The sequence below is a fragment of the Tachyglossus aculeatus genome, chromosome 6 (genome assembly GCF_015852505.1).
Source record: "Tachyglossus aculeatus isolate mTacAcu1 chromosome 6, mTacAcu1.pri, whole genome shotgun sequence".
NCBI classification, from domain to species: Eukaryota; Metazoa; Chordata; class Mammalia; order Monotremata; family Tachyglossidae; genus Tachyglossus; species Tachyglossus aculeatus.
Window position 1 is genome coordinate 46,682,632 of NC_052071.1, and position 63,372 is coordinate 46,746,003.

At 43.6% G+C, this 63,372-nt stretch overlaps 2 protein-coding genes across 3 annotated transcripts in view; one reads left to right on the top strand and one right to left on the bottom strand.

The window, feature by feature from the left end:
- Positions 1 to 7,677, top strand: part of LOC119929970 — a 21,800-nt gene extending 14,123 nt beyond the window's left edge. Inside the window, exons 4-5 of the mRNA XM_038748361.1 lie at positions 284 to 330; positions 6,522 to 7,677. Of these exons, the coding sequence (XP_038604289.1) occupies positions 284 to 330; positions 6,522 to 6,671 (197 nt within the window). The 3' untranslated portion in view covers positions 6,672 to 7,677. The remainder of the gene's footprint in view (positions 1 to 283; positions 331 to 6,521) is intronic.
- Positions 7,678 to 20,340: 12,663 nt separating this feature from the next.
- LOC119929989 (hemicentin-2-like) lies at positions 20,341 to 50,587 on the bottom strand. Of its 2 annotated transcripts, none has more exons than XM_038748391.1 (8): positions 50,555 to 50,587; positions 36,679 to 36,777; positions 34,251 to 34,595; positions 31,337 to 31,606; positions 28,880 to 28,996; positions 24,986 to 25,081; positions 23,777 to 23,869; positions 20,341 to 20,573 (listed from the first exon to the last, which is right to left on the bottom strand). In XM_038748391.1, the coding sequence occupies exons 1-8, from the start codon at positions 50,574 to 50,576 to the stop codon at positions 20,410 to 20,412; spliced, it is 1,206 nt and encodes a 401-aa protein (XP_038604319.1). In that variant the 5' UTR covers positions 50,577 to 50,587; the 3' UTR covers positions 20,341 to 20,409. The 2 variants fall into 2 exon arrangements, with proteins under 2 accessions (XP_038604319.1, XP_038604320.1); XM_038748392.1 differs by lacking the exon at positions 50,555 to 50,587 and adding an exon at positions 40,178 to 40,236.
- Between the last annotated feature and the right edge of the window lie 12,785 nt (positions 50,588 to 63,372).

Genomic DNA, 63,372 nt, shown 5'->3' on the forward strand with positions numbered 1-63,372 from the left:
GCTAGCTTGGCAGATGTTGGGAGGGAGGGCATTCCAGGCCAGGGGATGACGTGGGCCGGGGGTCGACGGCGGGACAGGCGAGAATGAGGCACGGGGAGGAGATTAACGGCAGAGGAGCAGAGGGTGCGGGGTGGGCTGTAGAAGGAGAGAAGGGAGGTGAGGTAGGATTGGGCGAGGTGATGGAGAGCCTTGAAGCCAAGGGTGAGGAGTTTCTGCCTGATGTATATGCCACTGTAGAGTGTATGCCACTCTATCACTCATCTTTTGTTTAATCTTTCTACAGTTTGTGCAAAGCTAGCAATGGAGACTAAGACAATAAAGCAAAGAAAGGTAAGACCTGCTGGTATTCTGGATTAGCACTGTGTGGTGGTGAATAAATAGAGGTCTTTTGGGGGACCAACAAAGATGCTCCTGGCAGTGAGAATGCATTGTATGTGTGAGTGTGATTGATAATTGAAAATCAATCCTTTTCAATTGTAGTTATGGAAAGTTCACATTCTACAGCACGGTAATCAATCAATGTCATTTATTGAGCACTTAAACACTGTACTAAGCACTTGGGAGGGTACAATACAACAGAGTTGGTAGCATTTGTTGCCCACAATGCCAAGCACCATTTTCACCGTTCCACCTCCATCATCCTCAATGGTATTTATTAATTAATTCATTCAATCAATCGTATTTATTGATTCCTTAGTGTGTGCAGAGCACTGTACTAGACATCTGGGAGAGTACAATGCAAAATAGTTGGTAGACACATTCCCTACCCACAATGAGCTTACAGTCTAGAGGGGGGAGACAGACATTAATATAAATAAATAATTTATAATATATGATTTATAAGTATAAATCATTAGAGAAACAACATGGCATAGTGGATAGAGCACAGGCCTGGGGGTCAGAGAGTCATGAGTTCTAATCCTGGCTCAGCCACTTGTCTGTTGTGTGACCTTGGGCAAATCACTTCACTTCTCTGGGCCTCCGTTACCTCATCTGTAAAAAGGGGATTAAGACTGTGAGCCCAGCATGGCCCAGGGACTATGTCCAATCTGATTTGCTTGTATCCACCCCAGCTCTTAGTACAGTGCCTAGAACATAGTAAGCACTTATCAAATACAATAATTATTATATTACAGTATATTACCCTCACAATAGATTTCTCATGTTTAGTGGTAGATAGGATACTGATGATTGTCTCAACATACCCGTTCATTTTCCAAAATAAGATGAGACTACTCTTCCAAGCATTTAGTACAATCCTCTACACATATACACTGAGTAAATTCCATTCACTGAGCCTTTGTACCTTCCCAAGAGCTTAATACAGTGCATGCATACTGTTGGTTGATTGATTGATTGATTAGAAGGCCAAATTAGATTCTATTCTAAGCCAGCAAAATGGCCAACTAATTCCTCATAGCAGAAAACCTCACTTTAATATCCTGAGGGATGAGATTTGGGCTCTGAGATAGGTTCAATCAGTCGATGATATTTATTGAGCTCTTACTGTGGGTAGAGCACTGTGTTAAGCATTTGGGAGCAGTACAATTTTGCACTCAGGACAGGGGCATTATGGTGTGTTCTCACACCAGGATACCTGCCGAAGGTATTTACTGTGGACCTTTAATGTGCATCTACTAAGCACTTGGGAGAGTACAATAGAGTTAAGAGATAAGATCGTCCTCTTCTCACAGCAAAATATCCTCCATTCACTAGGGGCACCCATGTGGGACAACCTGATTACTCTGTATCTACCCCAACACTTAGAACAGTGTTTTACACATAGTAAGCACTTAACGAAGGCCATTATTATTATTATTATCCATCAGAGAACATGTCTTGTACTTTCCCAAATGCTTAGTGAATTTTATACCTTGTGGCCCCTCAAATATCATTGCTACAACTACTTTCCATCCAGAGGAGGATGGAAAGGAGAGGAAAGAAGGAGGGGGAATTTTTGTTTATTATTATTATTAAGTAATAATATTTAAATAATATTGGGATTTGTTAAGCACTTATGTGACAGGCACTGAACTAAGTGGTGGGGTAGATTCAAGCAAATCAGGTTGGACACTGTCCCTGTCCCACATGGGGCTCACAGTCTCGATCTCCATTTTACAGATGAGGTAACTGAGGCCCAGAGAATTGAAGTGACTTGCCCAAGGTCACACAGCAGACAAGTGGAGGAGCTGGGATTAGAACCCATAACCTTCTGACTCCAAGGCCCGTGCTCTATCCACTACATCATGTTGTTTCATCCGTTGCGCCATGCAGGTTTACAGGACATGCTCATTCTATAGCCCACACCCTGAGCCCCGCCTCAGCCAGTGCCCACCTTGGACCTGTCCTGGGATATCTGAGGTGTGCCATAGTATCAGGGACTAGGGAAGCCTGAGGTGACAGTATGGGGTTAATGTCAAGCTGAGGATTCACCTAAGGGACTTTCCCCAAACGCAGGCGGGAAGGCCGGAAGCCACCTCTTCCCCTTTTTTGCTTCTGGAGCACCATGAGGAGGCGGCTGGGGCAGAGAATGAAGGAAGCTGGAGGTGGAAGCATGGCACAGGAAGGAGCAAAATAAGGAATCTTTTGGTTCCTGAATATGAGGGTGTTTTCAACCAGACACCCAAGAGAAAATGGCTCAATCCCTCAAACAATATGTCTTGGCTTGGAGAGAGTCACATGAAGAGAACAGTGACAGGGGGGTGGAGAGAGGGCTTTCAAAACTGATCATCACCACCAACGGGCTGTGAGGGATTACCAAAGTACTGTTAATGTCAGGGTCAGTTCTGTGTTCTTGTTCACTGAGGCCAGTCCTGAAGTTGCCGTTTAACTGAAAAGAGGGACCGCAACCTGCTAGTACCAAAATAGAAATCCCACTTCTGCCCAGGAAGATGAGTTTTGGTCTCTGGGGCCTGTTCTTTTACTGCCCTTGAGAAATAGCAGCTGATGTAACAAGGCCTGTGGCCTCTGTTCACATAGCAAACCCACAGCTTGTGGTCAAAGCATTATACACATTTTAAAGCGAACACCCCAGGTTTCAGTTGTTTACCCAAAGAGAAGAAATACCATATTAATTGGAAGAAGTGGGGTTAGGAGTTGTGTGAGATGTTAGTGGTTAAAAGGGGTCTGGGTTGAAGATTTGCTCGGGTAGTAACATGCATTCTCTTGTTTCCCATCTCCCCCTCTGAGCTCTGCAACTTGGAGTGGCATTCCCAGCACTTAGAACAGTGCTTGGCACATAATACGCACTTAACACGTACCATCATAATTATTATTATTATTATTATTATTATTATTATTATTATTACTATTATTATTACAGACATGCCTCTCAGCTACCACCTCTCCCTCTCTGAGTTCCTCGGAGAAGTAGAATGATAGCTCTCCTCAATCCCACATTTTTGTATTTAAACATGGGCTTGGACTTCTCTATCAGTCCATGGCAAACTTGGCAAACATTCATTTGATTGTGTTTGCAACTGTGGACTCTGAGCTGCAAGGTGACTGAAATTCCGCTCCTCTAGCCACAAACCCTATAGATCTTGGTTGTCTTTCTGCTGCCTTAGTGTTTTATTTCATTTTTTCTTATGGGTCTTTACCCAGTTCCCTCTCCCCATTTTTAATTTTCTGAATATGAGCTCCTGAGGGCCGGGGACTGTGTCTAATTTCCACCTGGGTGATCTTTCCCAGTGCTTATTACAGTGTTCTGCACACAGTAGGCACTTTAATAAATACTACTACTACTACTACTACTACTACTACTACTACTACTACTACTACTACTACTGCTATTACTAGTGTTTATTGAACACCTTTTGAAATGAGCAGAACAGTATTCTAGGTTCTTGGGAGAGCAAAATTCAAGTAAAAAGACATAGTCCCTACCCTTGAAAATCTTACATTCTAATACTAAAGGGACCAAAGGGTAGTTATTCATTCATTCATTCATTCAATCGTATTTATTGAGCACTTACTGTGTGCAGAGCATTGTACTAAATGCTTGGGAAGTACAGGATCAGAACAAGAAAGATTGGTTGAAATGTGTTGAGCAGTGTACTGAACAAGAGAAGTAACACAGGCTAGTGTAAAGAGCAAGGACTTGTGAGTCGGGAGATGTAGGTTCTAATGCTGACTCCTCCAGTTGCCTGCTGGGTGACCTTGGGCAAGTCATCTCACTGCTCCATGACTCAGTTTCTTCATCTGTAGAATGTGAATTGCATACCAGTTATCCCTTCTCCTTAGGGAGGAGGAACTGTGAGACAGGAACTGTGGCCCATCTGCTTATATTGTATCTAACCCAGTGCTTGACACATAGTGAACACTTAGCAAATACCACAATTATTATTGTGATTATTAACATTTCTAGCCACGGATGTGGATCTGAATCTGTTTAAAAAGTCACCAAATGAAGGTAACCAGGGAATAGAATCAGGTTTCAAAATGGCCTTGGAGAAATAATCAGAAAACAAATACAGTTCAGCAGGAGCAGAACAGAACTAGTCGTTGGGGAAAATTAAAGGCACAATTATATCATGGGGGGAACTGATCAAGGGAGGACCAGCATGACTTAGTGGAAAGAATATAGGTCTGGGAGTCAGAGCACCTGGGTTCTCATCCTGGCTCTGCTACTTGCCTATTGTGCTACTGTGGGGAAGTCATTTAATTTTTCTGTGTCTCTATTTCCTCATCGGTACAATGGAGATTCAATACTTGTTCTTCCTAGTTAGACTGGGGTTCACAGGGACAGGGATGGTGTTCCACCTGATTATCTTGCATCTACCCCAGTGCTTGAAACAGTGCTCGGCACATACTAAGGGCTTAACAAATGCTACAATTATTCTTCTTCTTAGTTGGAAAAGATCTAGGGATCATAGTGGGCCATGAACAACATTGTAAGAACTGACTTTAAAACATAAAATGGGCTCCTGAACACTAACTTTAAACATTGTGAAGTAGTTCTCTTACTACATTTAGCTCAGTCAGACCCTTGATTGTTTTAAGCTCCATATATAAACCTGGATGTGGAAGTTCAAGAACCAAAAAGGTGGAGAAAGATGAATAAGAAGGTGAAGATGAATGAGAACCAGAAATATGAATATCTGTTGCTGAATTGCATTTCCCAAGCGCTTAGTACAGTGTTCTTCACACAGTTAGCACTCAATAAATATGATTGAATGAAGGATTGAAAAATGAAATCTATAAGGAAATCTCTGAGGATAGGTTAAAAGGTACTAAAATGACTGGACCCAAACAGTAGGCTGAGGAAAAACTTAATAATGGTCTTCCAGCATGTGACAGGCCCCAACACTCTTCCATTTTTCTCCATGTTCCCCAAGTACAGAAACACTGAATGATAAAGGATTTTAATTCAGATGAAAGAGAAAAATTCCTGCTTGTGAGGGCTATGAACTGGGAGAGGTTATGGAGCGGGTTTGGAGAATCCCCTTCCTCTCCTCCAGGATGGTTCATATAGTCCTATTTGGAAGGACTATATGAACTTGCATTTGTCAGCTGTGTGACCTTGGGAAAGTCACTTAACTTCTCTGTGCCTCAGTTACCTCATCTGTAAAATGTGGATGAAGACTGTAAGCCCCATGTGGGACATCCTAATTGCCTTGTATCTACCCCAGTGCTTAGAACAGTGCTTGGCACATAGTAAGCACTTAATAAATACTAATATTATTATTATTATCAAGTAGGTAGATACACTAAATAACTACTATTGGTCCTGGAAGGGTCATCCTTTACTGTATCTACCTATCTCCAGATCTAAGAGTTTCTGTCACTTTCTTCTTGTGCTTGTCTGACTTTGCCATGACAAATCTTTCCTAGTTCTTGGTCCTCCTGAACAATCCAACTTCACTTCCATTTCCTGGCATTCCCCTGTGTGTCTCAGTGCCTCTGGGAGCGAATCTGGGAAGATTCCTAAGACTCTAATGCAGACCTCACATGTTTCAATGCTCAACATGACCCCATGGCCCAGTGTGGGTTGTAGGCTCAGGAGAGGATGTGAGTCTTTCACATTTCAGACCTTTCCAGACTGAGCCCCTTCCTTCCTCTCCCCCTCGTCCCCCTCTCCATCTCCCCCATCTTTCCTCCTTCCCTTCCGCACAGCACCTGTATATATGTATATATGTTTGTACATATTTATTACTCTATTTATTTATTTATTTATCTTGTACATATCTATTCTATTTATCTTATTTTGTTAGTATGTTTGGTTTTGTTCTCTGTCTCCCCCTTCTAGACTGTGAGCCTGCTGTTGGGTAGGGACTGTTTCTATGTGTTGCTGACTTGTACTTCCCAAGCACTTAGTACAGTGCTCTGCACACAGTAAGTGCTCAATAAATACGAATGACTGATTGATTGATTGATTGATTGAGTCAAACCCAAACTGCTCATGCAATTGCCCTGTCCTTCTCAGTTCTGGGGTGAGAGAGGTTGGGGAGGGCCCTCACTTTCTCTAAAAAAATAAATTCAAAGGAACTGGGTGCCCACTTCCACTTTGTGTTTTAATCTAGGAACCAGGTCCCAAAGAACTCCGCCTAGAAAACCTTCCACCTGGACCTGATGCAATTTATGAAACAATTAGAGAAGACCAGATGAAATACCATCCCGCTCCAGATCAACTGACTTTGTATTCAACCATCCAGCTGCCAGTTGAGTACTAACAGCCGTAGTCAATGCAGTTGGCCTCAAGATTGAGAAGGGCCTAGAGGTTCTTTGGCTAAATCTATATGCCTCCAGTCTGTGAAAACACCTGTTTCTTGCCCCAATCTGCACAGGGCAAAGATAAATGCCTGGCAACAAACTGGGAAGATGGCTGCAGAAGTGATGGATGGGTTAGTCATAGTTTAACCCTCATCAGACCTTAATCCATTAACCCACTCCACTAGACTTAAATTAATATTAATCCAAAACAGACTCTCCTCTAACTTCTCATATGAAGTGTGTGTGTGTGTGTGTGTGTGTGTGTGTGTGTGTGTGTGTGCGATGACTGTGTGTACAGAAACTAGGGCTATTGCTATTTTCTTTCTAAACTTTCAAAGACCATAGCGTTGATACCCAGTGGGCCGTGAATGAAGGGAAACTGTACTTGGGGGGAATCGGGTGGTGGGGGAGGGGAGAAACTGTTCCTCCCACAGAGAACAGAGGAGAAAAGTGGTCTCTTCCAAGCCAGAGAACACGTGTAGATTGCAAACCCTTACAAACAACAAATTTGAGCAAAGAAGGGTGGTATCCGCTAGCTATCATTCATTGTTTCATTCAATTGTATTTATTGAGTGCTTCCTGTGTGCAGAGCACTGTACTAAGTGCTTGGGAAAGTAAAATATAATAGACACATTCTCTGCCCACAATGAGTTTTACAGTCTAGAGAGCTTACAGTCTGTCAATCAGGCCACTCCCAATCCAAGTGAGAGCCAGGCCAAGGATGCCATCACAAGGCCAAAAATTCCGGAACGCATGTGAACTCCTAGGGCGAGGCTGGTAAGGTGGAGCCTTACAAAATCATTCTCAGAAGTTTGTAAATGGAAAAACCCAAGCAGCTGGGGGAGAGACAAATTGGGATAGCCTTGGCAGAGGACAATGGACAGCAACCCCCTCCTTCTGGCACCACCAGTTCACATTTTTTATTCCTAACCCACTCTTGAACATGAACTATCAGGTGTTTAGGGACTGGGCTAATAATAACTATGATAATTGTTAAGTGCCTAGTATATTCCAAGTACTGTTCCAAGTACCCCAAGTAGTGGGGTAAGTACAAGTTAATCAGGTTCCTGTTCCACATGGGGCTCACACTCTTACATGGCTTCCCATTTTACAGATGAAGCAACCGTAGCGCAGAAAAATTAAATAACTTGCCCAAGGTCGCACAGCAGACAATTGGTGGAGCCTGAATTAGAAACCAGGTCTTTCTGAATCCCAGGTCCTTGCTGTATCCACTAAGCCACGAGTTTGGGAGTTGTGTGTTGGGGGCTGAAAAAGTGGAGAGGGTCCCTTGAAAAAAGTCAAGAGAAGCAGTGTTGTCTAAGGGAAAGAGCCCAGGACATGGAGTCTGGAGACCTAAATGCTATTCTTGTTTCTACCACGGGCCTGTCTTGTGACTTTGGGCATGTCACTTCACTTGCCATGCCTCAGTTTTCTATTTGTAAAATCAGGATAAAATCATTTTTCTCCCTGAGCCCTGTGTGGGAGACCTGTGTCCAGTGTGATTATTTTGTATTTTACAGAGTGTTTGCACACAATGCTTAATAAATGTTGTCATTTTACTACTTGAGAGGGTAGGAAGAGTGAAATCAGGGAGGGTAAAGTCTATGCTTTCTATAGCTGTGGAGGCCACACTTTGACTTTAAGAGAGACTAAAATGAATCTAGTCATATTTTACTTTTTCTCTCCGCCTCCCCCATGCTCCTTCTTTGTCCCTACACTATGGAGGGCAAGGACTGGGATTATTTGCTTGGTTGTATAGGGCCCAAAGCAATGCCATGTGAGTTGGAAACTGAACAACTGTGCCTAAAGTAGGATACCCCAGAAATGAAAGCCTTTGTCAACCAGCGTAATTATGCAAGCACTTAGTACAGTGCTCTGACACAGTAAGCATTCAGTAAATAGTGACTGATTCATACTTTATAAACATGGTTTGACCTGAAGTCTGGGTATCCAATCCAAGGTACTAATTCTTAAAAGCATTTCAACCATATTGGTTATTTCCAATTATCATGTTTCCATGTCATTTAAATAATGCCTCTATTTCTCCAGGGATGTGGTGAGATTTAAAGATAAATGTGTGACATTAAGATCAGTGATTATTGGAAATAGGTGTTTAGTTTCATATTTCCTTGTTTAAAATAGAGATAATCACATGCTATATATTTAAAGGAAGTATTCATTTCTTGGGTAGGGTGAATCAAGGAAACTTGCCAGTGACTTTATATACTGGGAAAAAGAGTTGGTAATTTATCTTGGCAATCAGAAGTGTTAATAATTGTGTTTTATTATCTTTTATTTATTTCCGTTTTTGGTGCTTTGCTTTTGGGTGATATAATCAGCAGAAAGTTTCAATGTATTCGTTGTTACTGGGATGAGAACTAATAAAACTGATAGCAAATTTTCAAGTGATTACCTTGTGCTTTCCTTCATATGTCATAATTGTAGTAAATCTCCTCCAGGAAGCCTTCTCCAATTAATCTCTTATCTCCCCACCCACTGCATTATCTAAGCAGATGTTAGTCTTCCTCCTAAGCACTGAGGTATCACCCCACCCACACAGAACTTATGTATATATCCTTATACTGGGTTGCTTCTCCTACTTAAACTTTATTTTAATATCTGTCTCCCCCATTAGACTGTAAACTGGGAGCAGATGAGTCACCAAGGGAGTGAGTGTAAATCGAGAACAGAAGGGGTCCAAGAACTGAACTTTGAGGAACCCCTACAGTAACGGGTTGGGAGGGGGAGGAGGAGCCTGCAAAAGAGACTGAAAATGAAAGGCTGGAGAGATAAGAGGAGAACCAGGAGAGGACAGAGTCTGTGAAACCAAGGTTGGTTAGAATGTTGAGGAGAAGGGGGTGGTCCCCAGTGTTGAAGGCAGCTGAGAGGTCGAGGAGGATTAGGATAGAGTAGGAGCCATTGGATTTGGCAAGCAGGAGGTCATTGGTGACCTTTGAGAGGGCAGTTTCCGTGGAATGTAGAGGATGGAAGTCAGATTGGAGGGGGTCGAGGAGAGAGTTGGGATTGAGGAATTCGAGGCAGCGCGTGTAGATGACTTGTTCTTCTAACAAAGATATCCATCAAGGGGCCCCAGTGCCACACATCCAGAGAGGGGGCCCACCGCCCAGGGGTAGTTAAAAACCATTCATTCATTCATTCATTCATTCATTCATCCAATCGTATTTATTGAGCACTTACTGTGTGCAGAGCACTCTACTAAGCGCTTGGAAAGTACAATTCCTACCCAACAACGGACTCACAGTCTAGAAGACCAGAAATTCCAACCTAAATTCTCTCACCCTTCTCACTTCCAGACTGACATTATTCCTCATGGCATAGTGGATAGAGCACAAGCCTGGGAGTCAGGTGGTCATGGGTTCTAATTCCAGCTCTGCTACATGTCTGCTGTGTGTCTTTGGGTAAGTCATTTCACTTCTCTGTGCCTCAATTACCTCATCTGTAAAATGGGGATTGAGACTGCGAGCACCTTTGGGATAGGGACTGTGTCCAACTCTACTTGCTTGTATTCATTCATTCATTCAATCATATTTATTAAGTGCTTACTGTGTGCAGAGCACTGTACTAAGCACTGTACAGTGCCTGGCACATGGTAAGCACTTAACCAATGCCACAATTATTATTATTATTATTCAGGGGTGGGGCTCACAAGAGACTCCATCACAGACATGGACTCCCACGCCTCCTGCCTACCTTCCATCACCTCCTCCCCTTGGCATCTCCTTGCCTGAGGAGGGGGCTTCCCCACATGGGAGCAAGCATGTGCATTTGCAACTGCAGACCCTGGACACCTGTTCTCCCCAGCTACTTCATTGTTCAGAGGCTGCTATTTAGCATCTCAATTGTGATGAGGAGAAAGGGGATTTCTCCACTTAACCCTACTTTAGGGTCAGCCCTACTGCTGCTGTTGCATCCTCCTTGCAGTGTCCTTTGCTCCTGTCCAGGAATAGCTCAGTGGTTCGTGTTTTCCTAGTACAGTGTCTGTGAGAATGAGCAGAGAGGAGTGACTGAGGCAGGAACAAGAGGACAAGAACTCCCATTCTTGAGTTTCAAAAGTGCTTCGGCCCCACTGAAGACAGGATGGGCTGGAAAGAGAAAGAGGAGTCGGTCAGTCAGGGAGGGAAGGATTAATTCCACTTTCCCTATCCCACTTTTCTAGCATCCTCCAGCCACCTTCAATCAATCAATCAGTGGTATTTAATGAGTGCTTACTGTGTTGACAGCACTGTACTAAGCACTAGGGAAGCAATGTGGCTTAGTGGAAAGAACATGTATTTGGGAGTCAGACATCACGGGTTCTAATCGTGCTCTGCCACTTATCACCTGTAAGACTTTGGGCAAGTCATTTAACCTCTCTGAGCCTCAGTTATCTCATCTGTAAAATGGGGATTAAGACTGTGAGCCCTCCGTGGTAACAACCTGACTACCCAGCGCTTAGGAGAGTGCTTGACACATAGTAAGTGATGAATAAATACCATCATGATTATTATCATTATTACTACGGAGAGTACAATACTATTGATTGACTGATAGATTACAGTAGAGTAAGCAGCCATGATCACTGTTCATAAGGCGCTCCTTCTCTGTCTCCCCTTCCAATTTCCCCTTTCTACTGTTCTTATTCACTGCAGCAGTGGAAAGTCCAACACCTAAACGGGACATCAATAGTCATGCCTAACCTCCTCCAGATGTAATTGTTGTCCAGGCCTGGGGGGGACTGCAAGTCTGGAGCAGGGGAAGATTTAAGAGATCCACTTTAATCTATGGTTTTCAGTCCAAACCTGGGTTATCCCTAGCCCAGAGCCACAGGGAGAGGAGATCTTTTCCACATCCTATTTGGGATTGATGCAGACCCAACCCAGTCTTCCCAGGATGAAGCTTAAAATGGTTCAGAAATACAGATACTGGCCTTGCCTACCTAGGTTTGGTACCAGTTGCAGCCACACACAGACAGTTCCTTGCAAAGTTGCCCTATGGAAATGAAGTTTACAACCAATTCTGCAATGATGCCCTAACTTCTCCCCCTTACTTGAAACATGGGATTGCTAGGGTCACCCAAGCCCAGTTTTATGCTGACCAGCCCCAACTAGGATGGCTGGTCAGCTGGTTTATGCTGAAGAGTCTGGTTTTGGTATAAAATCAGCCACTTTTTCTTCCATTGATCCATTTTCAGTGCTGAGCCTCCCTTCCTGCTGCCCTTGACACCAAGTTCTGTGCCCCAGACTCTTCATCCTGACCTGGGAGGGGAATGCGAATGCTCTGGAGCAAATATTGGGGTGAGGTGGATCAAAGGGTATCCCGAAGAAATGCTTCAGTTTCCTGAAATTTATCTGGGGCAAATGGCAGCCTGATGTCATCTCTTTATGCCAATGTCCAACATAATGCTTATGTAGTTCCTTGCCTGGAATATGTCATGGCCATTGTGAACACCCTAGCCCCTATCCTAAGTTTCCAGAGGAGGCCTCAAGGTCCTTCAGTGAGGGAAGTCTCAGAACTGGGCCAGATTTGGTAGAGGGGAAAGAGGAACTGGAACCAAGGAGATACTGGTCTGGGAAATGGAGTAGGCAGGGGTGCCCATGAGATGGTCTATGAAGAGAGGGAAGGGTGTGGGAAGAGCAGAGCAAAGCAGGTGGGAAGAAAATTCCTGCAAAGGGAACTGAGATAGTGAGCTAGTAACTTCCCTGTTGAGATCGGATGGATTAGAATAGTGAAACTAATCCATTCTGAATCTATGGGGATGTGTCCAGGCTGTTCAAATGGATACTGGCTCTCAGCTATGTCACTGTGAGTAGGAAATGGGTCTACCAACTCTGTTGTATTGTACTTTCCCAGGAACACAATAAGTGCTCATTAAATGCCATTGCTTGTTTGCATATTGGAGTTTCAAAGATAAAGGAGCCCAGTTGACCCAAGAGCCCTCAGCTGGGCTATAAGCTCCCCTGCTTGGATGACCCTGTTAAACTCCTTCCCTTCGAATGATGTTTACAAGACCCTCTTGGAGAGTCAATTTGTATAAACAGAGAAAATAGATTGCTACTCTGCACTCTGGGAAAAACTTTAGGAGTGTCCGGATTCCAGACTGTATTCACAACTGCTAAACTGAAACCAGATTGATACTGAGAGTCTGTCTTCTCTCCCTTTCCCACCACTTGGGAGATCTAACATCTGGCTGACTGTAATAAAGGCCTTCCACCTGCCTTTAAGATAAATTCAATTCTCCCCAGAAGTACAGAATAGAGATCAGTGTCAAGAAGGCCCAGGAAACCCTAACAGAAAAGCAGCTCTTACATTTAAACAATTAGTTCTTGAGGCAAAATTGGTAACACGGAGGTCTATTTTTACATAACCCCAAGAAGTTCAAGGGTGGCTACTGGCCAGATCATTCCGGAACTGCTCTTCATCCTTTTAATTTACATTGTCCAAATCTGTCTGGCTCAACCACTGGAGAATGGATTTTCCCCTTCTAACTCTTGTTTGGGTGGAAAAGGGATTGACCTTGAAGATTTTTGGCTTCCCTGGACTCACCAGCTCAGGTCCAAATCCCAGCACTTCCATTTCAACCTCCCCTATCACTCCTCACCCACAGTGTGCCTCCTCTTCAAAATGAGGTGTGGGGAATGTCTCTAAATATTTCCAGTATCAAGGAGAACATGGATAAGCATTTTGCCACTGACTTCAGACTTCTAGTGCCCAAACCAATGATAAAATGGCTTGCCAGAGAACAGGTGCTTAGTACCTCTCACTTTTTTATAATGGGAAATAGAAGCAATCACTTGGTGGGCAGGAAATACATCTACCAACTCTTTTGTATTATACTCTCCCAAGTGCTCAATATAGTGCTCTTCACACAACGTGTGCTCAATAAATTCCATTGATTGCTCCCTGGAATTGGTCTGAGTCCCCAAAATCTGGGAAAGAAGACAGGCTTGGCGTGGCATAGTGAATAGATCAAGGGGCTGGGAGTCAGAAGATCATGGATTCTAATTCCAGCTCCACCACATGCCTGCTGTGTGACCTTGGGCAAGTTACTTCACTTCTCTGTGCCTCAAGTACCTCATTTCTTAAATGGGGATTGAGACTGTGAACCCCCCTGGGGATTGAGACTGTGAGTCCCATATGGGACACGGGACTGTGTCCAACTCGATTTATTTGTATCCATCCCAGCGCTTAGTACAGTGCCTGGCACAGAGTAAGTGCTTAACGAATACCATAATTATTAATTGTTTATTATTATCTGGGACAGTCAGAAGCAGGTGCCCTTCAGAAGGAGATACCTCCCATGGAACTCACAATCTAAAGTTCTTATCTTGGGGTATTTTTTAAGCCTGCTGGATACATAGAGGAGTTTTTTTCTTATCTCAAACAGATTAGTTACTCATTTCCTGGCTCCAGACACACATACCAAAGTAAATATTCTACTCAGGAGGTGAGAATTTTTCTCTTGTGGCTATTCACTCATAAAATTAATTACAATTGTGTGGTTTCTTAACTGTAAACTGAAGATACAGATAATAAGCGCAACATTACTAGCATGTGTCCAATTTTTACAGGCTTTTTTTTTTTAGCCACATAAATACAGGCTCGAGAACAAGTGCCATCCTGTGGGGAGAGAAAGAAGAGGCACTTCAGTTTAGAATCAGAGCAGTTTTTTAACTGCCCGGATCACACACACAGTACTTGCCCTCCCACTTGCTTCAGCAAGGTCAAATCAATCAGTAGTATTAAGCACGTATTGTGTGCAGAGCAGTGCACTAAGTGCTTTTCACAATTTAATGGGGCGAGTCAAGGAGCAGGGATTATTTGTGATGTGTAGCTTCAAATCCCTGCTAGCATGTAAATTCCTTCAGGGAAAGGATCATCATATTCTTTCTTCCAAAGGCTCCACGCAGAGAAACCACTCAAAAAGTGATTGATTCCCGGGAGGATACAGTAGTGGTAGAAGACAAAATTCCGGTTCTCAAGCAGTTTACACTGATAAGAAACAAACATAAAATAATTTTACAGATACAAAGGTGATCTAGGTAACTAGTAGGATATGCTACTAGTTAGGTGCTTAAATAATAAAGTAGGCAAATTGATACGTTCAGCAGTGCTGTGAGCATATGGGTCTTGACATCGTAGTTGGGAGGGATTGAAGGCGCATTTCTACTTCTAGAAGCCGCTTGGCGTAGTGGATGGACCAAGGGCCTGGGAGTCGGAAGGTCATGGGTTCTAATCCTGCCTCTGCCTCGTGTCTGCTGAGTGACTTTGGGCAAGTCACTTAATTTCTCTGGGCCTCATAAAATGGGGATTAAGACTGTGAGCCCCAAGTGGTGCATGGACTGTGTCCAACCTGATTAGCTTGTATCTACCCCAGTGCTTAATTATAATAATAATAATAATTCCATTTATTAAGTGTTTACTATGTGCAAAGCACTGTTCTAAGCGCTGGGGAGGATACAAGGTGATCAGGTTGTCCCACGGGAGGCTCGCAGTCTTAACCCCCATTTTACAGATGAGGGAACTGAGGCACAAAGAAGTTAAATGACTTTTCCAAAGTCACACAGCTGACAACTGGCAGAGGCGGAATTTGAACCTGTGACTTCAGACTCCAAAGCCCGTGCTCTTTCCACTGAGCCACGTTGCTTCTCTAATACAGTGCCTGGTACATTGTAAGCACTTAACAAATACCAATAATACAAAAAAAGATTGTTCAGGCTTTGATCCTAGTTGGTGATTTGACTTTTGAGGCTCCTGGCCAGCTATACTGAAGTCCTTAGGCCCTGAGAACCTCAAAGAGAGAGGAATTAATATCTACACAGCCACCTCTGCTCCACCTCAGTTTCCCTGGGTTATTTATTCCCTTGGAATAAACCATTCCTTTCGACACTCCTCCCAAGAAATTGTACCCCTCTCCCAATGATTGACCCTCACAAACTTTATTTCTTCTATAGCCAGGAGGAAAATTAATCTCCCTTTTCTCCAGTTTAGTGGAAAGACTATCCGTTGATCTTACCTGCCTCTGAGAGGACTTCCCTCCCGAACTAACTGCCAGAAGTGATTCACCTATCTGTGAACAGGTTTGGTTTAATTAAGGAATGAAAATTTCATAATACATTTTTCAGTTCAATTAGGAATTGAGATGAAAAGGCAAGAGAAGCAGACTTTAATGGGGACGAGAAGCAGCATGGCATAGTGGATAGAGTATGGACCTCGGAGTCAGAAGGTCATGGGTTCTAAGCCTACTCTGCCACTTGTCTGCTGTGTGACCTTGGGCAAATCACTTTGCTTCTCTGTGCCTCAATTACCTCATCTGTAAAATCGGGGTTAAGACTGTGAGCCCTATATGGGACAAGGACTGTGTTCAACTCTATTTGCTTGTACTCACCCCAGTGCTTAATATTGTGCCTGGCATAAAGTAAGCGCTTAACAAATACCACAGTTATTGGTACAAGAGCCTGGGCTTGGGTTTCAGAGGTCGTGGGTTCTAATCCCTGCTCTGTCACTTGTCAGCTACGTGACTTTGGGCAAGTCACTTCACTTCTCTGGGCCTCAATTACCTCATCTGTAAAATGGGGATTAAGACTGTGAACTTCACGTGGGACAACCTGATTACGTCGCATTCCCCCCAGCAATTAGAACAGTTCTTGGCACATAGTAAGTGCTTAACAAATACCATTGTTATTATTATTATCATCATCACATCATGATCACGTGAGCGGCACGACTCCATCACTCCGCAGTCCGGTGAGCGGCAGGGAATCCATCAAGCAGCGGTCATGTGGTTGACAGGCCACAATCAAGTGGTCTGTACTGCGCTATGCTTTGGTGGACACGTATTTCACATTGCATTGGGTAGAGCAACAATTCCCAGTTCTTTCTATGCAGGTTTTGCCCTCTCCTTCCATGGGCAATCAGCAGTTTTGGAGGAGAGAAAAAGAAATCGATTTCAGGTGCGAACAAGGCCACTGAAATTTAACGGAAGGGCAAAACAAATTAATAATAACGATGGTATTTGTTAAGCGCTTACTACGTGCCAAGCATTGTTCTAAGCGCTGGGGTCGATACAAGGTTATCAGGTTGTCCCACGTGGGACTCACAATCTTAGTCCCCATTTTACAGATTAGGGAACTGAGGCACGGAGAAGTGAAGTGACTTGCCCAAAGTCACACATCTGAAAAGTGGCAGAGCTGGAATTCTAACCCACGAGCTGTGACTCCCAAGCCCATACTATTTCCACTAGGCCATGCTGCACAGTAAGCGCATAATAAATGCCATTATTATTAATATTATTATTCTCATATTATGTCTTTACCTGGCCATGTGTGCCCACTCACCGGGGGTGATGATAATAATAATGGTATTTGTTAAGCACTTACTATGTGCCAAGCACTGTTCTAAGTACTAAGCACTTGGTATAGTACCCAGCACACAGTAAGTGCTCAATAAATACGATTGAATGAATGAATGGGGGACACAATGTAATCATGATAATCAACCCCCATTTTACAGATGAGGTAACTGAGGCACAGGGAAGTTAAGTGACTTGTCCAAAGTCACACAGCAGACAAGTGGTGGAGCCGGGATTAGAACCCACGACCTCTGACTCCCAAACCCGGGCTCTTCTGTAAAATGGGGATTGATTATCCTGATTACCTTGCATCCCCCCATTCATTCATTCAATCGTATTTATTGAGCGCTTACTGTGTGCAGAGCAGTGTACTAAATACAAAAATACAAAATTAGTTTTAGCTTTGCCAAAACGCCCCAAATCTCTTTCTCCCTGGGCTTTGTCCCTTCCCTCAGCTCACAGTCCCTGAGCAAAACGGGGCCCTTGGAAAAGAGGGAAATGCTGCGCCCTCCGGCCATCACTGGGCGACCAACAGGTTTTTCAAAAGCCCAGAACCGTTGATTCCAAGTGTGAATGAGGCAATTGAAGAGAATGTTGATTTCAAGTGTGAATGAGGCAACTGAAGAAGAGAGTGTTGATTGCAAATGTGAATGAGGCAATTGATCCTTAACAGATAAACCTGCATTTGCAAGGGCAGGGACGGGATTTTGTTACAGAGATAGAAGGCAAGAAGGCGATGGAGAGACAGACTCGGTAAAAAGGTACAGTTCCTATGTGCGATTGTACTTCCCATCTGAAACACCAGATTTTGAAGGTACATTGTGACTTCAAACCACTAATGCCTCACTCACTTTTGAAGGACAATGTTGGTTATTTCATATGATATTTAAAACAATTCAATATTGTGTGTGGAAGTAATTTTGAAACGAACAGAGAAGCGGCGTGTCTCAGTGGAAAGAATAGGAGCCTGGATTCTAAACCTGGTTCCATCACTTTGCTGCGTAACCCGCAGCAGGTCACTTAATTTTTCTGTGCCTCAGTTACCTCATCTGTAAAATGGGGACTAAATCCTCTTCCCTTCGACTTGGACTCTGAGCCCTTTGTGGGACCGATATTGTGTCCAACCAAATTATTTCCTACCTATCCCAGTGCTTAGAACAGCACTGACACATAATAACAAATACAACAAAAAATGAAAATTTGAAAATGAAGGTGTCCACAACCACTCTTAACACCTGTACAAATAATATTTAAATGTTCAATACATTTAGTTATCAGTACTACAATAAAATGTTTAAAATTTAAGAAGTTCCCGAGTTTCACAACACAAATTAAATTCATTTGAATCGGTAAGATATTTTTAATTTATAAATTTTAACCCGCATGAGGTACTTCTCTTTATAAGATTATACGAATGTGATCCTATTTATGTATAAATATATACCCTAAAGTTTGCTTGAAATCTTGGAAGACCAAAAAAAAAAAAAAAAAAGGAGTTTAGCCTTCCCAGTTTCCGGTGTATTTAAAAGGCTTTTCTGACACTAGCTTCCAGTAGTCTTGACCCATTCTCAAGCATGGTGGCCCAGAATATGTTGAACAAGATTGGAGCTACCATATAGTCCTGTTTGACCACAGTGGAGATGTGGAAAACATCAGAAAGAGCACATCTAGTGAGATTAGGTAGATGACTGATAGAAAACTCATTTGAGGGCCAGGAATGTGTCGCAACTCTATTGTATTGTAGTCTCTCAAGCGCTTAGTACAGTGCTCTGCACACAGTAAGCACTCAGTACATACCATTGGTTGATTGGTTGAAATAACAAAAAGGTACCCGAGGGATCAGAAAGAGCTGTTGCAGTTTCCAACAATGCCTTACCTTCCAAAGGGAGAATAGATTAAATGGTGAAAAATATCTGCCTCATTGTTCAAGATTTTATTACTTTCTTCATGAAATATAGTATGAACTACTTAACATTTGGCAGTTTCCTCATTACATCCTTTGTTTTGTGGAAGCACAAGGGTTAAGGTCCTGCATTTGCCGCCCCCCACAACCTCCCCCACCCCCACTCCCCACCTTCTCCTGGAGCCATTTCAGCTCTAGGCCTACTTAATCGCCTCCTTAATAATAATAATGTTGGTATTTGTTAAGCACTTACTATGTGCCAAGCACTATTCAAAGTGCTAGGCGGGATGCAAGGTAATCAAGGTTGTCCCACGTGGGGCTCACAGTCTTAATCCCCATTTTACGGATGAGGGAATTGAGGCACAGAGAAGTTAAGTGACTTGCCCAAAGTCAAACAGCTAAGTGGCAGAGTTGGGATTTGAACCCATGACCTCTGATTCCTAAGCCCGGGCTTTTTCCACTGAGCCACGCTTGCAGCATGGCCTAGTGGATAGAGTACTGAGCTGGGAGTCAGAAGGACCTAGGTTCTAATCCCGACTGTGCTACTTGTTTGCTGTGTAACTTTGGGAAGTCACTTCACTTCTCTGGGCCCCATCTACAAAATGGGGATTAAGGAAGGGAGCCCTATGTGGGACGGGGTCTGTGTCCAACCTGATTACCTGTATCTACCCAATCCTTATAACAGTTCCCATCCTTCCTAGCAGTATCTTCAGAGGAGATCTCCTTCCTCCTTTCAAGTCCCAACCCCTCCACCTGTGCTTCTGACCCCATTCCCTCTCACCTTATAAAAACTCTCACCCCTTCCCTCCTCCTCTCTTTAATTTCCATCTTCAACCACTCATTCTCCAACGGCTTCTTCTCTTTTGCCTTCTAACATGCCCACATCGCCTCCATCCTAAATAAGAAACCTCCCTTGACCCCACTGCCCCCTTCAGTTATTGCCCCATCTCCCTCTTACCCTTCCTTTCCAAACTCCTAGAGTGAGTCATCTATGCTCGCTGCCTCGAATTCCTCTCCTCCAACTCTCTCCTGGACCCCCTCCAGTCTGGCTTCCGTCCCCTACACTCTACCAAAACTGCCCTCTCAAAAGTCACTAATAACCTCCTTCTTGCCAAATCCAATGGCACCTACTCTATCCTAATCCTGCTCCTCCTCTCAGCTGCCTTTGACACTGTCAACCATCCCCTTCTCCTCAACACATTATCCAACCTTGGCTTCACAGGCTCCGTCCTCTCCTGGTTCTCCTCTTAATAATGATGGTAAGTTATTTTTAATTTAAAAATTCTAGCCCACAGGTTCCACTTATTCAATGCCTTCTCTTTTAAGAGCAACTCTTCTGGTTGAGCAGTTTTGAAAGAGTTCATGATATACCGAAGGGTTGATGTGAAAAAAACTTTATTTGAGAAACAGGTCACATTGAAAAATTTCAACAAGGATACTCATTACTTCAAAAGTCTGACTGATGTGGTGCTCTTAGAACAGTATTACTTTTGCAACTTTTCAACTCAGTTTCATTGACTAGGGTACTGGAGTCATTCAGAATTTCATCACGATCATGGTGGCTCCTTGTCTTCTGCTTTTCCGAAATGGATCTTTTCTTCTTCCTGAAATCTATTAATAAAGGCTGTTAACTGGATGATGTTCTCCAACTCAGAAAAGGAAACACAAGGTTAGGGTTAACCTGAGCTTTAGAGCTAGTTGTGGTCAGGGAATGTCACTATTTATTGTTGTCTTGTACTTTCCCGAGCCCTTAGTGCAGTGCTTTGCATACAGTAAGCACTCAGTAAATATGATGGAATCATTGAATGAATGAAAAGGGCATTGAAGTCTCCCTGTGGTGGGGAGTCTCCAGACACAGACAGACCCTGCAGGGAAAAAACCCAGTTGGTGTCCTGTTTGCTGGAGCTGTAGTTCACCATCTTGAAAAAGTCATGCACCCACCCTACATTCTAGACTTCAGGTAAGCTGTAGTTCAGATCGAAACCCTTATTTAAGGGATACAATAATAATGAAGATGGCATTTATTAAGCACTTACTATGTGCAAAGCACTGTTCTAAGCACTGGGGAGGTTACAAGGTGATCAGGCTGACCCATGGGGGGCTCACAGTCGTAAACCCCATTTACAGATGAGGTAACTGAGGCAAAGAGAAGTTAAGTGACTTGCCCAAAGTCACACAGCTGACAATTGGCAGAGCTGGGATTTGAGCCCATGACATATGACTCCAAAGCCCGTGCTCTTTCCACTGAGCCACACTGCTTTCTAAATCCTGCTTAAGGCGGGAAGGAAATGAATTTTGGTGCTGCTCCAAAAGCTTCCTTGAGGATTAGCTAGAATCCTGCTTTTAATTGGGAGCCTAAAAGGAACAGCAGGAAATGGAGGTTTTAAAGAAGGAGCTACATGCCTTCTCTTCCTAAGTGGCTTTCTCAGAAGTGTCCAATTCCCAGTGGTTTCTGGTGTAATCACCATGATGTAACCGCACCATTCCAGAAACCTCTGGGACCACTTGGAATGACTGTAGTTAAATTATCAGATGCCTCAGCCACTGCCAGCAGGGCCATGATGGTGAGATCCTTGGTGCTGTACTCTGACCCGTAGAGATGGAGCTTGCTCTGGTCCTGTCAGGGAAGGCAGCAGGTGACCGGGGGTGGTGGTGGTGGTAAATCTTTCTTTCCGGTCGCCCTTCCTCTATCCCACTCTCTGCCTCTCTCTCTTTGTCCTTCTTTCTAGGTCAGACCACATTTCATTTGGGGGGATCTTGTAGGGGATTTTGATAAATTTGGAGGAGGGGAAGTAGTCATGGTATTTATGGAGAGCCTACAGAATGCACAAGGCACTAGGAAGATGTAAGAGAAACACAAGACACATTTCCTGCCCATGTCTACCTACTTCTCTCATTCTCCCCTTTCCCCTCCTCCAGGGCATCTCCTCAATGGACAAGTCCCCTGGACCTACACTGTCATGATAGTTTTGAAGAACCTTCTGGGTCTGGAGGTCTAGTGCCACCCTGTGATGGTCTAATTTTGGATGGGGGTGTTGTACCTCTTTGGGCTTCTTTATCATAGGAATCATGTAACAAGAACAGTCAAGTGGTGCTAACAAGAAGTTCATTCATTCATTAATTTAATTGTATTTATTGAGCGCATACTGTGTGCAGAGCTTCCAAGCTCCTAAGTTCTTGGGACGGCCAAGTTGGCAACATATAGAGACAGTCCCTACCCAACAACGGGCTCACAGTCTAGAAGGGGAAGATGTACTTTGAAATAAAGATGAAATGAAGATTAGAGAATCAGCATGGCCTACTGGAAAAAGCAGAGGCCTTGGAGTCAGAGGATGTGGGTTCTAATCCCAGCTCTGCCACATATCTGCTGTGTACCCTTGGGCAAGGCAATGAACGTTTCTGTGCCTCTGTTGCCTCATCTATAAAATGGAGATTAAAATTGTGAGCCCTGTGTGGGGAAGGAACTGTGTCCAACCTGATGATCTTGTATCTGCCCCAGGGTTTAGCACAGTTCCTAACACATAGTAAGTGTTTAACAGATACCATTTAAAAAAAAAGAAGAAAAAAGATATACTCAAACTCTGGATGTGTGTCTCAAAGGGGAGCCCTATTATACCCCTTCTCCCAACTTTGAAAGTCTCTCTCTTTGTCTCTCTCTCCCAAATTTCGACATATTTTTGACTCCACCCTTGGTGACAGAACCTAAATTCCACCTTTATGACTTGCCTTATTCCAAAACATGGTTATAATCACTTGCACGTTTACACAGTTTCTGTTCTTATTTTATGGAATTTGTTGAGTGCTTACTATGTGCCAGACACTATACTAAATACTTGGGTAGTTACAAGCCCTGTTAATAATTATGGTATTTGTTAAGCATTTACTATGTGTCAAGCAGTGTTCTTAGCGCTGGGGTAGACACAAGGTAATCAGGTTGTCCCACTTGGGGCTCACAGTCTTAATCCCTATTTTGCAGATGAAGTAACTGAGACACAAAGAAGTTAAGGAGCTTGCCCAAGGCCACACAGTAGACAAGTGGCGGAGGCAGGATTAGAACCAACTTCCTCTGACTCCCAAGACAAGGCTCTTTCCATTAAACCACACTGCTTCTGGGCTCATAGTCTTAATCTCCATTTTACAGATGAGGTAACTGAGGCTCAGAGAAGTGAAGTGACTTTCCCAGGGTCATTCAGTGACAAGTGGCAGAGCTGGGATTAGAACCCAGTTCCTTATGACTCCAAGACCTGTGCTCTATTCACAGGCCATGATGCTGATTCGAATTTTACATGCCTTTTTTCCCCTCTAACCTGCCTCCTCTTTTTTGGCTATATATTTTGCTATATTGTAATAAGAATAACTGAAGTATTTATTAAAGGTTTACTATTTACTATGTGCCAAGTACTGTTTTAAACACTGGGGTAGAAACAACCTTATCAGACTAGACACAGTCCCTGACGCATATGGGGCTCCCAATCAAAGGAGGAGGGAGAACAGTTATTGAATCTATTTCACAGAAAAGGAAATGGAGGCACTGAGAAGTTAAGTGACTTGCCCAAGGTCTCCCAGCAGGCAAGTAGCAGGGCTGGGATTAGAGCCATGCTGCTTCCCCTCACTGGACATAGATTCTGTCTTAGAACTCTATGCTTGTAGGTGTCTTTTTTCCCCCTTTGACCTCAAAGACGATTATGCCAACTAGTCTGCTTTTTGCAACACATTATAACCATTATGGCTTTTGCATCCTTGTCTTGGTGTTCAGTGAGAGACACGGGCTCATTATAATCAATTGGGTTGGAACACTTCAAAATAATACTTACATATGACAAAGAGGACTAGGAAGGGAATGAAGGTTACCAGAGCTGGAATGGCCAGGCTGAATGTCAGGTGAGAGAGGTCAGAGCAGCCTTGTCCTGTGTCAGAGAAAAGAGAGAATGAGACTGTAGCCTGTGAGATCGGCCTGAGATATGTTCACAGTCAACTAACCAGAGCGAGCTAAACAGATTCCATTTTGAAAAGGCCTGCCATCTGCTTTGTTATCCAGGAATTGTTACATGCTCTTACTTGCTTATGTATGGGTAATGAAAGACTTGTAATTAGAGGCCACAACTTGCAAACATGGCCCAAGGTTGCACTTTACAGGGACTAAACATCTCACCCAAATTATCCGAAACCTTCTCCGCCTGCCTTTTCCATAGAATGTTGATATGTAGGTTAGGGTCCAAGCAGAAGAAGCTTGAGGTTATTCATTACAGGTAGATAATCTTTTCCAAAACATGACAGTGATACGGTTTACTCGCCCTGTTGGTCAGGGGCATAAAAATGTGCGGCTTCCACTTCTACATTCCCCCAATAAAAGGCTTATGCACCTGGGCATGAGGCTGCTCCTTGCAACCTGGAGGGGAGGTTAGGACAGCCCGGAGTGTTCTCGATTTACCCAGGGACTCCTGGTGCAAGGCTCTGTAAGAGACCCGCTGAGTACTTGAGAGGAAAAGGGGTCTATCTGGCATAGAGGTGGGTGCATGCTTGCGAACTGCCCCGTGGTGGGGCGAGACATTGAGACCCTAGGGGATGTAATTGATGCCTTTTGTTCGAAGTTTGGGTATGTAATAACATTGCCTGTGGGACCCTGGGGGGATGTAATATCCTTTGTTCGAGATTTGGGTATGTTTTGTGTAATGGATCCATAGCTTTGTTGTAGGTTTATATATTTGAAAGTCAAAGTGTTTTTTGTAGGTTTACACATTAAAGCCATAGTTTTTGTAGCAAGACTCAACGTGTCCATTTGTTTCTTTCTTCTGAGCCTGGATCTAAGTGCCCACGGACGAAACCCCTCCTTCGTGGTGCATCATAGGCTCACCACCTGCAGGGAACGTATTCACCAGCTCTGTTATATTCTACTCTCCCAAGTGCATAGTACACTGCTCTGCATGCAGTAAGCGCTCAATAAATGTGATTGATTGATTTATCTTTTTGACTGAAGGGAAACAGGGTTAAGAGATTCTGGTCATTAACAAGTCTGCACTTACCTTGGAAGTCGTAGATGGTTCTGACACTAAAAGAGACTGATATCACCAACAGGATTATACCAATAAATGCTGTGGCACACAAGGTCATTGGAAGAGCTGGAAGGAGAAGGAAAAATGCTAAGTGTACTGATATAAGCTATTAACACATACCAGCAGGACATGAAAATTTTGGCCACAGAGTAGTGACAGTTACATCAGTGGATGCAAAAAGCTTACACAGATATGAGCCAGTAATTTAGGAAATGTTGAAATAACGGACCTGGTCATGAAGTGGATTTATGGTGAAACTGAGCCTAATGAAGATGTTTTGAATTTACATTTTTTTCTATAGGTGTAAGTAGACTGTATTCAGGGGAGCTCAAAGTGGACTGAGGGGAGAATGGAAAAGACAGATAGAAAGAGGAAACATAGTAGAGAGAATAATAATAATAATGATGGCATTTGATTAAGTGCTTACTATATGGAAAGCACTGTTATAAGCACTGGGGAGGTTACAAGGTGATCAGATTGTCCTACATGAGGGACAGAGAGAAGAGAAGAAGAGAAGAGAGACAGGGAAAGAGTAGGAGAGGTAGAGAGACAGAGAATGGGGGTGGGGGTGGTAAGAGGGCTGTGGTGGAACAAAGAAGAGGAAATAGAAACAGAATGCCTTATCTTTACACCTAAACCCTGTCTTCCACTTTCCCATCACTGTAGACAGCACCACCATCTTTCCTATCTCCAAGTCTTCAACCTTGGCATTACCCTTGACTCATCTTTCTCATTCAACTCACATGTTCAGTCTGTCACTAAATCCTGTCAGTTCAACCTTCACAACATCACTAAAATCTGCCCCTTTCTCACCATTCAAACTGCTACCACGTTAATCTAAGCACTTATCCTATCCTTCCTCTACTCCCCACTCCAGTCTATACTTCACTCTGCTGCCCGGATCAGAGAAGCAGCGTGGCTCAGTGGAAAGAACACGGGTTTGGGAATCAGAGGTCATGGGTTCCAATCCTGGCTCTGCCACTTGTCAGCTCTGTGACTTTTTGGGCAAGTCACTGAACTTCTCTGTGCCTCAGTTCCCTCATCTGTAAAATGGGGATTAAGACTGTGAGCCCAATGTGGAACAACCTGATCACCCTGTATTCCCCAGTGCTTAGAACAGTGCTTTGCACATAGTAAGTGCTTAACAAATACCATCCATCATCATTATTATCATTTTTCTACAAAAACGTTCAGTCCATGTTTCTCCACTCCTCAGGAACCTCCAGTGGTTGCCTGTCCACCTCCATAACAAACAGAAGCTCCTTACTATCAGCTTTAAAATACTCAATCCCCTTGTCCTTTCCTACATCACTTTGCTGCTCTTCTAACTACAACTCAGCTCGCACACTTTACTCCTCTAATGCCAACCTTCTCACCGAACTTCAATCTCATCTGTCTCACTGCTGACCTCTCACCCAGGTCTTGCCTCCATCCTGGAACACCCTCTCTCGTCATATCCGATAGACAGTTACCCTCCACACCTTCAAAGTGCACATCTACCTTTAATAGACACATATGTAAGAGGCCTTCCCTAAACCCTCATTTCCTTTTCTCCCACTCCCTTCTTCATTGTCCTATTGGCTCTTTTTATTCACTCCTCCCTCAGCCCACAGCACTTATGTACATATCCATAGTTTATTTAATAATTATGGTATTTATTGATGATGATGGTATCTGTTAAGTGCTTACTGTGTGCCAAGCACTGTTCTAAGCACTGGGGTAAATACAAGGTAATCGGGTTGTTCCACATGGGATTCACAGTCTTAAGCCCCATTTTACAGATGAGGTAACCAAGGCACAGAGAAGTTAAGTGACTTACCCAAAATCATACAGCTGGTAAGTGGCAGAGCCAGGATTAGAAACCACAAACCCTGACACCCAAATCCATGTTTTTGCCACTAAGCCATGCTGCTTCTCTATTAAGCTCTTACTATGTGCCAAGCCCTGTTCTCAGTGCTGGGGTAGATGCAAGGTAATCAGGTTGTCCCACATGGAGTTCACAGTCTTAATTCCCATTTTACAGATGAGGTAACTGAGACAGAATTGGCTTGCTCAAGGTCACATAGAAGACAAGTAGTGGAACCGGGACTAAAACCCCTGTCCTCTGACTCCCAAGCCCGGGCTCTTTTCCACTTGCTGTCCTCCACGCTGACTGGATAGAGCACAGGCCTGGGAGTCAGAAAGTCATGGGTTTTAATGCCCGCTCTGCCACTTATCTGCTGTGTGTCCTTGGGCAAGTCACTTCACTTCTCTGGGCCTCGGTTACTTCATCTGTAAAATGGACACTGAGTCAGTGAGCCCCATGTGGGACAAGGACTGTGTTCAACCCAATTTACTTGTGTTCACCCCAGTGCTTAGGACAGTGCCTGGCACAAAGCCCTTTGGCTTTGTAAGCCCTTTGGCTTAACAAATACCATTATTATTATTATCTTATTATTTATTTATATTAATGTCTGTCTCCCCCTCTAGATTCCAAGCTTATTGTGGGCAGGGAATGTGTCTACCAACTCTGTTATATTGTATTCTTTCAAGTACTGCTACTTATTATTAGTACTACTGTGGTATTTGATAAGCACTTACTATGTGCCAAATACTATTCAAAGCACTGGTGTAGACACGGGGTAATCAGTTTGGACACAGTCCTTGTCCAGCTTGGAGCTCACAGTCTTAATCCCCATTTTACAGTGCTTATTACAGTGGTCTGCACAGTAAGCACTTAATAAATATGATTGGTTGAAAGGGAAGAAAGAAAGGAGGAAGCAGAAATTAGATGTATACACTCTCTCTCTCTCCCTCTCTCTCTCCCTCTCCCTCTCCCTCTCCCTCTCCCTTTCCCATCAAGAAACCTCCACAGAAGTGGCCCTGATCATGGAAGCACAGCTGGTAGCTTCCCAGTCACCACAGCGAGGATCACATCATTGTTGGAGAAACTCTGCTGAGGTGGGATCTAACAGAGAGATTTCTCCTTGCTCCAGGCCCACCACAATTGACTTCCAAGTAACACTCCCATCTTCCTCATAAGGGACAATTTAAACCTGGTGCGTATTCAATATTGTTGGCTGACTTTGGCATTTTGCTCTGACACGTAACTGTCCTTCCATCCAGAGGCTGTTCCTTTCAGAAAATCCAGGTAGGAATATTTGTTTGTTTTATGGTATTTGTTAAATGCTTACCACGTGCTAGACACTGTACTAAACTCTGGAGTAGATACAAAGGTGTTGGGTTGGACACAGCCCCTGTTTTGCATGGGGCTCACAGTCTTAATCCCCATTTTACAGATGAGGCAACTGAAGCACAGAGAAGTGAAGTGACTTGCACAAGGTCACCCAATAGACAAGTGACAGAGTTGAGATTAGAATCGAGGTCCTTCTGACTACTAGGCCTGTAATCTAGCCACTGGGCCAGGCTGCTTCTCAGAATGGGAACTCAATGTTGAAGACACTCACAGAGCTTCATTGTTTGCTCTTCACCTTATCTAGCCTGGAGTTACTGGTCTAAGTAACCCCTTAATTTTACCTTATTCCCCTGCCAGGGAGAAAACTGCCTTTCTTCCTTAGCCTTCAGGAGGGGTAGCATAACTAGAGGGGCACTTTGGGGAGATTCTCTACAAAGAAAATCCTCTTTCATAGACTCTGAGCCCCATGTGGGACAGGAACTGTGTCCAACCTGATAAACGTGTATCTACCCCAACGCTTAGACCAGTGCAGAACACATAATAAGCGCTTAACAAACACCATAAAAAAATTACAGCCTTATTCAGAGGGAGAGCTGGGCTACTAGAGCTAGAGAAGGAGGTTAGGTTAGAAGAATCTCAGGCAGTTCCAAAGAATGAGAACGAGCCTGAGTAACTTAAATATCACTTACCTATTCTTTGTTTATTCTGCTTAAATAGGAGGAAAAGGAAAACTGAGGCAGAGAATCCAAAAATTACCACGGCAACAGCAGCACATACCAGAGCCCACTGAAAATTGGATGGGAAACCTACATTATGGGAAAGAAAAAAAAACATTATTGTATTAAGTGCATGGGAGAGTTCAGAGTAAAAGATTTTGTAGACATGCACGTGGCTTAGTGGAAAGAGCCCGGGCTTGGGAGTCAGAGGTCATGGGTTCTAATCCCAGCTCCGCCACTTGTCAACTGTATGACTTTGGGCAAGTCACTTCACTTCTCTGGGCCTCAGTCATCTAATCTGTACAATGGGAATTAAGACTTTGAGTCCCACATGGGACAACCTGATGACCTTGTATCCCCCTAGTGCTTAGAACAGTGCTTGACACATAGTAAGCGCTTAAACTTTTAGACTGTGAGCCTGTTGTTGGGTAGGGATCATCTCTGTATGTTGCCGACTTGTACTTCCCAAACGCGTAGTACAGTGCCCTGCATACAGTAAGTGCTCAATAAATATGATTGGATGAATGAATGAATGAACAAATACCATCATCATCATCTCCCACAAAGAGCTTACATCCTAAAACAACACATCTTGGAGGTCTGTGCAGCCTGCACTGGGCCCAAAGACCCAAGAACCATGCTCAGAATGCAGTAAATGCTCAACAAATACCATTGATTTAATCAATTAATTTCATATTAATATTTGTCTTCAAATTAATGTCTGTCTCCCCCTCTAAGCTGTAAACTCATGATGGGCAGGCAACGTGTTTGCTAATTCTGTTGTATTGTTCTCTCCCAAGAACTTACTACAGTGTTCTACATATAGTAAGCACTCAATAAATATGATTGATTAATTGGAAATTGATTATGGAGAGCAGTTAGTTCCAGACTGTCCCCTATGGAGGTCCATGCTGGCTGTTTTCTGTGCGCTGGGATATGTTTTGGATCAGGTCCAGTTGATCCAACTGACTTGGAGTCCCCACCAGACTGGGCACTGAGGATCTGCTAACCATGAACCAAGAAAAGGGGTAAAAGAGAAGCAGCATGACCTAGTGGAGACATCCCAGGCCTGGGAGTCAGAAGGACCTGGGTTTTAATCCCAGCTCTGCCAATTGCTTGCTGTGTGACCTTGGGCAAGTCACTTTAACTTCTCAGTGTACCAGTTTCCTCAACTGTAAAATGGGGATATCTGTCCTTCTTCTTACTTAGACTGAGCCCCATGCAGGACAGGGAATTCATTCATTCAATCATATTTACTGAACGCTTACTGTGTGCAGAGCACTGTACTAAGTGCTTGGGAAGTACTAGTCGGCAACAAATAGAGACGGTCCCTACCCAACAACGGGCTCACAGTCTAGAAGGAATGTGTTTGACCTGATTAACTTGTACCTACCCCAGCGTTCAGAACAGTGTTTGACACATAGTAAGTGCTTAAGATACTCCATTAAAAAAGTAAAAAAGGAAACGAGTACGTGTTCCAAATTTTGAATCTATATAGTTAATACCTATGGCTAAAACAATCCCCTTTCTCTGCATAGATGGACTTTTGGTAGAGTGCTGTAGTATCTAGTGCAGGGATGATGGAGTCTCCAGTTGGCAATAATGGATGAACCTCACCTCTGAGACTTCAGGACCGAGAACCCATGCAAAGGAATGGATTATAGTACTAGTGGTTATAGTGCCATTTTACAGATGAGGAAACTGAGGCATAAAGAAGTTCATTGAGTAGCCCAAGGTCACAGGAGACAAGTGGCAAAGCCGGTGTTAGAACTCAAGTCTCCTGACTTAACTAGTTCCCCTATCCCTAATCTACTTTGATGTCTGTCTCCCCCTGTAGACTGTAAGTTCCTTGTGGGCAGGGATCATACCGGTTGCATTTGTACTTTCCTCACATTTAGTACAATGTACACAGTAAGCGCTTCAACCATTAGAAGTGGAAGAATCAGGATTAAGCCTAGGTTATAACAATTACAATAATGATGGTATTTAAGAGCTTACTATGTGTCAAGCACTGTTCTAAGTGCTGAAATGAATGATCAGTCCCCTCCTCTCTCCATTGTTGTTATTATTATGTTATTTAAGAGCTTACTATGTGCCTGGCACTGTTCTAAGCACTGGGGTAGTTACAAGGTAATCAGGTTGTCCCACGTGGGGCTCACAGTCCTAATCCCTATGTTACAGATGAGATAACTGAGGCACAGGGAAATTAATTGGCTTGCCTAAGGTCGCACAGCAGACAGGTGGCAGAGCCGGGATTAAAATCCATGTCCTCTGACTCCCAAGCCCACACTCTTTCCACTAAACCACGCTGTTTCCTATCTGACTCAGGCCTATGCTCTTTCCTCTAGGCCAAAGAGGTTACTCGTACTTGAGCGATCTACCCAAACTGATGTCAATTGGCAGAAAAAGTTGCTAAAATTCAGCATTTACCTTCCACAGAGACATTTAGAGAAGCTTCCTGCCACTGGATTTCATTGCTGACATTGCAGGAGAATGACCCACAGTCTGATCTCTCAAGTTTTTTTATAAAGAGAACGCTCTGGTTGGCAGAAAATTGGTAACATTTCTCAGGTGGCAGTGGTTGTCCATCCTTCATCCAAACAACTGCATCCACTTGGCCTTCTGCCACTTCACAGGATAGTGTAGTAGCGGAACCTGTGAGCATGGTGGTGATCCTCATCTGGGGTTTGGAAATGGGTTCTGAAAAAGAGTCAGTTATCATATAAGCGAACAGGCTCCCCACGGCCCAGTTGGGACAGAACAGAAACAGAAGCTAATGTCAGGTGACAGACAAGTGACATCAGAGAGGGCGAGAGATTGGTGGGCAACTATTAGAGAAGTGCCCTCAGACACCAGAGATAGGGGAAGAAAACCAGGGGAGGATTTTAGAATACTAAGAAGGGGAAAGAGTTGCATAGAGGTATCGATGTTATGAGCCCCATGATGTATGCCCCAGTGCTTAGAATAGTGTTTGCTGTGCTTTTACATATATCTATATATCTATATATCTATATATAGATATATATATATATTTGCAGGAATGAGCAAAAACTTTTTTAGGATATTTGGTATGTGCTTACTATGTGTCAGACACTGTACTAAGCACTGGGGTGGATACAGGGTTGTCAGGTTGGACACAGTTCCTGTCATTCATTCATTAAATCATATTTATTGAACACTTTCTGTGTTCAGAGCACTGTACTAAGCACTTGGGAAGTACAAGTTGGCAGCATATAGAGATGGTCCCTACCCAATAACAGGCTTACAGTGCCACATAGAGCTCAGAGTCTTAATCCCCATTTTACAGATGAGGTAACTTAGGCACAGAGAAGTTAAGTGACTTACCCAAGGTCATACAGCAGACAAGTGGTGGAGTCAGGATGAAAACCCAGGTCTTTCTGACTTCCAGGACTGTGCTCTATCCACTAGGTCATGCTTCTTTCCTGTGTGTATTATTTCTCCAGCACGGGTAAGTTTTGATACTGACTCAGAGAAAGAACGTTGGCTGATACTAGTAACTGGAATTTCCTATGAATTTATTATATGCCAAACACTGTAATAAGCACTGGGGTAGATGTAAAATAATCAAGTCAGTTACAATGTCCGACTCACATGGAGCTCAGAGGTATTTACTTACTGTTTCACAGATGAGGAAACCAAGGTGCACAGAAGTTGAGCAACTTGCCCAAGGTCACAGAAAGTAAATGACAGAGCTGGAATTGGAACCCAGGTCCACTGTCTCCCAGGCCAATCTTTTTTCTACTAGGCCATGCTGTTTCCATGATGAGTAAATGCGCCTCACTCCCATCCTCATGTCTCTCCCCACTTCAATCCATACTTCATGCTGCTGCCCGGATTGTCTTTGTCCAGAAACGCTCTGGGCATGTTACTCCCCTCCTCAAAAATCTCCAGTGGCTACCAATCAATCTGCGCATCAGGCAGAAACTCCTCACCCTGGGCTTCAAGGCTGTCCTTCACCTCGCCCCCTCCTACCTCACCTCCCTTCTCTCCTTCTACAGCCCACCCCGCACCCTCCACTCCTCTGCCGCTAATCTCCTCATCATACCTTATTCTCGCCTGTCCCGCCATCGACCCCTGACTCACATCATCCCCCGGGCCTGGAATGCCCTCCCTCTGCCCATCCGCCAAGCTAGCTCTCTTCTGCCCTTCAAGGCCCTACTGAGAGCTCACCTCCTCCAGGAGGCCTTCCCAGACTGAGCCCCTTCCTTCCTTTCCCCCTTGTCCCCCTCTCCATCCCCCCCCATCTTACCTCCTTCCCTTCCCCACAGCACCTGTATATATGTATATATGTTTGTACATATTTGTTACTCTATTTATTTATTTATTTTACTTGTACATATCTATTCTATTTATTTTATTTTGTTAGTATGTTTGGTTTTGTTCTCTGTCTCCCCCTTTTAGACTGTGAGCCCACTGTAGGGTAGGGGCTGTCTCTATATGTTGCCAACTTGTACTTCCCATGTGCTTAGTACAGTGCTCTGCACACAGTAAGCACTCAATAAATACAATTGATGATGATGATCCTTGGAAGCAATAAATATTATATACTGGGTGGACTAGACTGCAGCTATTGGCAATTCCTCTTCACTTGCTCTGTGGCTCACAATTCATTATTATTATTATTATCATCATTACTATCATTACTGTCATTATTATTATTTTAATGGTATTTGTTAAATGCTAACCACGTGCCAGACACATTACTAAGCTCTGGGGTACTAGACTGTTCCCCCTTCTAGACTGTGAGCCCACTGTTGGGTAGGGACCCTCTCTATATGTTGCCAACTTGTACTTCCCAAGGGCTTAGTACAGTGCTCTGCACACAGTAAGTGCTCAATAAATACAATTGAATGAATGAATGAAAGCTAATCAGGTTGAACACAGGCCATGTCCCACATAGGGCTTGCAGTCTTAATCCCCATTTTACAGATGAGTTAACTTCCCCAAGGCCACACAGCAGACGAGTGGCAGAGGCAGGATTAGAACTCAGATCCTTCTGACTCCCAGGCCTGTGTTCACACTGCTTCTGCTCTAGTCGTTTCAGCTGTGGCGATGCCACCACCCACAGGATTTAGACTGTAAACTCGTTGTGGGCAAGGAATGTATCTGTTTAGTATTATATTGTACTCTATGAAGTGCTTAGCACAGTGCTCCGCACACAGTAAGTGCTCAATAAATACAACTGAATGAATGAATGAATACTTAGGCTGCCAAGGCATGTTGGGGCTAATTCCACCCTCCAGTCCCTGCTCTGAATCTGCCCTTGCTACAGTGTTCTGCACATAATTAGCACTCTATAAATACCGCTGATTGATTCACTTACTGATGACTTTCAGTAGAGTTTTCTTGGCTTCTTTTTCATTCAGATCGATAACAACTTTGTAGATGCCACTGTCAGTCTCTTGCACGTTCTTCAACAGGAGGGAGCTATTCTCTGGATTGAACTGGACTCGGCCATTGTAGGGTGGGTGGACGGTCATTCGGCCTGTTAGGTTACTGTGCTCCACAATGACCTGGAGGGGGATGTTGCTGATGAATTCCCACTGGACGAGTTGACGGGGGTGTATCTTTACCGGTGCAGAAAGGAATACAGACGAACCCACAGTGACTACTTTTCTCTCTTGATATTCCATTGCCTCTGTGGGCCAGTAGGAAACCTGCCATATCACTAGAGTGGAGAGGAAGACAAGAGAAATATTTTTTCCTCCTCTTTACCCTATTAAAAATGGGATATAAGCCTTTATCTTCAAGAACACTGTTCATTTATTCATTCAGTCATATTTATTGAGCACTTACTGTGGGCAAAGCACTGTACTAAGTGCTTGGGAGAGTATGATACAACAACAGACACATTCCTGCCCACAACGAGCTTACAGTCTAAAGGGGAGGCAGACAATAATATAAATTAATTAATTCATTACAGATATATACATATATGCTGCGAGGATGGGAGGGAGGATGAATGAAGAGCAAGTAAGAACAGTGCAGAAGGGAGTGGGAGGAGAAGAGGGCTTAGTCAGGGAAGGCTTCTTGGAGGAGCTGTGCCTTGAATTCATTCAATCGTATTTATTGAGCGCTTACTGTGTGCAGAGTACTGTACTAAGCGCTTGGGAAGTACAGGTTGGCAACATATAGAGACGGTCCCTACCCAACAGTGGGCTCACAGTCTAGAAGGGGAAGACAGAGAACAAAACAAAACATATTAACAAAATAAAATAAATAGAATATGTACAAGTAAAATCAATAGAGTAATAAATATGTACAAACATATATACATATATACAGGTGCTGTGGGGAAGGGAAGGAGGTAAGGTGGGGGAGATGGAGAGGGGGCGGAGGGGGAGAGGAAGGAGGGGGCTCAGTCTGGCTTTAAAGTGGGAGAGAGCAATTATCTGTCTGTGCCAGATTCTTTATCATCATCAGTATTTTGTTGAGCATCTGCTATGTGTGGAGTGGATAGAGCCTGGGCCTAGCAGTCAGAGGACCTGGTTTCTAATCCCGGCTCCACTACTTGTCTGCTATGTGACCTTGGGCAACTAACTTAACTTCTCTAAATCTGTTACCTCATCTATACAATGGGGATTGAGACTGTGAGTCCTTATGGAACATGGACTGTGTCCAACCTGATTATCTTGTGTCTGCCCTAGCACTTAGTTTAGTGCCTGGCATAGAGTAAGCACTTAACAAATCATTTCAGAACTGTAGCATATACAAGAAATGGAAGACTGGTCTCAGCCCTCAGGCAGCCTAAAATCAAATGTTGCCCCTGCCTGCTGTGTCAACTATACACTTGACTGTGTATCTCTTAAGCACTTTGATACTTATCCCAGCCCCAGGGTACTTATATAAATATCCTGATTCTTTGTTATTTCTGCTATGGCTTTAATGCCTAAACCTACAAAAGCTATGGCTCCAATGCACAAAACATTCACAAACCCCAAACAAAAGTTATTACATCTTCTAGGGGTCTCACGAACAAAATTATTACATCCCTTACATCTCACAAAGTTTTTAACTTCTCTAGAGTCCTACAAACAAAGTTACTATATCCCCTAGGGTTCCACGGTCTCGCCCAACCATGGAACGATCCACACAACTGTACCAACCTCTATCCCAGATGGACAGGACCTCGAACCCCTTTTCCTCTCTAGTACTTGGGAGTTCCTTTACGGCACCTCGGACTGGGCATCCCTGGGTAAGCCGAGCACACGCCAGGCTGTCCCAGCTTCCCCTCTGGGTCACAAGGAGCAGGAGCTTACACAGGTGCACATGGCTTTCATGGGGGCGGAGCTGGGGGGAATGGATGTGGAAGCTGGGCATCTGTATTCCATTGATCAAGCGGGTGAGAATACACATTAAAGCTGTAGTAAGACTCAGTGTCCCCCATTATTTCTCAAACGGGAAATTGTTTCAAATAAATACCCTTCTACAACAGTGCGCAAAGAGGGAATCTGGAGATTTGCTCATGTGCATTGTCCTTCTTCTATCCCGCCAAGCAGTAATTTGGGATCACTAAAGATGACCTTCCCCTCTAGTATGAACTGAAGAAAAATGGGATATCAGACTGAGTTGGAAATCTCTTACTCCCCCATGTCTCCACCTAACAGCTTTCCTGGTGCTAGAAGGAATTGTCTCAGGTAACACTCACCATCCCAGACAGTTCCCTCTTCCTCCCCTTACCTCTTCTCCTAGACTCACAACCAAAACCCTGGAAGCTCTTTGAATTTATTCCCAGGGGCTGTCATACATACACATAATTGGGATCATCACCCAGAGGCTCTGCCTCCTCTTCTGTATAGTGTTCTGTGTAAGCATTGGAGCAGCAGTGGGCACAGCTTTAGCCAGGACATCTGGAAGAGAAATAAAAGGCTGTAATTTGCTGGCTGAAGGAGGCCTTTTGGATTTGATGTTAGTTTAACTCAGTGGTCTATGGTGAGCAAAATATGAAGCATCCTCCTACTTGAAAATGGAGGCTCGACCACTGAGCCTTCTCTACTCAGGAAGGAGAATAATCTACTGGAGGAGTAGTAGTAGTAATAATAATAATAATAATAATAGTATTTGTTAAGCGCTTACTATATGGCAAGCACCATACTAAGCCCTGGGGTGGATATAGGCAAATAGGGATGGACGCAGTCCCTATCCCATGTGGGGCTTACACTCTCAATCCCAATTCTTCAGATGAGGGAATTGAGGCCCAGATAAGTGAAGTGCCTTCCCCAAAATCACACAGCAGGCATATGGCAGAGCTGGGATTAGAACCCATAATGTTCAGATTCCCAGGCCCATGCTCTATCCACTACTCCATGCTGCTGCTACTACTCCTTAGTAGTAGTAGTCAAAGAGAAGCAGCATGGCATAATGGAAAGAACACAGGTCTAGAAGTCAGAAGGACCTGGATTCTAATCCTATTTTGCCACATATCTGCTGTGTAATCTTGGGCAAGACACTTCACTTCTCTGGGCCTCAGTTCCCTCATCTGTAAATGAGGGGTGAACTCTGTGAGCCCTTTGTTAGCCAGGGACTGTGTCCAACCTGATTAACTTGTATCTGCCCCAGAGCTTAGAATAGTGTTTGGTTTAGTAAGTGCTTAATGAGTACCTTAATTATTAGTAGTAATAATAGGATTTATTGAGCACTTACTATGTGCAAAGTATTAAGCACCAGGGAAAACTAGATGCTGCAAAATAGATAAGGTTTCCTGCCCTCCAGGAGCTCACAATTTTGGAATAAAGTGGGCTGGGTGGTGGAGATAGGGTGAGGTTCTATATTCTCTTGTGTGAAAATCTACTGGTGGTATTTTCAGAACAACAGTCAGTCTCAGTTTCATCATACACAGGTCCTAATGAGAATATCTTTCTCCCTGAGGTCTCAGTGGCCCTGTGGATTGTCTCCAAGCTTGTGACCACAGACAAACATTTTCTCCATTTTCATCTGTCAGGCAGAAAAAAACCAAATCAGTCCATTAATCAGTGCTGTACTGTACTCTCCAAAGCTCTCAGCTTTTACTGTTTGACTCATTTATGAGGTAGTTTGGGCTTCTGGAAATATCACAGGTCAGGGAGTTACCAAACCATAGTTTTCCCCAGCTTCAGAGCACTTCTGAGATTAGTCATTCAACGGCATGTATTGATCCGTTTCTCTGTTCGGGATACCATATTAAGTACAATAGGAGAGTGCAATAAAGTAAGTAGACTTGATACCTGCTCTCAATTATCTTATAATCTGGAGGGTTAAATAGACATTAAAATAAACTGCAGATAGGAAAGCAACAGAATATAAAGATATATACATATATTCTGTGGGCAGAAGGGATGGGTTAGTACTGCAGTGCTTAGGGGTAAGGATTCAGTTGCACAGGTGACATAATAAGTCATGATGCAATTATATTCATAAGTGTAGTGAGGGGGAGTTGTCAAAGTTATTTTGTTGATTTGGGTAATTTAAAAAATGGAGACGTGTTTGAAAAAAGCACATTTTTAATTAAAATTATCTGTTTTTCCAAGAAACACTGACAAAATCCTAGAATAATTTCAAATAAAACACTAGTTCTGTCAGCATCATTGCAGGCAGGATGTTTTTCCACGAAGCTGAATCCTTGTAGAGTTGTACACCAGCTATGCCTGAATGAGACCTACTGGGCATCTTGAATGCTGCTTGCACTTGCTTGCTGCTTGGTCAGCACAAAATATTTAAGTGTTTGCCTGCTGTGTGCCCTTGGTAAGTCACTTAATTTCACTGGGCTTGTTTCCTCATCTGTAAAATGCTTTCCCTCTTCCCTGCCATTTGGGGCAGGGAATGTGTCTGACCTGATTATCTTGTACCTTCTCCAGTGCTTTTGTACAGTGCTTGGCACAAAGTAAGTCCTTTACAAACACCTCAATTGTTATTATTTCTATAATATCACAATAAAAACCATGACAATAATAATAACTATAAAGATGAACACAGCCATGTTTGAACCAGGTTTGGACATATTCTGGCATCTCTGATGTCTTCCAATTTTTGGTGTTTTGCTGAGGGAATCAGTTTCAGGCATTTCTGAAAATAAGCCTGAACATATGGCCGACAATTTTCCAAAAGTAACCTAAGCCTCACCACAGGCCTGAAAATAATAATAATAATAATAATAATAATAATAATAATAATAATAATAATAATAATACTGGTATTTGTTAAGCGTTCACGATTTGCCAAGCACTGTTCTAAGCTCTGGGGTAGTTACACGGTGATCAGGTTGTCCCATGTGGGGCTCACAGTCTTAATCCCCATTTTACAGATGAGGTAACCGAGGCAGAGAGGAGTTAAGTGGCTTGCCCAAGGTCACACATCTGACAAGTGGCAAAGCCTGGATTAGAACCCACGTCCTCTGACTCCCAAGGCCATGCTCTTTATATCTCCTGAAAATGAAGGTAACCTAATGAAGACGTGGCCATAGTGCTTCCTATGTGCCAAGCACTGTTCTAAGTGCTGGGGTAGATATAAGTTAATCAGGTTGGACACAGTCCCTGTCCCACATGGGGCTCACACTCTAATCCCCATTTTACAGATGAGGTAATTGAGCCACGGAGAAATGAAGTGGTCACAGAGCAGGCACATGGCAGAGCCGGGATTAGAATGCGGGTCCTTCTGATTCTCAGGCACGTACTCTATCCACTGAGCCATGCTGCTTCACCCATGTGGCCCTCACTGCCTTAGTCCTTGAATGAACTTCTGTGAATAAATAATTGCTCTTAGGCTGCTGAGATTAAACTAATTCCCAGCAATCCATACCTCAATAATTTTTCAGTTATTGGGCAAAATGTAATCCATCTCTGGGGTACAGACCTTGACCATACAAGGAGACTTCCCATATAACTAGGGTCCAGTAAATTCCTCCACCACAAAACAAACCCAACGATGAGAAAATCATGTCCCCTCCAGAGGAGGGTCCTAAATCAAAGAGCTACAGCAGAGCAGCAGGTAACCACTCCTATTAATCCACATGTAGACTGGGCATTAAGTCTGTACTTTCGCTTTCTTCCCTCCCTGATTCTCCCCGCAAATGCCGATGGAAAAGAATTTTTTTACTAATGGAAGGGATGAGAAGATTAATTTGTTGGAGTTTTTTTTTGAACTCTTTAGAATTTTACATCCCAGAGGGTAATTCTGTTTAAATATTTAAAAATATTCAAATTGCTTCACCCATATTCTCCGATAAACTACCTGAACCCGCAATGATCAAGGAGTAAGATGAAGCTCAGGGCTTACCTTCAGAGATAATTTACAGCATGAGTTTACAGGAAGCCATAGCAGCAGTGTGTTGTTGAAAAGGAGGAAAACCAGAATGAAAGGAAAAATAAACGGCAGCTCCCGCCTTAACCGTTAGAAGAGGATATGGGTGGAGCTAATCCACACATTGAAAGCTGGTGCGAAAAACAGATTTTTTCATTATTATTATTTGTAATCATCATCATCATCATCAATCGTATTTATTGAGCGCTTACTATGTGCAGAGCACTGTACTATGCTCTTGGGAAGTACAAATTGGCAACACATAGAGACAGTCCCTACCCAACAGTGGGCTCACAGTCTAAAAGGGGGAGACAGAGAACAAAACCAAACATACCAACAAAATAAAATAAATAGGATAGATATGTACAAGCAAAATAAATAAATAGAGTAATAAATATGTACAACCATATATACATATATACAGGTGCTGTGGGGAAGGGAAGGAGGTAAAATGGGGGGATGGAGAGGGGGACGAGGGGGAGAGGAAGGAAGGGGCTCAGTCTGGGAAGGCCTCCTGGAGGAGGTGAGCTCTCAGTAGGGCCTTGAAGGGAGGAAGAGAGCTAGCTTGGCGGATGGGCAGAGGGAGGGCATTCCAGGCCCGGGGGATGACGTGGGCCGGGGGTCGATGGCGGGACAGGCGAGAACGAGGTACGGTGAGGAGATTAGCGGCAGAGGAGCGGAGGGTGCGGGCTGGGCAGTAGAAGGAGAGAAGGGAGGAGGCGAGGTGATGGAGAGCCTTGAAGCCCAGGGTGAGGAGTTTCTGCCTGATGCGCAGATTGATTGGTAGCCATTGGAGGTTTTTGAGGAGGGGAGTGATATGCCCAGAGCGTTTCTGGACAAAGATAATCCGGGCAGCAGCATGAAGTATGGATTGAAGTGGAGAGAGACACGAGGATGGGAGATCAGAGAGAAGGCTGGTGCAGTAGTCCAGACAGGATAGGATGAGAGCTTGAATGAGCAGGGTAGCAGTTTGGATGCAGAGGAAAGGGCGGATCTTGGCAATGTTGCGGAGCTGAGACCGGCAGGTTTTGGTGACGGCTTGGATGTGAGGGGTGAATGAGAGAGCGGAGTCGAGGATGACACCAAGGTTGCGGGCTTGTGAGACGGGAAGGATGGTAGTGCAGTCAACAGAGATGGGAAAGTCAGGGAGAGGGCAAGGTTTGGGAGGGAAGACAAGGAGTTCAGTCTTCGACATGTTGAGCAGTAATCGTGTTCGATTTCGATTGAGCACTTAATATATGTGCAAAGCACTATACAAAGAGCTTGAGAGAGTCCAATGTAACAGCAGACACATTCCCTCTAGTATTAGTAAAAATTTTGTAGTGCTGCCATTTTTAAGAATGATCATGTACTGACTTTATTAATATTTTTTGAACAACTGAATTCCAAAGTGATCTGGATTTTCCTATATTTACCTAAGCTTGAGCATAGGGATTGTTTTTACTAATTCTGTTGTACTCTCCCAAGTGCTCAATACAGTGCACTGCACAAAGAAGCCCGATAAAATTGTAACTTAAAAGTATTTTTAAACTACTCGGCTAAAATGATGAATAGCATGATCAGAAGGGAAGATGGAAATGCATGAACCAAATATGACTGTGTTGCTAGTAAATCCAGGCTTCCAACTATAAGTGTGTTTGTTAGCTGTAACACGAGGTGAACTATCAAAAGTTAAATGTGACTTCTGTTTATGATTTCACATCTCATATTTATTCAGGTTCCTTTTGTTCATAAGGTCATTTTACAGGTGCTGTATTTTGCATTTTTCCTTGTAGCAAGTAGGTGGAAAAGCCTCTATTGCAGTCCACTGGCCTCACCAAGTGCACATAACTCAAATACAGAGCCAGGTTCCTGTAACAATGCATTAAACTCTCCAGGGCACCTCAAATCAACTAACAAACCGCTACTAACTTGTGGCAGCTCAGGTATGGCATGTCAATGCAATGTAAATATTACAAGTTGTAGAGGTGGTTTCTTTGATGCTTAAAGACTAGCAAGATAAAGTGGCTTATACTACTCCTCTGACCTATGCATGTTTTAGACTGTGAGCCCACTGTTGGGTAGGGACTGTCTCTATATGTTGCCAACTTGTACTTCCCAAGCGCTTAGTACAGTGCTGTGCACACAGTAAGCGCTCAATAAATACAATTGATTGATTGATTAACTGGTATCTCTTTGCAACACTTTATGTGGAAATTTCGGTTCGCCCTAAGTGACCAAAAGATACATTGTTTTTTTCCATGGCAAAATTTCCTTTAAGAAAACAAATTAGTCACATACCTGAGTACAACTCCTCCTTAAAATATAGTTACTGCTTACTATATTTACTTAGTACTATTTTGGGAAAAAAAACTGTTCTGAATTAGATATGGTGAATTATGAATCTCTGTTGCTTTATTCCTTTAACATAATTTTCCCAATTACTTTCTTTAAACCCTTTCAATTATTTTTTTTAATGTAATACTACTTTTCTCCCATAGTTAAATCATTTATTAGCTAAAATCCAGTCCTATACATCAGATAAATTTTGATTTATTTTTGTAGTGGTCTTCCCATTATAAATTATATATTATATTCTTTTAGATTTCACATGAAAAATTAGATTGAAGGTACTATGACTCCATTTTTTTAAAGGACACTTGCATGAACCTGTTTTTGGAAACACTAACGAGGAAATATTTAATCCTTTTGTACTTGAACATAGGTGCAGTTTTTGCTACAATAACTGGAGGATTTTAATCCAAATAGTATATTACTTTGGAGGAGTCATATGTAATTTTATTACTTCTAGAACAATTTTTTTTCCTGGTATTCCCTTTTGAAAACTTGCTCCACTACCCTTTTCAGTTTATCATTTCATCTTTTGGGAAAGCTTATTACTTTACTGTAATCTGCATGTTTATGAAATGTTGCATGCTTAAGTTTGACTCTTAAAATGAAGTTACCTAAAAATTACTAATACCTCATTTTGCTTGTAGATGCTTCGATAAATATTGGTTACATTTCATCTTTAATTATTCAGTTCATTGGCCTCTTAAATTAGAGGAGCAGTGTGGCTCAGTAGAAAGAGCCCGGGCTTTAGAGTCAGAAGTCATGGGTTCAAATCTCGGCTCCACCAGTTGTCAGCTGTGTGACTTTGGGCAAGTAACTTAACTTCTATGGGCCTCAGTTACTCATCTGTCAAATGGGGATGAAGATTGTGAGCTCCCCGTGGGACAACCTGATCACCTTGTAACCTCCCCAGCGCTTAGAACAGTGCTTTGCACATAGTAAGCGCTTAATAAATGTCATCGTTATTATTATTCCCTGCCCACAACGAGCTCACAATTTAGAGATTCATGATAAAGTCTAGCACATTTTTGCCCATTGGAAACATTAATAAGGCAAAAATCCTACTGGATGGTTTATAATGATGTTTTCTCATCGGCTGTCTGCATAGTTTAAATTACAACTAAATTTCTCCACTGCTTAAGAAATTCCAGTGGTTGCCCATCCACCTTCATATCAAACCAGAACTCACCATTGTCCAAAGAAAGCAATCACCTTGCCCCCTCCTACCTTACCTTGCTAATCTCCTTCTACAACTCAGCTTGCAGACTTAGCTCCTCTAACGCCAACCTTTTCACTGTGCCTCGACCTCATTCTATTTCATTGTCGACCTCTCACCCATGTCCTGAACACCCTCCCTCCTCGAACCCAACAATGACTCTGCCCTTATCATCATCAATCGTATTTATCAATCGTATTTATTGAGCGCTTACTGTGTGCAGAGCACTGTACTAAGCACTTGGGAAGTACAAGTTGGCAACATATAGAGACAGTCCCTATCCAACAGTGGGCTCACAGTCTAAAAGGGGGAGACAGAGAACAAAACCAAACATACTAACAAAATAAAATAAATAGAATAGATATGTACAAGTAAAATAAATAAATAAATAAATTAATAGAGTAATAAATATGTACAAGCATATATACATATATACAGGTGCTGTGGGGAAGGGAAGGAGGTAAGATGGAGGGATGGAGAGGGGGACAAGGGGGAGAGGAAGGAAGGGGCTCAGTCTGGGAAGGCCTCTTGGAGGAGGTGAGCTCTCAGTAGGGCCTTGAAGGGAGGAAGAGAGCTAGCTTGGTGGATGGGCAGAGGGAGGGCATTCCAGGCCTGGTGGATGACGTGGGCCGGGGGTGGATGGCGGGACAGGCGAGAACAAGGTACGGTGAGGAGATTAGCGGCGGAGGAGCGGAGGGTGCGGGCTGGGCAGGAGAAGGAGAGAAGGGAGGTGAGGTAGGAGGGGGCGAGGTGATGGAGAGTCTTGAAGCCCAGGGTGAGGAGTTTCTGCCTGATGCACAGATTGATTGGTAGCCATTGGAGGTTTTTGAGGAGGGGAGCGATATGCCCAGAGCGTTTCTGGACAAAGATAATCCGGGCAGCAGCATGAAGTATGAACTGAAGTGGAGAGAGACACGAGGATGGGAGATCAGAGAGAAGGCTAGTGCAGTAGTCCAGACGGGATAGGATGAGAGCTTGAATGAGCAGGGTAGCAGTTTGGATGCAGAGGAAAGGGCGGATCTTGGCAATGTTGCGGAGCTGAGACCGGCAGGTTTTGGTGACGGCTTGGATGTGAGGGGTGAATGAGAGAGCGGAGTCGAGGATGACACCAAGGTTGCGGGCTTGTGAGACGGGAAGGATGGTAGTGCCGTCAACAGAGATGGGAAAGTCAGGGAGAGGACAAGGTTTGGGAGGGAAGACAAGGAGTTCAGTCTTCGACATGTTGAGCTTTAGGTGGCGGGTAGACATCCAGATGGAGATGTCCTGAAGGCAGGAGGAGATGCGAGCCTGGAGAGAGGGGGAGAGAGCAGGGGTAGAGATGTAGATCTGGGTGTCATCAGCGTAGAGATGATAGTTGAAGCCGTGGGTGTGAATAAGGTCACCAAGGGAGTGCGTGTAGATTGAGAACAGAAGGGGGCCAAGCATTGAACCTTGGGGAACCCCCACAGTAAGAGGATGGGAGGGGGAGGAGGAGCCTGCAAAAGAGACTGAGAAAGAACGACCGGAGAGATAAGAGGAGAACCAGGAGAGGACGGAGTCTGTGAAGCCAAGGTCAGATAACGTGTTGAGGAGAAGGGGGTGGTCCACAGTGTCAAAGGCAGCTGAGAGGTCGAGGAGGATTAAGACAGAGTATGAGCCGTTGGATTTGGCAAGCAGGAGGTCATTGGTGACCTTTGAGAGGGCAGTTTCCATGGAATGTAGGGGACGGAAGCCAGACTGGAGGGGGTTGAGGAGAGAGTTGTTCTTGAGGAATTCTAGGCAGCACGTGTAGAAAGCCTTGTAGGCACACCTCTTCCAAGAGACCTTCTCTTATTAAACTCTCCTTTCCTCTTCTTCCACTCCCTTCTGCTTCTCCCTGACTTGCTCTCTCCATTCACCCCCACCACCAAACTAGCCCCACAGCACTTATGTACATATCTGTAATTTATTTATAGTACTTTCTGCTGCCCCTCTAGACTGTAAGATCGTTATGGGCAGGGAATATGTGTTTTTATTATACAATCCTAGGTGCTTAGTACAGTGCTTTGTACACAGTAAGCGTTCAATAAATATGATTGAATGGATGAATTGAATGAATGACAATCACCATACCTTCCAATCAGGGGTGACACTGGGGAAGGGCAGCAGAATTTTCAGTTAAAAGTCACATGACACAGTCCACATGCATCCCAGGTTCCTGGCAGAGGAAAACTTCTTTACTATGTCTTTCATATCTCTCCTGGAGCAGCTACTCTATCCGCCTTTTGGAGCAAGATAAAGTCTAGGGTGTGGTCAGCTGGGCTATGATGTGGGAAGAGTCTGATTAGTAGCTGATGTCCCCTCCCTGCCTGGCAGTGAAGTGGAAGGTGGGGTGGGTGGAGGAAAGAAGCGTAGGCAGGCAAGTGGTGAATAGCATTTGAAATTATTTAAATTATGCTTGTCTCTCATTTTCAATTAGTCAGGAGTCTGTTAATAGGAAGCTGCCTGTGTTTTTTATGTTTTGACTATGTTTTTCCTATCTCTCACGAAGCCACCTCTCTGTGCTGCTCTGGGTGTAAGACTGAGTGTGGAGCTTTTGTGAGGGAGGAAAATGAAGGGTTCCAAGCCTTGTCAGTCAATTGTGTTTACTGAGCGCTTAATGTGTGCAGAGCACTGTACTAAGCACTTAGGAAACCACCCGCTTTTTGACTATGTCTTTCATTTCCCTCCAGGATACACCTCTCTGTATCACTTCCAGGGTAAGATGGAGGCTGGGCCATTTGTGAGAACTGATATGTTGCTCAGACAAATTTGTAAGCCAACCAAATGCCTCTTTATGAAAATCACACCACCGTGGTAGACTCCCTCAGATGAAGGCTTTTCTCTCTCCTGAGGGTCTTGGGCTGATCCCATGGAATATTGATAAATCCAGAGCTTGATCCCAAGGTCAGCTCTCCAGGAGATACCTGTATTCCTAGACCATCTACTGACATCTACCTTCTTGTGGCCCTTGTGTGTCTCCTGAGCATCTCTCACTGAAGCTGGAGGAAAAATAGAATAGTAGTAGTAGTAGTAGTAGGTAGAAATAACAGAAGTAGTAGTCGTAATAACAGCTGTTACTAAGTGCCCAATTGGTATGCCACACTGTAATAGGCCCTTAGGAAGTACAGATAAAATGCAGTGATGCATTCTTTGCCCACAGAGAGCTTATACTTCAAAGGGGAAAACAACAGAGCTGAGACAGGCCTTAAAGAGAGTGGTGGAAGCCATTTTACTTCTCTGGTCCTTAGTTTCCTCATCTATAAATGGAGATTAAATACCCATTCTCCCTCCCCCATTATCCTTTGGTCAAGGATAGTGTCTGATCTGATCGTATTGTATCCTTCCCAGTGCTTAGCAAAGGGCTCAGCACATAGTAACTGCCCAACAGTCATTATTGTTATTATTGAGGGCAGAGTGATAATAAAGTAAAGGAAAGGCTCACAGAGAAAGGTGGGCAGGTGGGAGGGGATAATAGGAATATTAGGAAGGAAGGGAAGAAGGGAGAACAAACCCTGAGGTGAAGGGGAGAGGAGAGAGTGATGATCATGGGGGGGAGGGTAGAGATACTGAATAGCCACGCTATCACCACTGACCAGATGCCCTTCTCTTTCAAGGATTCTCACACCTATCTTGAGAACCCTGGCACAGAGGGAATGCAGACCCACCCAACCCCACCTATTTTTCTGGCAAGGCTCAATGAGCGCTGGCTCTGGAGGACCTTCAAGAATCAATTCTTTACTGACAGCATCGGAAAGGGTCCTGTCAACTATGGGCAGTGTTACTGCCCCACCTTGGCACCTAAGCACTCTAATAAGAATTATGGTACTTGTTAAGTGCTCACTATGTGCCAAACACTGTTCTAAGAACTTGGGTAGATACAAGTTAATCGGGTCGGACACAGTCCCTGTCCCACATGGGGCTCACAGGCAGAAACTCCTCACCCTCGGCTTCAAGGCCGTCCATCACCTCGCCCCCTCCTACCTCACCTCCCTTCTCTCCTTCTACAGCCCACCCCGCACCCTCCGCTCCTCTGCCGCTAATCTCCTCACCGTGCCTCATTCTCGCCTGTCCCGCCATCGACCCCCGGCCCACGTCCTCCCCTGGGCCCGGAATGCCCTCCCTCTGCCCATCTGCCAAGCTAGCTCTCTTCCTTCCTTCAAGGCCCTACTGAGACCTCACCTCCTCCAGGAGGCCTTCCCAGACTGAGTCCCTTCCTTTCTCTCCCCCTTGTCCCGCTCTCCATCCCCCCATCTTACCTCCTTCCCTTCCCCGCAGCACCTGTATATATGTATATATGTTTGTACATATTTATTACTCTATTTATTTATTTATCTTACTTGTACATATCTATTCTATTTATTTTATTTTGTTAGTATGTTTGGTTTTGTTCTGTCTCCCCCTTCTAGACTGTGAGCCCGCTGTTGAGTAGCGACTGTCTCTATGTGTTGTCGACTTGTACTTCCCAAGCGCTTAGTACAGTGCTCTGTACACAGTAAGCACTCAATAAATATGATTGATTGATTGATTGATTGATTAATCCTCATTTTACAGATGAAGTAACAGGCACAGAGTTGACTAAGGTCACACAACAGACATATGGTGGAGCCAGAATTAGAACCTAACTAATTCTGACTCCAGGGCTCTATCCATTAAGCTATGCTGTTTCAACCACCCGGGACACTTATGTATATGTTAACGTATATAGACTATTATTTAAGCAGTGTGGCTCAGTGGAAAGAGCACGGGCTTTCGAGTCAGAGGTCATGGGTTCAAATCCCTGCTCTGCCAGTTGTCAGCTGTGTGACTTTGGGCAAGTCACTTCACTTCTCTGGGCCTCAGTTACCTCATCTGAAAAATGGAAATTAAGACTGTGAGCCCCCTGTGGGACAACCTGATTGCCTTGAAGCCTCCCCAGTGCTTAGAACAGTGCTTTGCCCATAGTAAGCACTTAATAAATGCTATTATTATTATTATTATTATTATTATTATTATTATTTAAGCAGCATGGCTTAGTGGAAAGAGCATGGGCTTGGAAGTCAGAGGTCATGGGTTCAAATCCCAGCTCTGCCACTTGTCAGCTGTGTGACTTTGGACAACTCACTTAACTTCTCTGTGCCTCAGTTCCTTCATCTGTAAAATGAGGATTAAGACTGTGAGCCCCAGGTGGGACAACCTGATCACCTTGTATCCTCCGAAGTGCTTAGAACAGTGCCTTGGCCATAGTAAGGGCTTAAATGCCATTATTATTATTATTATTGTTTAAGCAGCATGGCTTAGTGGAAAGAGCATGGGCTTGTGAGTCAGAGGTCATGGGTTCAAATCCCAGCTCTGCCACTTAGCTGTGTGGCTTTGGACAACTCAACTTCTCTATGCCTCAATTCCCTCATCTGTAAAATGAGGATTAAGGCTGTGAGCCCCAGGTGGGACAACCTGATCACCTTGTATCTCCCACAGCACTTAGAACAGTGCTTTGCACATAGGAAGCGCTTAACAAATGCCATCATTATTATTATTTAAGCACTCACTCATCCCCTATTTGTAAATTTGTCTCCCTTGTTAAATTGTCAACTGTTTGATGGCGTGTCATTCCTTTCAAGTACTTAGTACAGTACTCTGCACACAGTAGGCGTTAAATCAATATAGTGGATTGATTGATTGAATGTTTGGAGAGGGCATTGGACGTGGGTTAAAGAGGTTAAAAAGAGCTTCCCACAATCGAGCCTCGCTTCAGTTCCCCTGCCACTTTACGCCAAAACTCCTCCAGCCTGCTCTCTCCCCAATAATTTGACTTCTGCTCAGGAGAGAAGTGTTCATGCTTTTGATGATAATGATGATGGAATTTATTAAGTGCTGATTATGTCCCAAACACCATCATAGATATAGAATAATCAGATCAGACACAGTCCCTGTCTCACTTAGGACTCACAATCTAAGGCATAGGGAGAACAGTATTTTCTACCTTATTTTAATAACCTCCTGACCTCCTTGTTGCATTAATATAATAGCCAAGTCCCCTGGTGCTCCACAGAATTCTAATGGACACCCACTCAGTCACCCATTGACACTAGGGTCAGAGCAGGGGCAGAGCTTACTAAGGGCCCCTGGCATTGGAGAAGATCTGTAGTTGCTAAGGCCTTTCCAAGGGTTTGGGGCTGGGGCACTCAGAAGTCCAAGCTGGAGTTCAGGTCCCTCAGCTCTGCTATCACACTTCTGTCCCCTTTCAGAAACTGTGTTTCTCCCTGACTAGATTGTAAGCACCGTGAGGGAAGGGTTCATGTCTACTAATTCTACTGTAATGTCTCAAGTGCCTAATCCAGTGTTCTCCACACAGTAAGCACTCAATAAATATTATTGGTTGATTAAATGATCACCAAAGTCACTTGACATTACTGCTTTGGGGTGCATAGAAGAAATGGGGAGGGGGGTCTACCAAGGAAATGCAGGGAAATACCATCCACCTAGGCCTTTCCAACCCGGCTGTAAAACAATAAACCAAGCCCTCAGAATCTTTCCCCCAGTCAATCAATCGTATTTATTGAGCGCTTACTGTGTGCAGAGCACTGTACTAAGCGCTTGACCATCAACCACCATAGCCCACTCTCACTCACACAAAATACTTGGCCATGTTGAACACAAATTCTTCTTCTAAATAATAATAGTAATATTCTCTCCTCTCCAACTCCCCAAACACCAACCCACTACCAAATCACTATTCTGACTCCTGCCAACAGTAGCAATTCCTCACTCTCTGGCCAACTCCTGCCTCCTGGTTATCCAGAATCCTCCAAGGCTGACACAGACCTCACCTGTGTTCCCAGCCAGGGCCATGTCAGCACAGCTGAGAACAGGACAGAGAATGGTGGCCTCTTCATGATTGCTTAGCTGGGAGTTTCTCCTCCAAGGTTCCCTTTTTTCTTCTAAATGTGATTGATGATGATGATGATGACTTCAAGGCATTTTTAACTGCTTGCTTTAGCCTTCTATGCATGTCCAGGGATGTCCATCTGCAGGATTATCTTCAGTTTAAACAGCATGGGGTGGCTGGAAGCCATGAACAGCAGCATACAATTAAGAGGGAAAGCAAAACAAGTTAGATTGGTTATTATTATAGTCAGAAGAGGGAGAACATGAAAGTTTCATATTGAACCGGAAGGAAAGGGGGGGGCTTCCTGGAGGTGGGGAATCCAAGTGACAGGCTGCTCTCTCTACAGTTTGAAGGAAGCATTTGATCATGTTTGTGCCAGCGCCAGGCACTTGTTTGATAACCTTTCATAGCTGGAAGCTGTTTTATTTCTCTGAGGTCAGACCATCAGAATTTCTTGGCTGGTAATTTCTTTTAGCTATCCCTGTCTCACCAGGGCCATTGCAACTCCATCATGAAGTCTTCAGCCTGAAAGTTGCCCGGAAAGGACAACAAAGAGCCTGCAAATATGTGAAAATCTGGTGTCTTCCACTTGGTCTCCTGCTAAAAGGACAGGATTAAAGTAGAGAAGTCCAGGTAGTAAGCCCAGGTTTCCATTTTCTTGGTCTGGGAAAGGATTGGGAAGTGAGCTGAGGTGCTGGATGGAAGGAGGAAAGGTGGATCTGGGGTGTACTTCCAGGAGAAGCAGGGATCTAATTGGTACAAACCTTGGGAAGCCAGGTCTCTGCTCAGGCTCATTTGAATAACCATCCAACATCCGTCCTGTGTGAATATAACCGATAAGTACCTCAATGCCCTGGGTGCTCTCTGTCCACAGAATTCTGACCATTTGCCTGACACCTGCCCATTCACATGGCAGAAGGATCAGGGGCCTGTGTTACTAAGGTCCCTTGGCATTGGAAATGATCTGTAGTTGCTGAGGCCTTTTCAAGGCCTTGGGGTTGGAACATTCAGGAGACCAAACAGGAGATCAGGTTCTCTGATCTACTATCAGACCTTCTCCTCTCCTGGGAGCTGAAGGGATATTCCGAAGATCACCCATTCACTCGGATTTGTACTCTTTGTTCAACCCTCACTCAGCGCCACGGCACTTATGAACACATCCATAATTTATTTATTTATATTAATGTCTGTCTCCCCTTCTAGACTGTAAGCTCATTGTGGGCAGGGAACGTGTCTACCAACCCGGTTATATTGTACTTTCCTAGTGTTTAGTGTACTGTTCTGCAGACAATAAGCACTTAGTAAATATGATTGATTGATTATTTGACTAGGCTGCTGCTTTAGAGTACTGGAAAGAGTGAGTGTGGGGATACCGTCTACCGAGGCCCTCCAAAAAGCGATAAGACATAAGCCAAACTCTCAGAATACCCCACTCAACCGACGACCACCTTACCCTTGTTATGGGCAGGAAATGTATCCATTAATTCTGTTTTATTGTACTCTCTCCAGTACTGAGTACAGTGCTCTGCACACAGTAAGTGCTCAGTAAACACCATTTATTGATTGATTGATCCCACTCACACACAAAATACTCAGCCATATTGGAAAAAAAATCCTCTCCTCTCCAATTCTCCCAACACCACCAACCAAATCATCATTTTAACTCCTGCTAACTGATAACAAATTCTCACTATGAGTCTACATCATTTGTTGGAGCCTGTACTGATAGCTTCTCTTCCAACCCTTCAAATTTTCCTGGCCTACAAGAAAATTGTAACTTCAGCACCAGTCCATGAGAAATTTGGATCCATTTTTTGCTAAAGTCATTTAGCAAATCAACTTTGCCCCTATTTCCTTTACGAAATGATATGGTAAATGAAGGTGGTGGAGATTGAGGATAATTAGGATGAATATTTAAAAACCACATCAAAGAAGAGTAAAGAAGAAAGAGGATTTCTATCCCGGGATGTTTTTTTGAGTCAAGGTTTCACCGGCTCCTCGCTATGTCCCCTGCAAAAAAAAAAAAAAGACCCACTTTAATTTTTTTTAAGTTTTGTTAATATTTTCTCAACATTTGCACTGGCAAAATAGATTCAAACTGACTATGAATCACATCCAAATTCTGCTAGTCATAAAGTCAAATTAGAGCATTTACAGGATGAATCACAATATCTTCATTATCATCATTAGGATAGACATGTATTTTGAATTATGATCTGAAATACTCAAATTTTCAATGCAGGGTAATTTTATTTTTCTGGGGGATTTCCCTTCCCTCCATTCTGAACTTTCCTTGCATAATTGAGAAGCAGCGTGGCTCACTGAAAAGAGCACGGGCTTTGGAGTCAGAGGTCATGGGTTCGAATCCCAACTCCACCACATGACGGCTGTGTGACCTTGGGCAAGTCACTTAACTTCTCTGAGCCTCAGTTACCTCATCTGTAAAATGGGGATTGATTGTGAGCCCCACGTGGGGCAACTTGATTACCTTGTATTCCCCCCCAGTGCTTAGAACAGTTCTCTGCACATAGTAAGTGCTTAACAAATGCCATCATTATTATAACTGGCACCCGAGGTAACTCTTTTGTACACAAGATTGATTTTAGGATGACACTTTTAGGTGAATATCATCATTCTTTTTGTTTTAATATAGAGCCTTAACCCCAAAGCCAACATCTGGATATCACTAAATTTTGGACTAACCCTGAAGTCTGAGACACTAGGCTAAGCAAGGTGTCCTTAACACTGTCAACAGATAGCTGGGAGTTTGAACATTGGTTTAACTACTTGTATAATTTTGTAGTAACCACAAAACAGTACCAGAGAAATTCTTGCTATTTAAAATGTATACGTAAATCATACAAATAATTATAAAAATAAAACTCAAAATTTAAGTACAATTCCATTCAAATTGGAAAAAATAATAAAATCAGCTATTTCTCCCAATTAAATATAAAATAAATATAATATATATATAATATATATATATGAAATTGTACTTAAAATTTGAGTTTTATTTTTATAATTATTTGTATGATTTATATATACATTTTGAATAGCAAGAATTTCTCTGGTTATCATTTGTGGTTAATACAAAATGATACAAGTGGTTAAACCAATATATATATATATATATATATATATATATATATATATATATATGTATATATAATTACGGAATTTAAGTGCTTACTATGTTAGCAAAGGTAAGTGACTTACCCAAAGTCACACAGCAGGTAGGTGGAGGATCTGGGATTAGAATTTAGGTCCTCATTTCCTGGCCCATGCTCTTTTCTCTAGTCCATACTGCTTTTCTACATTTCTTTTTTAAACCTGAAAAATTCGTGTTTTATTCCGGGTAAGTGTAGTAGCGCTTCTAGCCCAGTTGGCGGAGCTATAGAATAAGTCACTGCCTCTGTCTGGCTAAAGGGACTCAAAAATAATAATGATGGTATTTGTTAAGCACTTACTATAATAATAATAATAATAATGGCATTTATTAAGCGCTTACTATGTGCAAAGCACTGTTCTTAGCGCTGGGGAGGTTACAAGGTGATGAGGTTGTCCCACGGGGGCTCACAGTCTTAATCCCCATTTTACAGATGAGGTAACTGAGGCACAGAGAAGTTAAGTGACTTGCCCAAAGTCACACAGCTGACAAGTGATGGAGCCGGGATTTGAACTCATGACCTCTGACTCCAAGGCCCGTGCTCTTTCCACTGAGCCACGCTATTATGTGCCAAGCACTGTTCTAAGCGCTGGGGGAGATACAAGGTAATGAGGTTGTTCCACGTGGGGCTCATAGTCTTAATCCACATTTTACAGATGAGGTAACTGAGGCCCAGAGAAATTAAGTGATTTGCCCAGAGTCACATAGCTGACAAGTGGCAGAGCCAGGATTAGAACCCACATCCTTTGACTCCCAAGCACGTGATCTTTCCACTAAGCCATGCTATGCTGCTTCTCTAAAAATCCTTCCAGTGAAAGCGACCAAGGCACATTCTTTAGCACACAACCAAGGGAACCCATTACTTGCATGTCTTTTTCTTCCTCTCCTGGTGATATATTAGAACACCTTACATAATTTAAGCACGGCGCCCTGCACACAGTAAGCACTCAATAAATAGTCAGCAAGGAATCATCCAGTGGGAGGAGCATTCATTCTTTCAATCGAATTTATTGAGCGCTTACTGTGTGCAAAGCACTGTACTAAGCACTTGGGAGAGTACAATATAAGAACAAACAGATGTGTTCCTGCCCATAAAAAGCTCGAAGTCTAGAGACAAGCTCACAGTCTGGTACCGTAAAGGGTTTCACCAAATGAACTATCTGGCATGCAATATTGCTGCTGACCTGAAGTTTTGTCTGTCACTAATATTAGTTTGCTCGATTTTGCCTTTGGGGGAAGTTAGCCCTATGGGTACCATAGAGAAGCAGCGTGGCTCAGTGGAAAGAGCCCGGGCTTTGGAGTCAGAGGTCATGGGTTCAAATCCCAGCTCTGCCACTTGTCAGCTGTGTGACTTTGGGCAAGTCACTTCACTTCTTGGGGCCTCAGTTACCTCATCTGTAAAATGGGGATTAAGGCTATGAGCCCCCCATGGGACAACCTGATCACTTTGTAACCTTCCCAGCACTTAGAACAGTGCTTTGCACATAGTAAGTGCTTAATAAATGCCATCATCATTATTATTATTATTATAGGGGTATGGGCTGGGAGTGGGATTTGCCTAAGAGGTGTTTGGGTTCTAAATGTGTCTGGGCATCCTATCAGATTTACCAGTCCCTAGTAGAAGGGGGTTGAATTATGACACATGTTGCCATGTCTCCTATGATTGACATCTTCCAGTCTTTTGACATAATCTAACATTGGCCTGGCACTCATTTCCCTCCATTCCCCTCCACCCCCACAATCCACGTGTATCCTTGGCTGGGGAAACCATGGGCTACAGGACTCTATCCCCCCTACCCCTTTCATGGTGTTTAGCTCTGGAGGAAAGCCCCCACCTCCCTCTCCCCACTTCCTGAGCAGGTTTGTAATTCAAACTATAATAATAATGGTGATGGTATTTGATAAGCACTTACTATGTACCATGCACTGTTCTAAGCCCTGGGATAGATACAAGGTAATCCTATTGTCCCACGTGGGACTCACAGTCTTAATCCCCATTTTACAGATGAGGTAACTGAACACACAGGTAAATTAAGTGACTTGCCCAAAGTCACACAGCTGATAAATGGTGGAGCTGGGATTAGAACCCACAACCTCTGACTCCCAAGCCTGTGCTCTTTCCATTAAGACACGCTGCTTTCCTATGAAGGCAGTCAATCAGGAGCCGATATAAACTGCTAGCTTACTGGATCACAGTAATAATTTTCTATCTGTGTTTCTTATTTTGTATTTGTTAAGCCCTTATTGTGTCCCAAGCGCTGTCCTAAGTGCTAGGGTAGAAACGAGATCATTAGGTCCCTCATAGGGCTCACAGTCTTAAGTAGGAGGGAGAACAGGTATTGAATGCCCATTTTGCAGAAGAGGAAACTGAAGCACAGAGAAGTGAAGTGATTTGCCCAAGATCACACGGCAAGTAAATGTAGAGCTGGGGTTAAAATCCAGGTCCTCTTTTGTTCAGGCCTGAGCTCTTCCCACTCTGTTTCCTGTCTTGAAGGATTTCACCTGATTAATGACTCAAAGTGCACCATGTACCAATCCATAATGGAACCACTTTGCTCTGTCTGTCTGTCATGGAATGCATTTATTTTTCTTTTCTCTTCCTGCCCTTTCCCATTTCTTCTTCACCCCAACACCTTACTTGCCTCTCCCTCCTGGCTGCCCTCTTAAACTTACATCTCTGGTTATCCTATGAATTCCTCCACCTGCCCACATCCCAAGACCCTTAGAAGCCATATGGTCTACAGGAAAGAGCATGTGCCTGGAAGTCAGAACTGTAGCTATAACTGAATTCTTCCTGTGATTTTCTTACAACGTCATCTGTCTCCATGACACCCAGGATCCCAAAGCCATGGAGCCATGGTGGAGGTGGAATGATCCCAGGGCAATTGTGAGGCCTCTCCCAGACCTCTTCCCTTGCTCAGTTCCATCTCAGCCCTGCACCTTAGGGTGTCATCAGGAACTAAAAGATTCTAGACTGGCATGGACTCTCTCAGCTCTCTAGCACCAGGCTTCCCACTTTCCCTTCCCTTCCCCCATACTCCCTGCCCCACCACATCTGCACCATGTAAACCAGCCAGCTCTCACTCTCGGTCTCTCGTCCTCTCTCCAAACCAGTAACACATGAGTAAAAACACAGCCTGCTCACCTCCTCCCATCTGTATGTGTATTATTATGTATGATTGATAATATCACTGTCCTCTGGGTAAGAGTTATGTTACAGGATGCAAGCCTGGTTGATCAGACATGATTTCCAAAACTAACAGTTATCTGAGTAAGAGTACTTTCGACAAAGCCTGCACATAAAGCTACCCTGGAGCCCTGTTACCTGCAGTGCCTGGAGCCAATTATGTCTTTACTCTCTCGCCCACAAGCATACGTACTCTCCGGAAGCTAAACTGAGGAGTTAGGCTACCTAAAGTAGGTCTGTGGTCGGTATGTGATACTGAAGACTGGTGGTTGACTCAACTGACAGTGCAGAATGTCAGTTCGTACTGCCTGGGGTCTCCGAAGATGCATTCTCTATTTTTTTTCACATTATGGTTATTTCTCCAGCTTCACTTCCCCAGAACACCTACGTCTTCCTTCCTTTCTTAATGTTTAAGAAACTCCTCATACCACAAGGTTAGCTTGTGAGCCCTTTGCGGGCAAGAGATCATGCCTCAGATGAATTTTGTGTGACCATCTCAGCATAAGAAACAGGGCTTTGCACCATTCAGGCATTTACTATAGGTCAGAAATAATTGTAATGATAATGATGGTGGTGGTGGTAAGGGTGATTGGGGAGAGGTACTTTCCATTTAAGCATTCAGTACAGTTCTCTGCACATAGGAGATGTTCAGTAGATACCATTGATTTAGCAGAAATAGTTTTTTTGGGTCTAAAGTTGGAGAAGCAGCATGGCTCAGTGGAAAGAGCCCGGGCTTGGGAGTCAGAGGTCGTGGGTTATAATCCCAACTCTGCCACTTGTCAGTTGTGTGACTTGGGCAAGTCACTTAACTTCTCTGTGCCTCAGTTACCTCATCTGTAAAATGGGGATTGAGACTGTGAGCCCCATGTGGGACAACCTGATCACCTTGTACCTGCCCCAGCGCTTAGAACAGTGCTTCGCACATAGTAAGTGCTTAACAAATACCATCATTATTATTATTATTATTTCAAAGTAAAGAATGAAAAAAGGTAAAACATGTCTACCAATTCTGTTGCATTGGACTCTTCCGAGTGCTTAGTACAGTGTTCTTCAATGCTCAATAAATACCCTTGTTTGATTGATTGATAAATCACTAATAACCAAATCTAAAGCATCCCAGCCCCTTATTGATAAGCTAAATGTGTATTTCCCGCTGTCTTACTTTAAAAAAAAAATAAAGATTTACCAGGTTTGACATGTGAGGGGAATGGTTGACAGATACCAAAACAGCTGCTGTATAGTGGTGGCTGAGTCAACTGAAACAGGAAATTGATAAGCAAGGAGGACAGACAAAGCCTCTTTAGGAAAGCCTGACACTATGTTGCCTCTCAGCTGAAAATTGGGAGACATTTGCTGCCAGCTGACCATCAGAACACATTGCCATCAATAAAGGAGCTGCTCTCTGAGGGTAAAAACATTGTGAAGATCACAAAACAAGGTGGCAAAAGGGAAAACAACATGGAATGCACAAACAACAAACACAAGCAGTACATTAAAGGGCAGTATAATTTGGTTATGGTGTGGTCAGACTGTGGGTTCTATATTGGCCTTTTCAGATACACAGACACCCAGAGATGAATTCTGTTGTTAATGGCATTTTCTTCAAACAGTAAGGATGATTATATCTTATTAAAATAATGAATCCTAAATAAGGAGTTGTCAGTTAACCTGGAGAGGGAGTGGGGTGATCAACTCCTTCTCTCCCTCCCCCTAACCTCTGGCACTTCCCCATCAGCCACCTGCACCCCTTCCTCAATTCGGCAGTTGAAGGAAGTGAGAGTTTAATAATAATAATAATAATAATAATAATGGCATTTGTTAAGCACTTACTATGTGCAAAGCACTGTTCTAAGTGCTGGGGGGGATACAAGGCGATCACGTTGTCCCATGTGGGGCTCACAGTCTTAATCCCCATTTTACAGATGAGGTAACTGAGGCTCAGAGAAGTTAAGTGACTTGCCCAGGGTCACACAACAGACATGTGGGGAGGCCGGAATTAGAACTCATGACCTCTGACTCCCAAGCCCGTGCTCTTTCCACTGAGCCACGCTACTTCTGCTTCAGAGGCAGAATAACTAGGCCACCAGGAGCTCACTGCCCTTTAGCTGGGAACACTAGTCTCATAGTCAACTAGACTCCTTTTCTGGTATATTCCTCTAGACTGTAAGCTCCTTGTGGGTAGGATTCGTTTCTGTAAACTCTATTTCATTTTACTCTCCCAAGTGTTTAGTAAAGTGCTCTGCACAAGATAAGCACTCAATAAATGCCACTGATTGATTGATGCCCAGAGGTCTGTTGAAGGCTTGGGGTTAAGTTTGGCACTTAGGGAAGAGTCAGCCCAAGGAACCTGGACTGGGCACTTCTAGCTTCCTTATGCCAACCTGGGGAGGAGAGTGGTTTCCTTTCCCTGAGTGCTTCTGGGATTTGGAAATGCTTGGTAATCTTGACAGCAGTGGCAGCTTGAATGCTAGGGCTTCTGCCACTGAGCATGCCAAGTTGGTATCTGGTTGGGGTGCTGGAGTTAGTGAATCCTATTTATTGAGCACTTACTGTGTGTAGAGCACTGTATTAAGTGCTTCGGAGGGTACGATATAATAATAAACATTCACATTCCCTGTCCACAGCGAGAGTGGGGTTACTACCATCACTGCCCACTAACATCTGGCTGACCAGTGGGACAGGTTCCTAAGCCTTCCTTTGGCCTGCTGAAGGCATCACCCTCCCTGCTTCTCCCAGTTCTTCTGGCCCTGAGCCTGGGCGACCTGCGATCCCACCAATCAATCAATCAATCAATCGTATTTATTGAGCACTTACTGTGTGCAGAACACGTATTAAGCGCTTGGGAAGTACAAGTTGGCAACATATAGAGACGGTCCCTACCCAACAGTGGGCTCACAGTCTAGAACACTTGTGGGGACCAGCAGGAATTTCACTGTCAGAATTTCAAAATCATCACTTGAGATATGGATTGCTTGGGTAAAAAAAAAAGTACCTGGGGAAATTATCGCTTTAAAAAAATCCCAGGTAAAAATTATATTGATATTTTCAAATTTTTAAAAATCAGTTCATTTTAGCTTTTGTTTCTGTGATTCCCATAAAATGACATCTTGCAACTTCACAACCAATTCCTTGGAAATGACCATATTTTCCCACAATTGCACTTTCTAAAGTGTTCCTCTGCTAGCATCCTGAGTGAATTTATGCATTACCTAAACTGTTTTGACTCATGGTGCTATAAGAGACCCAAACCTCCAAGAGTCTGCTGCAGTGGTTCTCCACAGAGCTGGACCCTGGCATTAGGGTTCCCTGCCCCCCCATCCCCTTTCTCTCTAGCTTGCTTACAAGGAATTCATGGTTATAACATAAAAGCGTCCTGTCTAGCCCTTCAGTCACGTGTGAAGAAGCATAGCCCAGAGGATAAAGTACAAGCCTAAGAGTCAGGACATGGGTTCTAATTCCGGCTCTACCACTTGTCTCCTGTGTGAGCTTGGGCAAGTCGCTACACTTCTCTATGCCTCAGTTACCCCTCTGTAAAATGGGGATTAAGACTTTGAGCCCCATGTGGGACATGGACTATGTCCAACCTGATTATCATGTATTGATCTCAGCACTTAGTACAGCGACTGGCACATTGTGAGCGCTTAACAAATACTAAAAAAAAAAGTGTCTTCTCCTTCCCACTGCTCTTCGAGAACATTGCTATCCAACTGGATTGTGACATCCCCAATTGCAGAAGAAGAGATCTGAGCCTGGGCCACTACGAGAAAGCCCATTCCCCTCCTAAAGCATGCCTTGTAATTATCCACCAAGGGAAGTTGTGTGGCTAATGACACACCTGAGAGCACTACACCCACTGAAATCTTTTCAGTAATAATAATAATAATAACGGTATTTGTTATGTGCTTACTATGTGCCAAGCACTGTTCTAATGGGACAACCTGATTACCTTGCATCTACTCCAGCACTTAGAACAGTGTTTGGCACATAGTAAGTGCTTAAAAAATACCAACATTATTATTATTATTATCCCCACTTTACAAATGAGGTAACCAAGGCACAGAGTAGGTAAGTGGCTCGCCCAAGGTCACACAGAAAACAATTGGTGGAGCCGGGACTAGAATCCACATCCCCTGACTCCCAAGCCCGTGCTCTTTCCACTAAGCCATGCTGCTTCTAATAAAATTTATGGTATTTATTAAGCACTTACTATGTGCCAGGCACCAGTTTTAAGGGCTGGGGTAGATATGAGATAATTGGGTTAGACACAGTCCCTGTCCCATAAAGGGCTTGCAAACTTAATCCTAATTTACAGATGAGGGAACTGAGGCACAGATAAGTTAAGAGACTTGTCCAAGGTCACACGGCAGAAAAGTGGCAGAGAGAGTCAGGATTAGAACCCATGACCTTCTGATTCCCAAGCCTGTGCTGTATCCACTAAGCCATGCTGCTTTGGGGGTTGCTCTAAGATTACCCACTGTTGGTAACTTGGCTGTGCCTCTCCTTCCCTCATTTACCCCAACCTGTCCCTACTTTCTCCAAGCCCTGAGGAACTTCCTTTCTTTCCATTTTCATTTTTTCTCAACTGTATGTCCAAAACAGAATTCCTTATCTCTCACCCAAACCCTGTCCTCCCAGACACTTTCCCGTGACTGTAGACAAAGCCACCATCTCCCTATCTCACAAGCCTGTAACTTCAGCATTATCCTTGACTCATCCCTCTCATTCCTCTCACACAATCAATAAATAACATTGATTGATCTGTCACAAAATCCTATTTGTTCTTTCTTCACATCTGCAGATCCTCCTTTCTTCTCTAACCAAATCACTACCATGCTCACCCAAGAACTCATCATTTCCCACCTTGACTACTGTATCAGAATGGATAGGGTAGGGAAATGAGAGGTTACTCAGGGAGCCTTCTTCAATCAGTCAATCAAGGGGATATGATTTTAGTAGGGCTTTGAAGAAGGGGAAAGTAGTGGTCTGTCAGATGTGAAGGGAGAGGAAGTCCTAAGCAGCAGGGAGGACATGAGCAAGGGGTCGACGGAGAGAGAGACGAGGTTGAAGCACAGTAGAGAAGGCTGCTGGAGAAGGATTTTTTTTTTTTAGTGTTTCCCAGGTACTCCATCAAAACTTCTAGATCTTTTGGAGAAAGACAAAACATGAGCAGTGAAGAGTGGGAAGGAAAGAGAGGTAGAGATTGAAAGGGAAAAGAGGGAGAAATGGAAAGAGGGGTTTAGAGAGGAAGAGAAACCATGAGGAGAAGGCAATTGGCCTCTGCCTAGATCTCTTAACAAAAAGCAGCAAAGGACTACCTTGGACCCTCAAAGTGAGCTGCCCCACTTCACCCTGATAAGTTGAAGTTCTATATGTGCCCTTTACAGATAAACCAAAGGACTGGCTTATTTTAATTCTACAGAGAGCGTAGTGGTGTGACTCATAGGACTTGCGATGTCAGACCGGAACAATAATGACAGGATGAAGTTCAGTTCCTGAGGTGAGAAGACCGTTCAGATAGATGCAATGGTGTCAAGAGGGCATTAGAATTTCTCACAAGTAAGAAAGCTGGGGAGACATGGAGTTTTCTCCCAGAAGCCTGAGCTTCTCCTCCCTCCTCCTGTTACTCGGTAAGTGTGGGCGAAGGAACAGAGGCTTGAATTACTGGAATTTGAACCAAGAAGTTTTAAAGATTGTCATTTTTGCATTTTAACCATCACTTTAAAATAGTCTTCAAAAAACCGAATGTGTTGAATTAATCTATTTAAAACATTCAATTTTGTTTGTCCTCCTGTGACTTTGCCTTAAATATTTTGCCTCTAGTTTAGTACTAGAGGGTTTGATAGAGTGCTAGCTGGCAAATATGGTACTGAATGTTTTTTTGTGATTTTATAAGTGAACATTAATGTTTATTAGATCCCAAACAAAAGACAGACATCCTGTCGGTGTTGATTATGACGATGCTGATGATGATTATAATGATGATTGAGACTTTTCAGTATTCTGCATTGCGATGCAGGGAACTTTCCTAAAACAGTTGAAAGTTATGTAGCATTAGTGCATAATATTATAGCATTGCAGCAGTAATGTTAGACAGTGCCCTTGAATACCAATCAATCATATTTATTGAATGTTTACTGCAAGCAGAGCACTGTACTAAGCCCTTGGGAGAGTACATTACAGAGTTGGTAGATATGTTCCCTGCCCACATCGAGCTTACAGTCTAGAATAGTTGCTATCATCTGTCACTGGACTTTCGTTTCAAAATTTAAACCTTGAAAATAAAATCAATCAGTGATATTTACTGAATGCTTACTGTGTGCAGAGCACTGTACTGAGCACTTTGAGAGAGTACAATACTACAGAGTTGGTAGATATCTTCCCTGCCCCCAGGGAGTTTAGACTA

Bases quoted from the DNA above. Each gene is read 5' to 3' on its own strand.
- LOC119929989 (XM_038748391.1), bottom strand. From the start codon at position 50,576: ATGGCCCTGGCTGGGAACACAG. The intron at 28,997-31,336 runs GTAAATGCTGAA...CCCATAATGTAG, and splicing joins TCTAAATGTCTCTGTGGAAG to GTTTCCCATCCAATTTTCAG. The intron at 23,870-24,985 runs GTAAGTGCAGAC...TCTCTGACACAG, and splicing joins AACCATCTACGACTTCCAAG to GACAAGGCTGCTCTGACCTC.